This window comes from Balaenoptera borealis (assembly GCF_965194805.1).
Source record: "Balaenoptera borealis genome assembly, chromosome: 5".
NCBI lineage: Eukaryota > Metazoa > Chordata > Mammalia > Artiodactyla > Balaenopteridae > Balaenoptera > Balaenoptera borealis.
Window position 1 is genome coordinate 70,502,607 of NC_138862.1, and position 72,089 is coordinate 70,574,695.

General features: G+C 41.7%; 1 protein-coding gene across 1 annotated transcript; it reads right to left on the reverse strand.

Moving 5' to 3' along the window:
• Window positions 1–10,236: 10,236 nt before the first annotated feature.
• On the reverse strand, window positions 10,237–43,038 carry MUC13 (mucin 13, cell surface associated). Its single transcript, XM_082392349.1, has 11 exons — window positions 42,766–43,038; window positions 38,008–38,130; window positions 36,651–36,757; window positions 33,150–33,205; window positions 22,542–22,693; window positions 18,717–18,842; window positions 18,247–18,376; window positions 17,551–17,588; window positions 15,848–15,932; window positions 13,461–13,662; window positions 10,237–11,878 (listed from the first exon to the last, which is right to left on the reverse strand). The coding sequence occupies exons 1-10, from the start codon at window positions 42,797–42,799 to the stop codon at window positions 13,461–13,463; spliced, it is 1,053 nt and encodes a 350-aa protein (XP_082248475.1). The 5' UTR covers window positions 42,800–43,038; the 3' UTR covers window positions 10,237–11,878.
• Between the last annotated feature and the right edge of the window lie 29,051 nt (window positions 43,039–72,089).

Consider the following 72,089-nt stretch of genomic DNA (forward strand, 5'->3'; position numbering starts at 1 on the left):
GATTATAAATAATGGGCAGCCAGTGAAAGAGTTTGAACTGCGAGGTGTCAGTGCCAAGTGGTGATTTTAAGATTTTTCTGGTAGGGATGTGATGGATGGATTAGATGCAAGGAAAGTTAAGTTGCAGAAACTGGGTAAATATTGCATTGATAAGTACAAAAAAAAATCTTGCATTTATCAAGCATCCTCTAAGTTTAGGCCCTGTGTTGTCTGATCTGTGCATCACCTTCCCCAGCCCAACATGGCGCTTTACTGTTCAGACCCAACACACACCCCTGTTTACCTGGACTGCACCTGGAAAGTGCTGCAACCCAATCTGCCCTCCTCCTGTCCCACCTGGCAGTTTCCAACCTGCCCAGACCTGCCATAAACAGCTGAATCCCAAGTGATGACAACATTCTTCCACATTCCATTATCTCGGAACTAGGTTGGAGATGATAGACGGCTCTTCTAATTCCTCCCAAGCTTTTGTTTTCTGGTTTGTGGCTTTTTCTTGTCCAGTCATCCTTCATTCTTTGTACTAAGCTGGAGAGTGGAAGTGCCTTTTAAATGCTTTGACTTCCTCTGACTGGCAAAGTCAGCGTGCACTGATGGCCTCTGTCGGTGCTTCTCACAGCCGCTGGAACAGTTCCCTTTGTGGCTGCCTCCACAGCATCCCATTTCTGATCATTGCTGAGCTTCTGGGCCCAAAGGAGGCTGCTGGTTGCATTGAGTTTGCATCTCAAGGTTTGAACACAGATAACCCAGAGGAATTTTATGTTTCTTATTCGTTTTAAAATAAGATGAATTCCTCAAGAAGTTAAATATAGAATTACCATATGATCCACAAACTCCATCTCCCAACTCCCAAAAGAATTGAAAGCAGGGCCTCAAACAGATGGTTATATACCCACGTTCATAGTGGCATTATTCACAGTCACCAAAAGATGGAAATAACTCAGAACATCCATCAACAGATGAATGGATAGATAAAATGCAGTATGTACATACAATGGAATATTATCCAGTCTTAAAAAGGAATTAAATACTGACATGTTACAACACATATGAACCTTGAAAACATTATGCTAAGTGAAATAAGCAAGACACAAAAGGACAAATATTGTATGATTCTACTTGTATAAGCAAATTCATAGAGTCAGAAAGGATAAAAGAGGTTACCAGGGGCTGGACAGAGGGGCAAACAGGAAGTTATTAATTAATGGGTACAGAGTTTCAGTTTGGGATAATGGAAAAGTTCTGAAAATGGATCATGGTGATGTTTGCACAACATTGTGAGAATACTTAATGCCACTGACCTGTACACTTAAAAATTATTAAAATGGTAACTTTTGTTATGTGTACTTTACCATAATTTAAAAAAACTTGAAATCGGATTAGTTAAAACTTTTCTATTTCATAATTCAGATTTGCATGCTAATTCACTCCCACGGTGAGTCGCCATATTGTGCAATTCAATCTATAATCCAAGTTAAAAATATTTTACTGAGGGGCTTCCCTGGTGGTGCAGTGGTTGAGAATCTGCCTGCCAATGCAGGGCACACAGGTTCGAGCCCTGGTCTGGGAAGATCCCACATGTCGCGGAGCAACTACGCCTGTGAGCCACAACTACTGAGCCTGCACGTCTGGAGCCCGTGCTCCGCAACAAGAGAGGCCGCGATAGTGAGAGGCCCGCGCACCGCGATGAAGAGTGGCCCCCGCTTGCCCCAACTAGAGAAAGCCCTCGCACAGAAACGAAGACCCAACACAGCCAAAGATAAAAATAATAAATAAATTTAAAAAAGAAAAAGATGTCATCTTTAAAAAAAAAGAAAATTGTCTGTAGAGCTTAGACCCAGAGGAGACTGCTAGAGTCTTTCTCTAAATGCCCCTTTTCCACTCTGGCAAAGCCATTACAATTTGTTTCTCTTTTCCTAGAAGTTATCTCACACCACCTAAAGGGCACAGATGCTTTTCCGGTTATTTAAATAAAAAGTACAATGAATGAAGACAAGTACACAGACACACACAGACACACTCACACATACATACCCCTTTTTAATCATATCTAGAGACTTCTAGCGTAAATACCAGGAAACAAGGAGTGAGTAGGGAATGGGGAAGGAGCACAGAACAGGTATGGTCCATGCAGATGTGGCCTGGGAAGAAATGCCACAGAATGAGGGGGGTGTGATGGGATAGAGGGAAGTGAACACCATAGACGCTGGCAAGAATGGAGATATCTGAAGAGCAGAGGAAGCGGCGGGAACTTGGGAATGCTCTTGGAGGCTGAGCCAGCATTCTGCCTCGGCCACTTGAGTACCACTTTTTTTTAATCCTCCTTTTCACCTACAATCCCCTCTGTGCCAACCCCCACTTTCGTCTTGCCTTTCTCTTCTGCCTTGTCTTAGCTCTATCAGTGGTCCTTCAGACAACGCTGGAGCTAGGAATTCAACAGCTTTTCAAAAGGTAGGACAAGCTTCTGACCCTTACCCCTTTCTGGGGGCCAGGTTTGGGGGTGTGATGGGGGGGTGGAGGCTGAGCACCTTGCTGAAGGACCAGGTCTACAGAAGTCAAGGGCCAACAGCCCTGCAAAAAGCCTCCAGCCCGGGACCCAACTTTGGCCTGTGTACAGGGGCTACTGCACCTTTTGTAGACTATAGCTCTTCATATTTGATTGCTAGCAGAGGAAAACTATAAATCTGGACTCAGAAGAATTCAGTTCTGGTCCTCAGTGCTATCAACTAGCTGAGCAACCGTGCAATTACCTGCCCCGCTCTGGACCTCAGTTTGCTCAGCTGGAAAGCAAAGGATCTGGTCCATGCCAGAGCTGGCTCTATAATTACTTCTTGTGAACTCAAATGTGTTTGGCACTTGGCAGCAGGCTCTGGTTTACATAACCTGTTCTACCAACTAAAAATTGTCCTTCAAAAAACTACTGCCCTTTAATAGGATACAGGACTTGGTTGAACACATTCGCTATGTGGGAAGATTGTGAGGGCCTGTCTTGAGAGTAGACTCTGAAAATGACCATTTCACCTCTTTAAGGGATGTCCCAAGGAGCCTCCATCAGCTCCCTGGCTAATCTACTCTGATTATTTAATCATCAATCACAGCAAGTTCTTCATTCCATGTAACCCAAGTTCCTTCTTTGGTAGTTTCCGCTTCCCCAGCCTCACTGGAGATAGGCCACTATCTGCTCCAACATTTCAGAGACGATACAATAAAACATGATGCCTGCAGTACCCACCAGAGGTTCCTCCGAGGGTCAACTCAATATTCAGACTCACAAGCCTTCTAGAGGCCACACTTGGCTTTAAAAGTCAAGACAATGTAGGGAGGAACCACAGCTGGCCAGCCTGGCAGCATTGAGAGTTCATCTCATGGAAGCTCTGCTCTCAGTCTAGCATAGCAGTCAGCTCAGGTGCAGGAGCTAAGAGCCTCGTTGCTCAGGTGTAGGCCCCTCCCCAGCTTAGAAGCCATCATATTTTGTAATAACTCTACTCCTAGAGTTTCCAGGTTCCTCACAAAGACAAGCACAGCTCAAAAAGTCCCCACACTCAGAGAGAATGGAGCCCAGCCAAGTATTTATAGCTCAGTCAGGTATTTACAGTACAAATCAATGCTGTAAAACATACCTCATTCTCCCCATTTGGACGCTGGGGCTTAGAGAAGGGATAAGTGATAGAGCCAAGATCTCCTGACTCCAAGGTCCACAGTTCTTTCTGTTCTATCACAGCTGCCTCATTTTGAATGGAACTCTGATCTTCACTATGACTATGACATAGTCTTAATTCGAGTGTACTTAAAAGAAATATATCTTAATATTTTCGAAAGTGCAATGTTATCTCATAATTGGTCTTATTTGTGATCATTTCAGAAAATATTTACATGCAGGTTAAATTAGCAAATACATCTGAAAATACCTGGCACACAGTAGGCATTCAATAACTATTTATTGAATCTGCCTTGTACTTCCTAAATTGGGTCCCCACCTGATTTCTTAGGGTGACAGCTTTGACCCACTATTCTTCTGAGCCATGTTATGTTATACAGGGTGGCCATCCAGGGGGACAGCGGACCTTCCATTACATGGAGCCCCATGCTTTATAGCTACCCTTGTAACATTCATCCCCAAACCACAATTAACAGCAAACACAGGGCCTTTTACCCTTAGGTCAATAGGCTGAAGTGTAGTTAGCTGTGGAGATCTGTGACTCCCCAGACTAGGGCACCCAAATCATGTTTTCCAAATGCAGCTGAAGGACAAAGCCAAGCCAGACCCAAAGCAGGATGCCTGCAAACTATAACTTGAGGTAGCTGGGCTCCCTCCTTCCAAAGAGACCAGGGAGGGCATTGCAATTGTCTCCACACAAGAAGGCAGGACTTGAGTGAATGCCTTATTAGGTATAGTTGTTCAGCCTTCTCTTCAGAAAAAGCAGGTAGGGCACATAGTTGGTATAACTGAAAGATCAGCACACCAGGAATCAGATGATTATGCAACACACAAGGCCCTTCAGAGCCTGGCCCCAACACCCACCCTCACAAACACATTCCCACCTTTGCACATCGTGTTTCTTCTCCATAGATGGTCATGTTCCTGCTCTTTCCAGCTAGTAAACTTGACTCCTCTTTCCATACCCAGCTCAAGCCTTCCAGAACTGATGTTCATAGAACGTTTTCCTCCATGTTCTCAAAGGGCTTGGTCCTTGCTCTATCAGATGAGTTGAATTTGAAATTACTTGCTTATGGCACAACTGACTCTCTGACTTAATTGAGAATTAAGAGAGTAGGCACTTAAGTATCTGTGGGATAAACAACAAGGTCCTACTGTATAGCATAGGGAACTATTAATATATTCAATATCCTGTAACAAACCATAATGGAAAAGAATATGAAAATGAATATATATGTATATGTATAACTGAATCACTTTGCTGTACAGCAGAAACTAACCCAACATTGTAAATCAACTATACTTCAATAAAATAAATTTTAAAAAAAGTATTTGTGGAATGCCTCATTTTTTAAACAAATATTTATTGAGTGTATACTCTGTGCTAGATACTGCTCTAGGTTAGGGATGGAATTGTGATATTTATGCAGAATCTTGAAGGGTGAGATAATGTTGTAAGGTAGAGGGAGGGAGAGGAACAGAGACGGGATAGCTGTTCACAAAGCACCCATTTCCTGGTCTTCCTGGACATGGAGCTCTCCTATATTCCTCTGTCTCCCTGGGTGTGTTGGGTGTAGTTATGTGACTACGTTCTAAGCCAATGTGATGTGGGAAAAAATGAGAGGTATTAACACCAGACCTGACCCATAAAAATCTCTCTTGCATGATCCTCCATGCTTTTTCCCTTTCCAGTAGATTGATGCAGATGAGTACAGTGTGACCTTGGGAAACATGTTCAAAATGAGGAAGCCGTAGCAGGAAGGAGCCTGGATCACCACTTAGAGGAGAGCAGAGGGCTCATGAGGAGCACCCAGGAGCAAGAATAGACATCTCTGGACTATAATGCAGTCCACTGTCCAAATGTCTACTTGTGTTGACCCTTTTGAGGTGTGCGTTTTGTTTTAAGCTTGAGACTTAGAATAATAACAATAGAAAATTTTAAAAGATTAGTTTAAAATGATAGACATTCTATTATGGAATAAGAATTACGTACAATTTAGAGGGTATTGTATAAGTTAATTCCTCTCAAGAAAATGGTAAAGCTGGTTAGTTAGGACTGGCTAAGAGAGGCTTTCTGTTATGGACTAAGCTTAAAAAAAAAAAAATACTTCAGAGGTGTCATTACAAATAGACATTTGGACAATCGACCCTATTATAATCCAGAGACTTCTCCTCTTGTTTTGCCCTAAATTTATTCTTTGCTTCCATAGTCCAGGATATTCCTTGCTCGAGGATGTTACTTCACTGAAATAGGGCCTTCATTCTTTCTTGTTTTGTTGAGGACCTTCTACATACCAGAGAAATAAGACAGAGGGGTTTTCTCCAGAAGCTCAGGAGCAGAGAAGGACTGGCTGATAAAGGTGGTACTAAGCAGGGGTGGGGGTTGGAGGTGTTCAGTGTCAACCCAGCGGGGCCTTGGACCCTGTCAGGAGGTTATTGTTTCCAGCATAAGGAAAGAAGCCTCAAAGATTCCTCTGTCACCACATATGGGCAGGATACCACAGCTGGGCCGAGAGAGAATGGAGAGACTTTTCATTAGAGAGAAACTGGAGGCCCCACACCCAAACAGAGAGGGAAGCCACAGCCACAGCTGGGGCCATCAGTAATGCACAGCAGGCATTTTGCAGATGATTTTAGATGAATTACTTTAACGGAGAGAATATGTTCTGAAATCTGAACAATTACATAAGGACAGAATTTTTCATTTTTGGTAATAAAGGCCCATTAAGCTATACACTCCAGGAAGATCTGTTTGTATCTGGCCCCAGGCCTAGTAAATATAGGACACTCTCAGTTTCAAATATACGTCTCATAGTCTCTACGAACCATTGAAATATCCTACATATGTTAATATTTTGGCATTAAATGACAGAGAGCTGTGCTAATTACTACCCACAAAACTTTGGGCAAGTTTCTTGCCTCTATCTCCAAAACTATTGAACAAGGGTAATAAGAGTATTACTTCACAATTATTGTGAGAATGAAAGGAAGAATTGTGCCTGGCCTATGTTAAATACTCCATAATATATTGACTATTATTATTGTTGTTTTTTCAAACTGGCTCTCATCTGAAAGCAGGAGAGAATTCTTTTATTAGACCACATGTTCTGATTGTGGGCTCAGAAAATGTTACTGAGCCTGCAGGAATAATGAAGCCTTTGATGGTTTGCTCCAAGCTTTGTCTTTGAATAAAAGTGCACACATGTCACAACCTGGAGGTTGAAGAAAAGTTCCCCATACAGTGCTCCAGGGCTCTTCCCAACCTCATTCTCTAAAAAATCCAGCCAGACCTTGCTCACCTCATAAAAGCTGATGAAAGACAGAAATCTCCCACTGTTGGCATTTTTTTTTAAACCTAAAATGATGAATTTTTCAATGCAAATTGATTTATCTTCTTTTTTATTTTGGAAAGCCATTAAATAAAACATTGATTATCTGAATAATTATACCAAATTTTATGCATCATTAAGATGACATTAACATTACTTCAATTCTTAAGTTATTATAGGACCACTGGAAAGAAACAATGTATGATTCTAATGATCCAGTAAAAATTATGCAAATGTGCAACAAGAGTGAACTGATAACATTCATGTTTCCCTGGCACAAGAGCAAGGAATGAAGAGACCAAGAAAAAGTCAAGGGGGAATTGTTTAGAATTGTTGCATTAAAAGTGAATGATTTCCAACAAGGCTTTTAAAACAACTGTCCCACCGGAAGTTGGGTTTTTGCAAGCCATAGGAGACAGCACCACCTACTGGCTGCAGAATTTGCCCAGCAGCTAGGAAGAAGGAAGAGGGTGGTGGGTAGTTCAGGGGTAAAATTGCCCCAAAGGTTTAAGTTTCAAGCTGTTTTGGTGTTGATGCCACCTGGACGATTGACCTCCTCCTCCATAAGGAAGCTCAGAGACTACTGAAGCTTCTTATGCATAATAGATTCCTGGTTTCTAGAATCTCTGGGGAAGGAATGGGAAATGATGTGATCTGGGACTTGACCTCAAGGAGCCAAACCGCTGGTCGAGAGTAGTGATTCTCAAACTCCCCTGCACATTCGAATCACTTGCGGAGCTTAACCCAGCCGGATGCTCTAGACCAATGAAGTGCTCTGGGATGGGACCCAGGCATCAGTGATTTTTAAATCTTCTCCAGTGACTCCAGTGTACAGCCGAGACCTGCTGCTGTCGGGGCAATGGTCCATCCCCAGCTGGTTTTACCCAACACTGACCTCAGAGAGCCTTCAGGCTGAAGCAGAGATCAGCAGAATATGTATGTGCTCCTGTGCTGTCTGAGGGCAGTGATCAGAGGATGCCTCCCTCAAGGTCAGAGAGGCTCCTGCAGGAGTGTCCACACCCCACTTAAAAAAAAAACAAAAACAGCTCAATTGAGGTATATATACAATAAACTGTACATATGTAACGTTTGTAATTTAAGTTTTGCTATACCCGTGGTAACCTTCACCACCATCAAGATAATGAACATACCCTTCATGATTGAGCTGGAAGAGTCCCGCTTTATACTGTTTCATAACTATTTAATATTCTATGCCAGCCATTGTGCTGGGTGAGAAGGAAACACAGACTTACCATGCAGGACCTCTTTACCAGGGAAATGAGTTCCAGGACCCGGCTGACATGAGAGAGGCGATACTTCTGCTTGAGAGGGCTGTGTGGAGAAGGGGAGGATTCAAAAAAGCTGGTCAGAAGAGATGGTGTTTTAGCTGATCTAGACAGTTGGAGATGTTTATTAGGCAGTTGAAGGAAAGGGGCATTTCAAGTGCAGGGCACAGCACAGGCAAAAAAAATGGAGGTAGTATAAAATAGATAACTAATAAGAACCTGCTGTATAAAAAAAATAAAATAAAATGAATTCAAAAATTCAGAAAAAAATGGCAGTAGGAGGAGGTGGCATGTTTAGGGAACAGCAGGTATGCCAGTGTTAGTGCACTGCGGGGGGTGGGGGGATGGGGACGGGGGAGGAGAGGCAACTCTGGAGCACTTGAGCCACAAGGAGTCTGGCTTGAATCTCTGAGCTTGATTCTCTCAGTGGAGAACCCCTGAGAGCCTTAAGCAAGGGAGTGTCATGATCAGATTCACATCTTAGAAAGTTCATTCTGACAGCCCTCCAAGGTTGCAGGACAGTCAGTTAGAAAACCTTTGCAAAGGTCTCAGTGAGCGGAAGCAAATGAATTACACGTCCTATTATGTAAGATCAAAAGCAACTTTGGAGGCAAAAGCCATTTTCATAAATATTACACATATACATATTTGGAGCATTATTTTTATTCAAACAATAGCAATGAAATTCTCCCAAGAATGGATGTACTCTGGTCCATGAAGCCCAGAGTTTTGTATGGCCCAGGACCTTTGAGAAGTGACGGAAACTGACATGGTGTAGTGCAGAGGGGCACGAGAGAGGAGGGACTCTTTAGAAAAGAGGTTCAGGGACTTCCCTGGAGGCACAGTGGATAAGACACTGCGCTCCCAATACAGGGGGCCCGGGTTTGATCCCTGGTCAGGGAACTAGATCCCACAGGCATGCTGCAACTAAAAGTTCGCATGCCACAACTAAGGAGCCAGTGAGCCGCAACTAAGGAGCCCACGAGCCGCAACTAAGGAACCCACCTGCCGCAACTAAGGAGCCCACCTGCTGCAACTAAGACCCGGTGCAACCAAATAAATAAATAAATAAATATTTTTTTTAAAAAAAGAAAGAAAAAAGAAAAGAGGTTCAAATAGCCTACTTTTAGCGCTAAATCCAGAATCATCTTCAAATGTAAAGAAGGTAACATGCAGGTCAGAACTAGAGTCTGTGATGTCAAGTTACAGTGGTCAGCCAATTTTAAGTTATGTCTTCATTAATTCTGTTAACCTATTGATTGCTGACTAATATTTTTACTGTGGGCATTAATAGGTCATACGAGTTTCTTTTATTACGTTCACCAGCTAGCCTTGAGAACACAAGAGTAATCACAAGCTGTATCAGTGAGGATGCTCTCACCTGCAAAAACAGAAGCAACTACTCAAACTGTCCTAACAGTAAAGTCCAGAGCCTTCAGGGATGGTCTGATCAGAGCACCAGCTCCATTTTTCCATGGTTCTCTCAGCCTTGCCCTCCTCTATGTGTCAGCTCAGCAAAACTGAAGCAGTTCGAGGCCTCACATCCTCAACCCCACTCTCCAGAACAACGAGTTTCTCCTCCTCCAAGCCTCCTACCAACATTTGAGATTTATTCTAATCGTATCCACTTGTGCCATGTGCTTGCTAAGTCAATCACTGTGGCAAGAGGGCATGGGATTCCACTGATTGGCTTGGGCCAACCAAGGCCTACATTTGGAGCTAGGGGTTGGATCAATCCCACCCAAAATGCTTGGTTGCTTCATAATGGAAGAGTTGTGGGATATGCATGGGGAAGCAGCCAAAAATGTCTATTCCATGATAAAAAAAAATTACCTTGGGTAATCCAACAGCCCCCAATGAGCAGATGTTAATCAATTCGGTTTACCATGTGTCATGTTTGCTATTGAAAGTGAAATTTAACTGCTACGTGCATCACCCAAAGTCCCAAACACAAGGGAGGACACCATCTATTAAAGACACTTTATTTGTTACTGTTTATAGTTAACAGTCAAGAACAAATAATAATAATAACAACAAATAACAATAACTTGCAAAAGACCAGATATTAGACATAAACAAGGATACTACTAACATTAAAGAAAGCTGTGCTGGAGGTGCTGCCCCCATTCTTGGCTGTGTGTGTGTCAGTGACCACGGCTAAGGCTCTGTGCCCAGGGAAGGCTGAGGTTTTGGTGGAATACCTCTGGAGTCTGTATCACGAGGCTGAACATTTGGATCCAGAGCACAAGCTCCCTCTCTCACCATCAGCCAGTCAGAATGTCTACAATTTCAAAGTGACTTCAAGCTCTTGCTCTGGGGGGTTTGTCTTCACATCCTCTCCTAGCTTCTAAATCTTGGGTAGGGCATGAGTTAGAGGAAATGCCCATTTGCTCATTGAGGATGAAGGTGGGCCCTGGGAACCTTCTCCCTTACTCAGCCTACCAGCCCAGCTTCCTTCTACCTCTGTTCCTCCTACTCCTGGTCACATTTGTCCCCACTGACTCCCCTACCTACCGGCATTTCAAAACCTCTAGAATGTACCCCCGCAGAGGACATTTCTAGTTCAGGCCTTCCAGTTGACATTAAGAAGGCCCTGGGTTGCCTGTAAGTGCTCCCAAAAAGCTAAGAGACCTGTCTCTTTTTATCTGTCCTCTTGATTTGAGCCCAGGTCACAAGCTCCTGGCAGTTCAAGGGTAATGAAATCCCTACATTTGAGGAAAAGAAGCAGCTTCCCTGTTTTTTTTCTTTTTTTTAAATACCATTCTTTTGACATAAAGTGTAACACACCACTTCTTTTTTTTTTTTAATTTATTTATTTTTTATTTTCATTTTTGGCTGTGTTGGGTCTCCGTTGCTGTGCGCAGGCTTTCTCTAGTTGCAGTGAGCGGGGGCCACTCTTCGCTGCGGTGCACGGGCTTCTCATTGCGGTGGCTTCTCTCGTTGAGGAGCATGGGCTCTAGGCGCGCGGGCTTCATTAGTTGTGGCGCACGGGCTTAGTTGCTCCGCGGCATGTGGGATCTTCCCGGGCCAGGGCTTGAACCCGTGTCCCCTGCATTGGCAGGCGGATTCTTAACCACTGCACCACCAGGGAAGCCCCAGCTTCCCTGTTTTAACTTGCCAGAGAATGAACCTGAGCATCTTCAAGGATGGTATCTCCTCCCATCTCCTGGGACGTCCACAGCTGATATGTAAGAGTCTCCCAGAATACGTCAATTATCTACAGGGTATCAACTCAAAGCAACAGTCTTCTAGACTCTTTCAGGAGTGAAAAATCCTGGGGAGCTTCCCTCTAGATAGATAGAATGATTACTGTTGCACAGCCAGGAAAAACAAACCTAACCATTGTACTGATTGGAGTAAATCAACTATCTTAAGTATAGATGCTTACTAATAGCATCTATGTGCATTTAATTTCATAGGTACTTAGTTAGCAAACAAGCTGTATTCATTGCAAACAGTCACAACTCCCATTCAGAGAGGCTGGATGGAAGGGAAATACCAAAGGCCAGATCTTCATGGCTGCTCCCTTCTCCATCAGTCTTTGAAACACTCAAAATAAAAGCTCATATGTTGGGTTGAGGGGTGGATGGTTCCTAATTTTTACCGTTCTAGACAAAACGAGAGAGAGAGAAAGAGAGGGGGAAAAACTCTTAGAAAAGAAGTATTCCAACAGAAACATATGAGAAAATTTAGATTCATAAATGATTAACATTACTGTAATTAACACAATTTGAATACTATTATTCAAATTAGAACCCATCGTGCTGTGTTCTTTATGCATTTTGACTTATTTGATCTTTACCCTCTGAGGTAGGCTTCATTTTAACCATTTCACAGATGAGAAAACAAACCCAGAGAAGTCAAATAACTTGTCTGAGATCACACAGCTCGTAGCAGGAAGGGCCAGGCTGTGAACACAGGTCTGTCCGATTCTAAATCCCATGCCTGCTCAGCCACTAAAGAGCTTTCTTCAGAGGTTATACTTGAAGTAAGGGCTCCACTGTGGGGAAAGGGAGGTTTGAAATGAGTTCCATGGTTAAGGTTCACCTCAGGTAGGACCAAAGGGAGGTCCACTCTCGGCTCTTGCCGGCTAGACCCTGTGTCCGACCCTACATGGCGCATTCTGTGCAAGTCATCCCTTCGTGCATGCATGGAACACTTAGATTCCATGACTGAAGGAAACTTGATATGTAAAATCAACCGTGGGATTTCAAACGAAAAATAAGTCAGATTTTCCCAGAATATTCAAAGTGCGTTAAGATCGGCAAAGGATGACCCGCTCACCTGGGCCGCCTGCAGAAGCAAAGCTCGCACACAGGGAGTGGGGATACTGTTCTCCCCTTCCCCGGCCCCTCTACCACCCTCCCGGGTCCCCCTTCTCTTTCAGCCTCTTTATTTTTCTTCTCTCCTGGGGATACCTCACCTCTCCTTCTTTCCCTTTCTCCCCACTCTTCCTCTTTTAAACAAGTCATTTCTCTCCTTTCCTCTCTTCTTCCCCCTCTCTCTTCTCTGGCCACTTTTCCTCTTCCTTCTGTCTTGTCACTCCTCCCCGAGGGAGTCCTCTCTGACAGGCTTTCTCCTTTCAGCATTTCATTCGGTCACACTGAGCAATGCCAGCTACGATTCTCCAAAACAAATCTAACAAGGACAAGCTACTTGCCTTGAAAGTCCTCCCAAGGGAAAGAAAATATTATCAGCCTCACTTGCCTTGTCGCTTTAGAAATTGATCGGGTGGCCTTGTGGTCTGGGGCGGGGCGGGGAGGAAAGGAGAGATTTGCCTTCATGTGGGCTGGCTGGAAAGGATCCATGTAAACAGAACCATGTTTACATCCAACAGTCCTCCCCAGGCCTGACCTAGGTCCTAGGCCCTTCAGTCCGGGAATTGTCATCACAACCACTGGAGTTGTATCCCAAGAAACGTATAATTTAAGGAGACCTTAAGGGCATCTGAATTAAGCTTCCTCTTTTATAGCTGAGGAAATAGATGAATAGAGAAATTAAGTGGTGTGTCTAAAGTCACATAGATGGTCAGTGTTAGGGACCAAGTGGTGGCTATTTTCAATAGCTTTCGATTAAAAAAAAAAAGTCTACTGGGCAGCCAGGGCTGCTGATGATACAACAGTCAGGTCCCAAGTCGGCCCTGGGAAATTTCACTCTGCAAAGGCAAACAGAAAGCATGCAAAGACTCACCTAATAGTCTGCGCGGGGTAGACCACCCTGGACTATGTAGGGATTCTGTGGCTGACTCTCTTTGGGTAGGTTCACCCTGATCTTAGGGAAGATGCTCCCATCTGCTCCTAGATTGCTAAAGCCGGTCTCCCGCAGTTTCAGATTTCGAAAATCGTTCTCAATCAAGTTCTCTTCTTCCACATTCCTGCTTTTGTTCTTTGATCTGTAATCAGTAACAGGAATTAGGATCTGACAATGGCGGCAAGTTCCTTGAAGCAAATGTTAATATTCTTTCTTCAAAATGTTTTAAATTTTTGAAATAATTTCAAATTTACATGTAAGTTACCAAAAAAAAAAAAAAAAATTACACAGAGCTCCCATACATCTGTCACCCAGATTCCCCGACTGTTAACATTTCTGAACCATTTAAGAATAAGCTGCAGACCTGATGTCCATTACTGGTAATACTTCATTACTTCATTCAGTGTAGATTCCCTAAGTCTCCTAATAAGCTCCATGTAACCATCAAAACCAGAACGTTAACCCTGATCCAACATTACCATCTAATTCCTCCAGTCCCATTTACATTTTGCTAATAATGTTAGAATTTTTCAGTGTGCCTTTGCATTATTTATGGAAATGATAATAAAAGTCAAAGAAAAAGATGATCTGTGATACAATTTTTCATTCAGGCAAAGTCAATGTCTACAGAAGCACCTCAGTGAATAAAATGAGTTCAAGGCATAAAGGTCTTAAGGAGAAATAGGAGTTTCCCAGGTTGTTCTGTTCAAGTGTAAGCATTCAAAGCCAAGTGGGAGGACTTGCAGGTGAGGGAGGCACCTATCCCCCAATTAACTCTGATCATGACCCTTCTCTCCTTCTGGCCTGCAGCGACAGTCCTGCCCTGTTAGAATATGGGTAGTGGGGCCAGAGGCATCCATTATGGCCACAGGGCAGTTCTGGGGTGACTTTCAGACACTGGAATGTCAGAAAGGAAGACCCACTCACCTGGTGACCCTGATGGTCAGCCCAGCCCGCCACTGAGTTCCTGCCCTGTGACAGCACTCCCATCTAAGGTAACTGACAAGAGGCTTCCTTCCCTTTGGAATGGGCAAGAAATTATAATTCTTGGAGAGCTCCCAAGAGTCATGAATCTGTGGCTGAGCAAAGAGCAAACGGGACTCTGCAGCAGGAAGGGGAACCGAGAACCGAGGCTCTCAAGGGGCACAAGCTCTATCACAGTCCCTGAGGACCCTGGAGACTGGGGCGGTGAGCCGGTCCACTGTGGAGGAAGCAGCCTTGCTCCAGAGTCGAATGTCCTGTCCCCCATACCCCCACCCCTGGAAAAGGGGAAGTCGTGTTCTCAGTTCCCAGCTTGGCATCCTTATAATCAAGTCTCTGGGGAAGAGTTAATATCAAAATGGAGTAAAAGAAGAAAAAAAAAGAAACAAAATATTTTAGAAATGTAAACTCTATCCTCTCACATTACAGTGCAAAAAAACCTATTTTGCCAAAATATAAGATATTAGCTAAAGGTAATTTTCAAAAAGTAGCTTTTTTTAAAATCAGAGTGGTTCCTCACTTGGCACATTTAGAATGGAATAGATGATAGTATTCCATCTCTATTAATGGAGGGAACTTTATCTAAATGTTTGTAGAATAAATGAATGGACCCTACTTAAGTTTTTAAGAAGGTCACTTAAGGCACAAGCTGAGAAAAGGCCATGCAGAGATAACGTTTCTACTTAAAACCCAGGCGGCTCAGTTGAGGTGGACGTTAGGCTATTTGCAGCGAGGTCCTGGGCAGGGGAGTGACTTAATGAAAATTATATCTGACAACATCAGTGGAGTTAAATACTGCTAACAAAAGAGTGTTTTGTTTTGTTTTGTTTTGTTTTGTTTTGTTTTTGAGCAGATAAAGGTTTATTGCAGGGCCAAGCAAGGAGAATGGGTGGCTTGTGCTCAAAAAAAAAAAAACCCTGAACTCCCAAAAGAGTTTTTAATGACAGCAGAAAATGGTTGCTATGTCACTTTATAGTATTAAGCAAAAACAAACCTCAACAAAAAAAATTTTAAAGCACAAAAGATACTAAATTACATATATAACATCATTTTAAAAAGTAGCAAAAAACCTGGAAGGATGTATACCAAAATGTTGGTTGCTTCAGGGTGGTGGGTTTTGTGGGTGACTTTTTAGTCTGCTCCTTTACACATTTTCTATTTTCTTCAGTGATCATGTGTAGCTTATAGAATCAGAAGAAAATTCAGGTAAGACAAAAAGGGCAATGGTATTAGAGAGGCCTCGCCCTATTTTTCTTCTCTTGCCCAGGAAAGGCTGGGCATGTTTGGAAACCAGAGTGTAATGCCAGTGGCACTGTGCCCCAGGAAAGGGACACTTCACCCCGTACCTCACTGAGAAGATGAGTGCAATCACCATGCCGAGAATGAGGATGCCAGCAATGGTGCCCACGATCGTGAGGATCAGCTGAAATGCTGAAAGGGAAAAGAGAAGAGTAGGAACGGCTTCCCCCAAGCAGACTCCCACTGTCTACTGCACAGGTACGTGTGTTCCCAGTGGTTCCTGGCCAAGAGGACAATTGGGCTCTGGTTTCTGACCCTCTTCCAGGACCAGGATGGGTGGGTGGCTCACCTCCTTTAGCCCTCTGTCTGCCCACCCCCAACTGTGTCTTCAGAACCCAATCAAAAGAGACAACCTTGCCAGATAAAAGAAGTCCATAAGCACAGAGGAGGCCATGGTGGCAGGACCTTCCTGGGCTTTGTGGGGGGTGAGATCTCATCAGAGGTCCACACTACCTCCTTACCTCTGCTGCCTTTGCCTGCCTGCCATAACGGACTTTGCTGATAAACTAGGGGAACTAGGTTGGAGTTAAATTTGTCACTAACAGAGGAGCTTGATGGAATTGATGAGGGAAGAGTCTGGAGGTTCATTACCACCCACTCTCCTCTAGATCTGCTTGTTTAACGCTCTTGAGCACTTGAAATATGGCTATGGGGTGGCATGTAAGTGCAATTTTAACATACACAGCAGATTTCAAACACACAGTATGAAAAAAATGTAAAATATCTCATTAATCATGCTTGTATTGATTGCCTATTGAAATGATATTATTTTCTATATGTTGAGTGAAATAAAATGTTATTAAAATCAATTTCACCTATTCCTCTTTACTTTTTAAAATTTAGTTAGAGCTTTTAAAATCTGAAATTAAATCTGAAGCTCGTGTTACATTTCTATTGGACAGTGCTGCTCTAGATCCCTTTGATTCTTTCTGCTACATGACTGCCATATATGCCACCTCTAACCAGGATGCAAGGGGCCATCGACCATTAAGTCTGGAAAAAACCTCAAAGGTTAGCTGATCCAAACTTCTCATTTTATAGGTGTAGACACTGAAAGCCCAGAAGAAAGAAATGACTTAGCAAACCCAGCCTCACAACAAAATACAGTAGAAATTAAAAGCATTTCTTATCACTAACTTTGTGGCTGGCTGGGAGGCTAACAGGAATACTCCCTTCATCTTGGATCATTGATCTTTTAGTTCATTATATAAAATTTAAAATATGAAATCATTTAAAATATACAGTTAGTATTGTCCCAATCTGGTGGGGGTAGGGCCTGGGAGGGAACCAAGCAACTGAATTTATGACAACACATCCCAAATTAGTAAATAGCTCTGAGACAAAAAGATGATTTGAGTATTTGAACGTCTGGTTTCTAGTTCTGCTCTACTGTGAACATAAACATTTTTGGAATATACTGGTCTTTATCCTTTTTAGTAACAGACAATGCATATTTAATCTAATGTAGGAAATGAATATAATGTTGGGACAACCTTCTTTGGCCTGGGACAAGTCCAGAGGCACCAGCCCACCTCTTGGGCTGAGTTCTATTATTTCCCATAACAGAGAGGCTCTGCCCACAACTTAAGTGTGAGCATGGAGTGGCCTGACCCAGAAGACAAACTCCCAGGTAGATTTTCTCTCTCTTTATGAAACAAGCCAGAGACTTTGGGGAACTGGACAGAATTTTGAATGTGGTCAATGTCTGTTTCTTAGAAGCTTATTAACAAAGCAAGACTCTTCTACTCACAGTCTTCACAATCAACTCCGCTGTAGCCAAACGCACACCTAAAATACAAGGAGTAGGAGACCATGGTAAGGAGCCTTGTGGGAGCAGGTCAGAGTTCCCACCCAACCTCCATGTCTTCCTTGCATCTTTCTTTCATTCTCTCCTCCCCGTTCCGTCTCCTCTTTCTCTTTTCTTCCTTATGCTCCCATTCTTCCAGGTGAGCGCCTTTCATGGCACTCTGGAAGGTTGAGGGGGTACACAATCCCGTGTGGTTCCATTTGCTAGCAACTGAACGCTCCATCTTTTGAGCGCCAGGAGGATTCAGCAGTTTGGGCGAAGCCGAGTCCCAGAGGCATGGAGCTTAGTGGGACCCCCTCGGGCTGCGAGACCACCTGGCTCGGCCATTTATTTGCTGCCCTATGAGTGGGGACATGTCATTTATATTCTCCGAGCTTCAGTTTCCTCACTTGAAAATGGGGAATAAATACATTCCTGACTGTTGTTGTATGAGAAGCATTACCTGCTGTGGTTCCCAGCACACGGAGAATGTTCAAAAACTGATGATGATGATGATGGTGGTGATGGTGATGCTCTGTACCTACCAACTTATGCCAGCGAACCAACTTCCAGACCCTAAACTCACACATACGTGACAAGCGCTATCCTTTTTGCCTAGCTTCAGCTATGACAAGATGAAAAAGGAGTGATTTCTCTTACGGTTGACAGATCCTACGATTATCTTCCTTGTAGCCTGGCAGGCACACGCATTTAGCTTCCCCACTGTTCTTCACTAGGCATTGCCTCTTGTTCTCTGTGTTGCAGTTACCAGGACACTTTGGATCCAAAGCTTCAAAAGAGAGTGATTTCTGGGTAATTTTCAGAAACAACCCCTTCAACACCAAAGTGACACATCACATAATACAATTTTTTCATGTTGCTTTTTCTGGGTAAAACAAGGTGCTCAGTGGCTCTGCACTTGACGTGCGCCCTGTGAAGTGGCATGTGGGCCTCCTCACCAGCTCTTAGCCAAGGCCCTATCCAGGCCCACAGGACTAAAGCCAAAATTCACATCCCTCGGACTCTGAAATGCACATGGAAACCTGAGCAGGAAAGTGTGTACTTTGCAAATGCAAAAGGAGAGAGTGGAGGAGGCATGAAGAACATTTAGAAGCAGGTGGAACACTTACCAACACACAGAGGGATCTGTGGCCTCGGTCTCTGCAGCCCCGGTTTGCACTGACATAGTAAACCACTGGCGCAGTCATCTTGCGCATCCTTTTTCTTACAACCATAATAATCACACCGATCTTGCACTAAGAGGTACAAATAATTCAAAGACATATTTAGCAAGACAATATGGATAAGGTAACTTGTGAAAGCACCCCATTCCATTGTGGTTATTGTTGCCTTTTAACACATTTTGGGATTCAACCAATGAAAATCTGAGATTCTGAAATTCAACTCCCCAGGGGATCTCTTCTATAACTATTTCCTTATATTATTCAATTAAAATTAATTCAATCCAGTGCAATGCAATGATGTTCCAAATCTCTTTTGCACCTACCTCTTTGCTAGGTTCCACAAGGGACACAGTAGCTGCATAAGTTTTGGACCCCATCTTTGGAGACTTACCTGTTTACACCCTTAGAGAGTTGCATCCAGCAACTCATAATACAGACTTTAAGTACAGTGGGAATTCAGGGGCTCAGGTAGCTAAAGGTAACATCGTGGAGGAGGTGGAAATTGGGCTAAGTCTTGAAAGATAGGAAAGATTTGAACAGTCAAAGGAGAGGCAAGGTCTAAGTGGAGTAAACAAGGCATGAAAAGAAGTAAAGGATTCTTGTCCGGGAGTGATGGAGTTGTACTTGGGCAGGGGAGAGGCAGTGTGGTGAGGAGGAACAAAAGTGCGAACTCTTGGCTTTACCGTTGACTGGCCGTGGGCTTTTTGTTCAATCTTAATTTGTGGTGGGTCCAAGTTCCCTCCATCTATGAAATGGGCTAATGATTCTTGTTTCACATGATTGTTGTGAGAACTGAATGAACTAATGTAAATGCAATTGTCCACTATAAGATACTCAACAAGTAATCATTCTTTTTTTCACTCATTGGTATAGCAGGGTTTGAATGTCAGGTTACGGACACTGACTTTTATCCTACAAGCCTGAGAATCCATTGATAGATTCTGAACAGAAGCATGGCATGAGAAAGCCATCTTTTAAGAATGTTAGTCTAGAAGCAGATTGGAAGACATTAGGGACAAAAAGATGAATCTGAGAATAGATTAGAGGGAGAGAATAGGAGCAGGTAGAACAGATACGTGGTTACTCTCTTCTAAACATCCCAAACCTGTAACTAACCTTCCTTCATTACCTGCCATTTGAAAATGCCTCTAAATAAAAACCAAAGAAAGAGATTCTACAACTTTCAACACAGAAAAGAGAATCTGTCTTTGCAGCAGAAGCAAGAGAGCAGGAAAAGGCGTTTTTCTCTAAAAGTTCTGAGCTCTCCCTTCCATGTGCTGGGCAGCTCATGCTCCTGTGGCCATCTCTAGCTGGCATCATTTGGTAATCTGTTAATGTACCTAAGAGCACATGCCTGGTCTCAGAGTGGAGAGATGTTGAGAAGAGTTGTCCAAAAACAGAGCAATTCTCAGCACTGAGACCAGATGGTTTCAAGTCTTCCAGGGCTCAGAACCAAGGCAGTTACTAAGTAGAGCCAAATGAGAGAATTGCAAGGGTCCCCAACTTTATTTTGAAGAATGCACTGGTTATTTTCATCTGACAACCACTTGGAGTGGTCAGTCCCCATGCTGATGGGGATCCTCAACTTCCTCACACTTGCTAGAAGTCTCATTCAGCCAAAAGCAGAGCATATGATAAGGTTTTTGTCTTGCCTTACTGACAATTTCATCTTCCGAGGATAGAGGTTCTGACGGCATGAATTGCTACTCTGGACCAAATTCTGACCCTGAGGAGAAATTTATTGGCAGGTAGAATTGAAGAGTCCCTTGGAAGACAAGGACCAAGTGATAGCCAGAAAGAGGATAATGACTTTGAGAGAGTAAATATTGAAATGTTCAAAAAGGATAAGGTGTAGTTCCATGGCATGAGACTCTGGAAGATGAAAACAGTTCAGGAAAGTAAGAAGCTCTGAAAATGTAATTCTAACTGTGCAGCTGCAGATGATCCCAACAAGCTATAAAGAAAAAAAAAATGGGAGAGGGCCAGGTAATATAAGAAACTGGCATAGTTTGCACAGGAAGCTCTCAGATGAGAGACATAAAATATAAAAAGAAGGTCCCATAACCAAAGATGGAATATTAAAAGTGTGACAGAGACAGTCTAGAGTCCCAAATGAGCTCAGGCTTGCCACAAACAAAACCCAAAACAACAACAACAACAAAAATCCAACAACAAAGAGCAAAGGGTTAAAAATTAAAAATGGGCAAATGAATGAAAGGGTGTGTATGTTTTCCATGTTACAGGGGCTCATGGAAAGGCCAGGCCTGGTTGGTGTAATGTTGATGAATGACATGAAAAGAACAGAATGGCTTCAGAACAATTTTTCTCCAGTCTCTTCTGCCAGGAAATAATACTTGGATGGAAAAGAGTTGAATGGACATTGCTAAAGGGACCACAGCCCATGGAGTGGGTACAGTGCAGGGGAGCCCCCATCCTTTCTGATAGAATTTTAAGTGTTTTATTCCAGAGCATTTACATTCCAGGTCCTGAGATAACAGTGAGCATCTGTGAAATCTCGAAAAAGAGAGAAGGTGCTAGAAAACTATAAATGAACAGAATTTGATTATATTTTCAAAAAGAGAAATAAGTTTTGCAAACTAGGACATGGAGGTTACAATAAGCCAAAAGCAAAAATTTAAGAGACTAAAGAAGGAGTCGTAGAAGGATCAAAATGAAAGATGAGGAAGGCAGAATGGGATCAGAATGGTGAGCGGAGGTCCAGAGAGAAGAGGACTTCAGGAATGGGAGGATACTAGTATCAAATGCTACAGAAAAGTCAGATAAGTTGTGTCTCAACAGAGGCCTTTGGGTTTGGCAACCAGGACTGAGAACCAGTTGCACAGAGTTGCCCCCAGGGCTGGCCCTGGACACCTCTGAGATGAGGAACTCCTGATGACTGCTCTGGTGATTGCAGTAATAGTGCCAGTTTATTCCTGCCTTCCTGTGTCCATGCCCCTTGGTAGGGCCTGCCACACTGTGCTTTGCCATGTGAATTGCTTTGGCCATCAGGACAGTTGTAAATATAACATTAGCAGAGAGTGAGAAGCACCTGTGTACTGAAATGTGCCCACTTGCTGCTCTTGAAACCCTTTTGGACTAACCTGCTGGAGGATGAGAGATCATGCGGAGCAGAGACAAATCGTCCAGCTGAGCCATTTTAGACCAGTCAGCCCTCAGCTGATCTACCCGGCAGCTAATGGCTGATGCTTAAGTGAGCCCAGCAGAGATCAGCCAAGCCCCGCCTAGATGAGCAGAACCGCCCAGGTAAGCCCAGCCCAAATTCTGACGCACAGAATTATAGCGTTATAATAAATAAATGTTTGTTGTTTAGGCCACTAAGATTTGGGGTGTTTGTAACACAGTAAAAATGAACTGTTAACAGCTGTCCTGTGGGGGGGTGTGTCCGCCTAAAGGGGAAACAGTATAGATAAAACTTTCTATAGAATTTGGAAAGCTAAAAATTGGTATAGAGCCCTCTTGTTTCTCCTTTCTTCATCTTTCCTGGTTCAGAGGCTATTTGTCCAAGACTACCTTCCAAGAAGAGGAACAAACTAGTCAGTCTGATGACTTGGGGGATGTTATAAAGGAGCAGAAGCCAAATGACAGGGGAAAGGGAGGGAGGAAGAAAGGACAGATTCAAAGGAAACTGGGAGATGTCCGTGGATTCAATTATCCAGTGCTTCTGGCCCCCTTCAAACATATAATAGAAAAATTTATGAAAAAGTAGATAGGTCTTCAGGTAATCGTTGTATAAAATTATTTCATACTTACTGATGTATCCTGTAAACTCAGTTGTGCTGTTTTCAATTGCATTTTTAATGGTACGTGATATGTTTTCTTCAGTTTCTTCTGTAGTTTCTGTAAAAATGTTTACTACTGCTACGTCAACAGTACGAATTTCAGATCTTGCTGAAGGAGATGTGCTAAAAATGAAATGAATCCATCAGTTGATGAATTGAACGGAAGCATCAACAAATTAGTCTTCACAGCAGAAGCAAGAAGAAATACAATTCTACAGCCTGTGGAAGGAAAACCACATTCACCAAAAGATAGACAAATTGAAAAGGCAGAGGACTTTGTACCAGATGAAAGAACAAGATAAAACCCCAGAAAAACAACTAAATGAAGTGGAAATAGGCAACCTTCCAGAAAAAGAATTCAGAATAATGATAGTGAAGATGATCCAGAACCTAGGAAAAAGAATGGAGGCAAAAATCAAGAAGATGCAAGAAATGTTTAACAAAGACCTAGAAGAATTAAAGAACAAAAACCTAGAAGAATTAAAGAACAAACAAACAGAGGTGAACAATACAATAACTGAAATGAAAAATCCACTAGAAGGAATCAATAGCAGAATAACTGAGGCAGAAGAACAGATAAGTGACCTGGAAGACAGAATGGTGGAATTAACTGCTGCAGAACAGAATAAAGAAAAAAGAATGAAATGAAATGAAGACAGCCCAAGAGACCTCTGAGACATTAAACACAACAACATTTGCATTATAGGGGTTCCAGAAGGAGAAGAGAGAGAGAAAGGATCAGAGAAAATATTTGAAGAGATTATAGTGAAAATCTTCCCTAACATGGGAAAGGAAATAGCCACTCAAGTCCAGGAAGCGCAGAGAGTCCCATACAGGATAAACACAAGGAGAAACACGCTGAGACACATAGTAATCAAACTGACAAAAAATAAAGACAAAGAAAAATTATTGAAAGCAAAAAGGGAAAAATGACAAATAACATACAAGGGAACTCCCATAAGGTTAACAGCTGATTTCTCAGTAGAAACTCTACAAGCCAGAAGGGAGTGGCATGATATATTTAAAGTGATGAAAGGGAAGAACCTACAACCAAGATTACTCTACCCAGCAAGGATCTCATTCAGATTCAATGGAGAAATCAAAAGCTTAACAGACAAGCAAAAGCTAAGCATACTCAGCACCACCAAACTAGCTCTACAACAAATGCTAAAGGAACTTCTCTAAGTGGGAAACACAAGAGAAGAAAAGGACCTACAAAAACAAACCCAAAACAATTAAGAAAATGATAATAGGAACATACATAATTACATTAAACATCAATGGATTAAATGCTTCAATCAAAACACACAGGCTTGCTGAATGGATACAAAAACAAGACCCATATATATGCTGTCTACAAGAGACCCACTTCAGACCTATGGACACATACAGACTGAAAGTGAGGGGATGGAAAAAGATATTCTATGCAAATGGAAATCAAAAGAAAGCTGGAGTAGCAATACTCGTATCAGATAAAATAGACTTTAAAATAAAGAATGTTACAAGAGACAAGGAAGGACACTACATAATGATCAAGGGATCAATCCAAGAAGAAGATATAACAGTTATAAATATATATGCACCCAACATAGGAGCACCTCAATACATAAGGCAACTGCTAACAGCTCTAAAAGAGGAAATCAATAGCAACACAATCATAGTGGGGGACTTTAACACCTCACTTACACCAATGGACAGATCACCCAGACAGAAAATTAATAAGGAAACATAAGCTTTAAATGACACAGTAGACTAGATAGATTTAATTGATATTTATAGGACATTCCATCCAAAAAGAGCAGATTACACTTTCTTCGGAAGTGCGAACGGAACTTTCTCTAGGATAGATCACATCTTGGGTCACAAATCAAGCCTCAGTAAATTTAAGAAAATTGAAATCATATCAAGCATCTTTTCTGACCACAACGCTGTGAGATTAGAAATCAATTACAGGGAAAAAAACGTAAAAAACACAAACACATGGAGGCTAAACAATACGTTACTAAATAACCAAGAGATCACTGAAGAAATCAAAGAGGAAATCAAAAAATATAAAGACAAACTACAACGAAAACATGATAATCCAAAACCTATGGGATGCAGCAAAAGCAGTTCTAAGAGGGAAGTTTATAGCTATACAAGCCTCCTCAAGAAACAAGAAACACCTCAAATAAACAATCTAACCTTACACCTAAAGGAACTAGAGAAAGAAGAACAAACAAAACCCAAAGTTAGTAGAAGGAAAGAAATCATAAAGATTAGAGCAGAAATAAATGAAATAGAAACAAAGAAAACAACAGCAAAGATCAATAAAACTAAAAGTTGGTTCTTTGAGAAGATAAACAAAATTGATAAACCTTTAGCCAGACTCATCAAGAAAAAGAGGGAAAGGACTCAAATCAATAAAATTAGAAAGGAAAAAGGAGAAGTTACGACACCACAGAAATACAAAGCATCCTAAGAGACTACTACAAGCAACTCTATGCCAATAAAATGGACAACCTAGAAGATATGGACAAATTCTTAGAAAGGTATAACCTCCCAGGACTGAACCAGGAAGAAATAGAAAATATGAACAGACCAAAAACAAGTAATGAAATTGAAACTGTGATTAAAAATCTTCCAACAAACAAAAGTCCAGGACCAGATGGCTTCACAGGTGAATTCTATCAAACATTTAGAGAAGAGCTAACACCCATCCTTCTCAAACTCTTCCAAAAAATTGCAGAGGAAGGAACACTCCCAAACTCATTCTATGAGGCCACCATCACCTTGATACCAAAACCAGACAAAGATACGCAAGAGGGAAGAGATATGGGAACATATGTATATGTATAACTGATTCACTTTGTTATAAAGCAGAAACTAACACACCATTTTAAAGCAATTATACTCCAATAAAGATGTTTAAAAAAAAAAAAAAGAAAATGACAGACCAATATCACTGATGCATATAGATGCAAAAATCCTCAACAAAATACGAGCAAACAGAATCCAGCAACACATTAAAAGGATCATACACCATGATCAAGTGGGATTTATCCCAGGGGTGCAAGGATTCTTCTATATATGCAAATCAATCAATGTGATACACCATATTAACAAATTGAAGAATAAAAACCATATGATCATCTCAATAGATGCAGAAAAAGCTTTTGACAAAATTCAACACCCATTTATGATAAACACTCTCCAGAAAGTGGGCATAGAGGGAACCTACCTCAACATAATAAATGCCATATACAACAAACCCACAGCAAACATCATTCTCAGTGGTGAAAAACTGAAAGCATTTCCTCTAAGAGCAGGAACAAGACAAGGATGTCCACTCTCACCACTATTATTCAGCATAGATTTGGAAGTCCTAGCCACGGCAATGAGAGAAGAAAAAGAAATAAAAGGAATACAAATTGGAAAAGAAGAAGTAAAACTGTCACTGTTTGCGGATGACATGATACTATACATAGAGAATCCTAAAGATGCCACCAGAAAACTACTAGAGCTAATCAATGAATTTGGTAAAGTAGCAGGATACAAAATTAATGCACAGAAATCTCTTGCATTCCTATACACTAATGATGAAAAATCTGAAAGAGAAATTAAAGAAACACTCCCATTTACCATTGCAACAAAAAGAATAAAATACCTAGGAATAAACCTACCTAGGGAGACAAAAGACCTGTATGCAGAAAACTATAAGACATTGATAAAAGAAATTAAAGATGATACCAACAGAAGGAGAGATACACCAAGTTCTTGGATTGGAAGAATCAATATTCTGAAAATGACTATACTACCCAAAGCAATCTACAGATTCAATGCAATCCCTATCAAATTACCTGTGGCATTTTTTACAGAACTAGAACAAAAAATCTTAACATTTGTATGGAGACACAAAAGACCCTGAATAGCCAAAGCAGTCTTGAGGGAAAAAAACGGACCTGGAGGAATCAGACTCCCTGACTTCAGACTATATTACAAAGCTACAGTAATCAAGACAATATGGTACTGGCACAAAAACAGAAATATAGATCAATGGAACAGGATAGAAAGCCCAGAGATAAACCTATGCACCTATGGTCAACTAATCTATGACAAAGGAGGCAAGGACATACAATGGAGAAAAGACAGTCTCTTCAATAAGTGGTGCTGGGAAAACTGGACAGTTACATGTAAAAAAATGAAATTAGAACACTCCCTAACACCATACACAAAAATAAACTCAAAATGGATTAGAGACCTAAATGTAAGACCGGACACTATAAAACTCTTAGAGGAAAACATAGGAAGAACACTCTTTGACATAAATCACAGAAAGATTTTTTTTGATCTATCTCCTAGAGTAATGGAAATAAAATCAAAAATAATCAAATGGGACCTAATGAAACTTAAAATCTATTGCAAAGCAAAGGAAACTACAAACAAGATGAAAAGACAACCCTCAGAATGGGAGAAAATATTTGCAAATGAATCAACGGACAAAGGATTAATCTCTAAAATATATAAACAGCTCATGCAGCTTAACATTAAAAACACAAACAGGGGCTTCCCTGGTGGTGCAGTGGTTGAGAATCTGCCTGCCAGTGCAGGGGACACGGGTTCGAGCCCTGGTCTGGGAAGATCCCACATGCCACGGAGCAGCTGGGCCCGTGAGCCACAATTACTGAGCTTGCGCGTCTGGAGCCTGTGCTCCGCAACAAGAGAGGCCGCGATGGTGAGAGGCCCGCACACCGCGATGAGGAGTGGCCCCCGCTTGCCACAACTAGGGAAAGCCCTCGCGCAGAAACGAAGACCCAACGCAGCCATAAATAAATAAATAAATAAATAAATAATTTTAAAAAAAGACAACATTGGGTCAACTGACAAAAGGGGAATATGGATGAGAGAACAGATAAAACTATAAAGCAGAAACTAACACACCATTGTAAAGCAATTATATTCCAATAAAGATGTTAAAAAAAAAAAAAAACACAAACAACCCAATCAAAAAATGGGCAGAAGACCTAAATAGACATTTCTCCAAAGAAGACATACAGATGGCCAAGAAGCACATGAAAAGCTGCTCAACATCACTGATTATTAGAGAAATGCAAATCAAAACTACAATGAGGTATCACCTCACACCAGTTAGAATGGGGATCATCAGAAAATCTACAAACAACAAATGTTGGAGAGGGTGTGGAGAAAAGGGAACCCTCTTGCACTGTTGGTGGGAATGTAAATTGATACAGCCACTATGGAGAACAGTATGGAAGTTCCTTAAAAAACTAAAAATAGAATTACCATATGACCCAGCAATCCCACTACTGAGCATATACCCAGAGAAAACCATAATTCAAAAAGACACATGCACCCCAATGTTCATTGCAGCACTATTTACAATAGCCAGGTCATGGAAGCAACCTAAATGCCCATCAACAGACGAATGGATAAAGAAGATGTGGTACATATATACAAAGGAATATTATTCAGCCATAGAAAGGAACTAAATTGGGTCATTTGTAGAGACGTGGAAGGATCTAGAGACTGTCATACAGAGTGAAGTAAGTCAGAAAGAGAAAAGCAAATATCGCATATTAATGCATATATGTGGAATCTAGAAAAATGGTACAGATGAACCAGTTTACAGGGCATAAATAGAGACACAGATGTAGAGAACAAACATATGGACACCAAGGGGGGAAACTGGAGGGGGGCTGGTGGTGGTGGTGGGATGAATTGGGAGATTTTGATTGACATATATACACTAATATGTATAAAATAGATAACTAATAAGAACCTGCTGTATAAAAAATAAATAAAATTCCAAAAAGAAAAAAAAATTGGTCTTCAGACGTCCCAGACTCTCAGATCTCCCAGCACTAGTCCCTACCCATTGTTTTATATCCACCGTTGAGGCTCACATAGGGAGGCATGGGGTTGCCATAAGATGGCCATTTATAGGCCTAGAGATCTCTATTCGGCATGCATTTGGAGGAAATCTAGGGCTATAGCAAGGTCTTGTTGGAAGATACTTAGAAAAATTGTGGACAATCATTCTTAGGATTGAGGAGCCTGGAGTGAACCAGAAGTAGAATAAGTGACATCTGAAACAGTAAGCTGTCACTTTCTGCAGAAAGTCAAGAGTAGGTCTCTTGATGAGCTGTAAAATCTCAGATTTGTGCTTTGAGAGAGACAGAGGGGTGTGTGTTCCTCCCTGTGCACAGAGAGAGCAGTAATCAAGCATACAGAGTCTGGATCATTCCCAGAAAGGGCCCAGGAAGCCAGAAGTCAGCTTTAAAGTGTGTGTGTGTGTGTGTGTGTGTGTGTGTGTGTGTGTGATTGGACCTGGGCACACCTGACCCAGAGGAGAACTGATCCCAAGGAGGGATGGGGCGGTGAGAAGCATCAGAATATAATACCAAATCATTTCACCAGACACTAAGTGCTTGCTATGAGCAAGACATCATAAGAATCTCTCTAATCAGCACTGCAACTTGGGGCCCTGAGATCAGCTGTACCAAGTTCTAATTCTTTCATTATCCAAAAAAGAATCAAGTGATACAACCACTGAGAGAAAAAAAAGGACTTTAAAAAACTTCTTCCCGCCATTCGCCCCACGGTGGGCGGTTGCCACAGCTGGTTTAGGGCCCCGACCATTGGGGCCCCCTGTCAGGAGGAGTCAACCTCCGGGCTGGGGAGAAGCCGCTGCCACCTCGGGCGGCCGACGTGGTGCCCTGGGACAGTGCACTTCCTGGCCTCGGTTCCTGGCCGAGTTCGGTCTCCGGGGTTCAGGCCCGGCTCCCCTTCCTGGTCTCTCTTCTCTCGCTGGGCCAGTTTATCAGAAGACTGTTTTCCAGGGCTAGAAATTGGACTTCTGATGATGTTTGACCCAGTGGAAGCAATAGCAGGCAACGTGATTTCAAAGCTGGGCTCAGCTTTTGTTTCTTCCCTCTTGTAATCACAAAACCCATTTTGGACCAGGAATTCCAATCATGTCTGTGATGGTGGTGAGAAAGAAGGTGACACGGAAATGGGAGAAACTCCTAGGCAGGAACACCTTCTGTTGTGATGGCCGCGTGATGATGGCCTGGCAAAAGGGCATCTTCTATTTGACCCTCTTCCTCATCCTGGGGACATGTACACTCTTCTTTGCCTTCGAATGCTGCTACCTGGCTGTCTAGCTGTCTCCTGCCATCCCTGTGTTTGCTGCCATGCTCTTCCTTTTCTCCATGGCTACACTGTTGAGGACCAGCTTCAGTGATCCTGGAGTGATCCCTCGGGCCCTACCAGATGAAGCAACTTTCATAGAAATGGAGATAGAAGGAAAAGGACTTCCCTGGTGGCACAGTGGTTAAGAATCCGCCTGCCAATGCAGGGGACACGGGTTCAAGCCCTGGTCCGGGAAGATCCCACATGCCGTGGAGCAACTAAGCCCGTGCGCCACAACTACTGAGCCTGTGCTCTAGAGCCCGCGAGCCACAACTACTGAAGCCCACGCGACTAGAACCCATGCTCTGCAACAAGAGAAGCCACTGCAATGAGAAGCTCATGTACCGCAACAAAGAGTAGCCCCTGCTCGCTGCAACTAGAGAAAGCCTGCACACAGCAACGAAGACCCAATGCAGCCAAAAATAAATAAATAAATAAATAAAAATCTATTAAAAAAAAAAAAGAGTAGAAGGAAATATACCAAAATGCATAAATATCCCTGAGTTGAGAGACCGTCAGTGATTTTTTTGTCTTCTATTCATATTTTCTGTTTTTTCCAAATTTTTTTTACAATAAGCGTATATTACTCTTATTTTTAAATAATTGTTTTTCTGATTCTAAATATTACCAGTCTTTTTTCATGCATATATTTTACTTTTGCCAGGTAAAATCCTTTATACAAGCTTCTTTCTATCATACATTTTCATTTTTTGGTACGTTGTGAATATCTTCCTGTCATCATTTAAAATGTGTACATCATTTGAAATGGCTGCATAATATTCCATCCCATGCATGTATCATAATGTACTTAACCAACCTCCTATTATGATATTGAGGTTATTTTCAGTCTTTCACTATTAAAAGGAACTTCTGTGACAAAAACAAAAACAAAAAACCACAACAACAACAAAAACTTCTTCCCTCTTTGATTTGTGGCTGTGTGTTTTTAAGACTCAGGATATATTTTTCCTGTCCAATTGTTTTCTGATACTCCTTTCTGACTTTTAAAGAAATAGAGAAGCTTGAAAACATAGCCAGCCTACTTAGAAAATGTTCACAGCCATGTGGGTTCTGCAGAACAATCCAGAAAATCCAAAACATGAACCAAATTCTGTTTTTAGGAATGATCACCTCAAAAGGGAGTCTAAAAAGCAAAATGGGCTTCAGAATCCTAATTTAACATTTCCTATCATGATTTGTTCGTGATGGGATTAGGAGGTGACAGTGGAAGTTATAGGGCAGTGAGAAAGGGGTACTTGATACAAGCTTTCTTTATCAGTTGAAAGATGACCAGACATCTATGGTATAATTTTGCAGTGGGGCTAGGAAAGAAATGCCATCCATAATTCATTCATTTAAAGAACCTGCTAGCATACTCTCAATTCAGGAGACAAGATATGACACTTACAGAACAGTTCAAGAAATGATGGAGCGGCCGTGTTCTTAAGTGACAAAAAGCTGTAGTATAAATGACTAGAGCACTAGCCTCTGAGTTAAGAGCCCAGAGATCTAGACCCAGGATAGCCACCATCTTTTGTGGTCCAAGACCAGTCCCAGCTTCCCTCAGCCTGAGTGTCCTCCTCTGTCCAAAGAGAGGTTTGAGTGTTAGAGAAATTCTGAGGATCCTTCCAATTCCAACATTTGGACAGTAAATAAAGAGCTTGGGGATTCAGAGGAGAGAGCACTGGTATGGAGTCTAAGAAATGCCTTCTGAGGTGAGACTGAGGTCTATCTGCCTGCCATGGCCCCCCTTCTGCGGGAGTCCCTCCTGTCAGGACACTGAGCTCACGGGTAAGGGGTTGCCTCCAAACTCCCCTTTCAGTAACTCCTTAAGAATGGAAGGAGTGCCACAGTTTCCCCAAGTGACTCTGTGGGACCAGCTCTCCATCATACTTGCAGGGTCCCATATTCTGGAAAGGAAACAGAAGGGGAACTAACTTGTTGAAACTGACTATGTGCCAGGCACTTTGCACAGGGAATCTTTCCAAAGGTATCTCATTTGCTCCTCCCAGGGTTCTGGGAAGGTTGATGAGATTATCCCAGTTATAGAGATGAGGCAACAAAAGTTCAGAGAGGTTAAAATGCCTACCCAGTCACACAGCAATAATGTGCCAAGGCAGGGATCCAAGCACAGATTTACACCTCACTGTTACTGTTTTTATCCAGTCATCCCGACGCATGAACTCCCTGTTGTCCCCTAAATCAAACCTGATGCCCTTCAGCAATGCATAGACCTTCAGCAGTCTGCTGTACCTCCAGCTTCCAGCCTCTGCATTGGGGCCCAGCCTCTCTGCCTGCTGCTTGCACCGTGCCTCCCATTAAGCTGCCTGCTGGCCTTCTGGCTACCCATCACATGTGCACCTTGCTCACCGCCAAGATCAAAACTCACCACTTTTAGGAGGTCTTCTCTGAATTCACATATCTAAATATATATAGTATGTTTTTCCACAAAGGACTTGACAAAGTTTATAAAGATAGATGCAATAGTAAAGCCATAAAATATAAATACATTAAAGCTGCTTTTTCTGCATGGTTCTGTTCACCTTAGAGCAGTGGTCCCCAGCGTTTTTGGCACCAGGCACCGGTTTCATGGAACACAATTTTTCCACCGATGGGGGCGGGGATGGTTCAGATGGTAATTCGAGCGATGGGGAGCCATGGGGAGCAATGGGGAGCGATGGGGAGCGGCAGATGAAGCTTTGCTCGCTTGCCACTCACCTTCTGCTGTGCCACCCCTGGGGGTTGGGGACCCCTGCCTTAGAGCATTCTTTCCTCAGCCTGTAGCACTCGTGTATCAATACGTTTCAGAGAAGGCCAAGATGGAATCACTAACTTCTTGAGAATCCTCTGCCTCTTTGGGTTCCCAAATAGCATGCAACCCTGGTCACTGCATGTTGATAAGCTCACTGCATGCTTGTTCTTACTGTAGAAAGAGCTCACGACAGGCCCTTCAGTAGCCAGGTGCATGACTGGCGTCTTCCTGTCTGCCTCATTCCCCCCTATGAGGGAAGAGATGGCCGTGAGCCATTCATTCTCCTCCTGACCCCCTGGAATGCACATTCCAGGGATTGACCAGGTGTGGTTTGTAGCCAAGGCATCAAACCAAACAAACAGAACCAGGTAATGCCCTGGACTATATGTGCAAGTTGCTGAGTAGCCAATCACAGGCAGCATCTTGCTATCCCCAGGTTACACCCTGCCCACCCAGGCCAGGGTCAATGTGACATCAGAGGCAGGAACCTCCGTGGTACTCAGACTAATCATCTCTTCTTGACCTGTGACTAGCCATCCTAGGGCCTCAGTGCCACATGGGGTATGCAAGAGAACACAGAAGTTAGGCAAACACAACCTGCTTCCAAAGTACCCCATCGGTCCACAGCAAACTTACCTTAATTTACGAATTACAGTCTGTCCGTAATCAGTATTGTTAAATGCATTTTTAAACTGTGGAGAAGAAGAACAGAATTAAGAACAACTACAAAGAGGGGGGACAAGTGATATTACATCTAGGTTTTAACATAAATCCATTTCTAAACTCATTTATATAACTATAACACAACAAATTATTTATTCTTTCCATGCGCTCTAATACCTTTCAGTAATTTTTGCTCTAACATAGGAAGATTCTGATATAATTCAGAGCCACCCAGGAAGAAGATGGAAACCTGAAGCACCCAGCCAAATCAATATTCTTAAAAATAACGTGACTGACTTGTTTTGTCTTTTCAAAGTTACTGTTAGACTTACCTATAATGCATACTTTATACACTCATCAATTTACCTAAGGAAGACTTAAATGCCTACCTTACCAAGGCATCATGCCTGAGACACAGAGATTACCAAGATGGGCAGACCCAGCCTCATCAAGTAAGAGGTTACACCATGAAGTTGAGAGAGGTAAGTGCCAGAGAGAGTAGAATCTACCGTGGAAGTGCAAAGAAACTCTCATCTAGTCGCAGAGAACCAGAGAGGGCGTCATAGAGGAGATGGGCTGTAAAGCATTTCAGTAGGTAGTGCGGGGCCAGGAAGTGGAAGAAGGAGCAGCCCACACCAATGCTCAGAAGCAGTGCGGCTCAGAAGGCAGCAGGCTGAAGTGCCAAACTTCTCCGCTTAGCTTTTGCAAAATTTAACTGCTTTGATCCTCACTTTCTCATTGGAAAATTTGAGATAGCAGTAATTCCCACCACATATTGCTATCATGTGGAGAAAGTGAGATAGAATATATGATACGTGGCTTTGTGAGCTGGAAGGGGCTCCAGCACAGGTAGATCTTCTTAGGCCTGAGTTGCGTTCTAAGAGCAGAAACAATTCTAGACACTTGTTAACAAGTGGCCAGAGATTAAGCTGGGACCTCTGGCAGAGGTGAGGTGGAGGTAGGATGGGGGTCTCAATTAGAACATAAGTTCTTTGATGCCAAGAATGGGGTTCGTTTTCTCTTTCTTATGACACCCCCCACCGCCTGCCACCTGCCCATCCCCATCCCCATTCCATAGCACTCAGCACAGGGCAATCCCTAGGAAACACTCAACAAACACCAGTTGACCGATGATTGAATGACTTAACTGTGAAAGACATGACCCTGGACATGTCTTCCTCTCTTTGGACCCCATCTCCATATTTATTACATGAATGTTGAACTGGGTTGGTGCAAATTTTTTTATTATATAATCCAAGAATTTTATTATTTTTCTCCCACGGGGACCCCACATTTTAAAAAATCATGGCAACCAATGTCATTTAAAAAGATGTTAAATCATTTCTCTTTTATTCTAGTCAAATTCAAATATATTTGATGCTCTAGTTAGTCTGGGCAACCTTGTATCCAGAATATGTCCATATTCCTTTTAATTCTTTTAAATATCAGGAAGAGCGGGTATTTCTGTAAACCATCAGGGCCCTGGGAATCTACTTAGGAACAAGTTCACTGGATGACCTCCAAGGTTCTATCCAACTACCCTACTGACCATTGCACTTTTAATTTTCTTAATCCCAAAAAATGAGATTGCAAAATTAGCATCTGGCATAGGAAAAAGGTTTTCCATTTTTTTTCTTCTATCAGGTCACCCTTTGAGGATTTGGGGATATACTCCTCTCAGTCTGAAGGGCTGCAAGACTGGGCAGGAGGGCATGAACTATGCTAACAGGCCTGCCCGGACCTCATTGCACAACGGAGCCAGTAGGGAAGGAGAAGCAGCACTGAGGTCAGGCAGGTCTGGGTTCAAATCCCCCATCCTCACTCATCAGCTGGGTGACCTTCAGTCAGTTACTTAGCCTTCCTGATCCTTGACTGTTATTCCGTACTTTCTGGTCCATTTTCATGGCCACCGTGCTTCCTGGGCCCCCATTAAGATGTTAGTTTTTTAAAGTGTTTCTCCAAGAGAACCCTCTTGCACTGTTGGTGGGAATGTAAATTGATACAGCCACTATGGAGAACAGTATGCAGGTTCCTTAAAAAACTAGAAATAGAACTACCCATACCACCCAGCAATCCCAGTACTGGGCATATACCCTGAGAAAACCATAATTCAAAAAGAGTCATGTACCACAATGTTCATTGCAGCTCTATTTACAATAGCCAGGACATGGAAGCAACCTAAGTGTCCATCGACAGATGAATGGATAAAGAAGATGTGGCACATATATACAATGGAATATTCCTCAGCCATAAAAAGAACCGAAATTGAGTTATCCGTAGTGAGGTGGATGGACCTAGAGTCTGTCATACAGAGTGAAGTAAGTCAGAAAGAGAAAAACAAATACAGTATGCTAACACATATATATGGAATCTAAAAAAAAAAAAAAAAGGTCATGAAGAACCTAGGAGCAGGACGGGAATAAAGATGCAGATGTAGAGAATGGACTTCAGGACACGGGGAGGGGGAAGGGTAAGCTGGGACGAAGTGAGAGAGTGGCATGGACATATATACACTACCAAATGTAAAATAGATAGCTAGTGGGAAGCAGCCGCATAGCACAGGGAATCAGCTCGGTGCTTTGTGACCACCTAGAGGGGTGGGATAGGGAGGGTGGGAGGGAGACGCAAGAGGGAGGAGATATGGGGATATATGTATATGTATAGCTGATTCACTTTGTTATAAAGCAGAAACTAACACACCATTGTAAAGCAAATATACTCCAATAAAGATGTTAAAAAAAATAAAGTGTTTCTCCACCTAGAGTTCTAAGACATATTTCCAAGCTAACATTTTTCCCTTCAAAACTAAATTTTGAGAAACACTGGCTGGACACCCTCTCTAAGACCTTCCAGGTCTGACATCTGTGGTTCCACGATAGAGATCTCCATCTCTTTCATGTCGACACACTCACAGTAATCAAAATGAAATGAAGCTGTTGTTCATTTTGACATTTTTGACAATGGGAAAAAGAAGTAACATATTAATTCAGATGGAGTTCCTCTTTCAGACATTAAAAAAGCCAGACTAGTATGCAAATTTGATTGTAAAAAGGAAAAAAAAATCATCATCTTTAATTTTTTTTTCTCTTCAATTCTATGGAAGTAATTTATTTTAAAACAGCATTACATTTCTCTGTCCACTTAAAAATATTTAAGAATATTTCTGTATGAATGAGTATGGCATGGCTGAAGGTAGCTTCTAAAGGCCTTCTGCTGTGCCAGATGTTACCCCTTTAGGTGCAGGATCACGGTGAGGACCCAGGGCCCCAGAGGAGGAGCCTGGGCAACCAGGAAGCAGTGGCCCCCAGGAGTTTGGAACAACTACTGTTTACAAACCAATAAGCATGCATTTCACTACTTGAACCACCGGTATAGCTGTACCAGCATGTACCACCCGAACACCAGTCTACACTCTACAAGTCAGTGTTAGAATAAAGAATATTTATAGAGGAAGGATGTTTGGAAAATACTTACAAATGTAGTAATTTTAAGGTATAATTCCTGATAAGCCACAGAATTTTCATCTTCCAAGCCGGATGTAGATGCTATTTTGACCGTAATTGTACCAGGGAATATCTTTCCTGAAATTCAAGCAGAATCTCTCTGTGATATTTAATGTAAAGAGGGTCATTTCCATTTTGTTTAAAACATAGTTTATTTTTAAAAATTCTAAACGTATGATGATACTACAGGAAATCTGGAAATATGAAAAACATTACCCCAAACCTGACCTAACCTACCACAACTATTCTCATTTTGGTATATTTCTCCCAGCTCTGTGTGTGTGTGTGTGTGTGTGTGTGTGTGTGTGCTTAATTTACATCGTTATAATTCCAAGTTTGTATCATGAGTCTTCTTTACTTATTATTAATAATAAACATTTTTCCAAATCATTAGTCTTCATAATTAACTTAAATGCTACATAATATTCTGTGAAATACACCTTTCCTTCATTGATGCAGTCATTTTTTTGTTTTCAGTGCTTTAATTATTTAAGAGGGAAAAAAACAGTTGCAATGAACATCTTCATGCACAAAACTTTCTACATATGGAGTCATTTACTTAGAGTGGATCCCCAGAAATGACAGTATTAGTGCTAAAAACAGGAACATTCTTTTGGCTTTGGGGATATCTCTAATTTCTGTGGCCAACACAATGCATTCATTTCCTGTACAGTTGGTCTGTTCTGGCAAGGAGGGATATTTCTCATTCATAAAACAGACAAAAACATGTAACTCAGGAAATAGCCTTGGAATTTCATAGCACCCAGCTGATATAACCAAAAAAGTATAGGGTCGATTTGCTCTTAAAGTTCATTTCCAGAGCTGAGAGGCTCTCAAGTCTCCAAAAATAGGGTTTGCTGTTATAGAACAAGCAAATCCTATGACAGAGAACTGAACCAAGGTCAGAGACCAGGTTCCTGGTTTGTCTGACTCTGTGGTTTTAGGAAATAACCTTATTCTGCATCAGTGTCCCCATGTAACAGCACCACTTTGTATTTATGCAGCCTGTGTACTTTTCCAGGGACTCCGACATCTATCATTCTCATTTTGACCCCATGGCACCATTCCCTTGAACAGTTTAAATGAAGGGACCCATCTACTCCCGTACCTCTAGGACTAGCTCACAAATCTGAATTGGTCTATTTCCTCTCCCACTAGGTTCCACTGAGATAAAGACAGGAACCTTTTTTCTACTTGGCTGGCCTTTGTTGCCTCTAAATTTTCCTTTAACTTTAGTATTATGGAAGCTCTTTTTGCCATTATTTTAAGTTTTCTATTCCACTTAGGTCTGAGGTACAGCTCTCCATGATTCATCCTTTGTAACTCACCTTTATTGCATGTAGAAGAGTTATAGTAAAACCCTTCTGAACACAGGCAAAAATGTGTATCATGCAGATTAACACATGAAGAACCACCCTCACAGGGATCCACTTGGCAAGGTTTGCTGGGACCTGAGATACAGTAGAAAGAGATTAAAAATCCATAGGATGACAACAAAAAACACCAAGAAACATACTTTTAAACTTTTAAATCTCCTGGGCACTTTCTATTCCTTGGCTGTGTTACTCCATGGCACACCCTTAGAACAGCTGAAACAAATACATAACAAATACATATTTTCTTATGTTTCTAGGAAGCTTGTTGCTAAAATTCTGTAGCCAAGCACTTGTCAACAGTAAAGGTCAGAGGTTGGTGGGTAAGAGTCTGCTCAGAGAGAGACAGCAGTCTTCTAACTCCAAGGAGTAAAGAAACACTTTGGACCTCAAGGATCCTCCAGAACCTTGATGTCTGGTTCTCTAACACTAGGTAGAGCTCTCCAAAACCATTTTAGAGAAAGCATCATATTTGTTTTTGGAAGATATGAATAATTGACTTATAGGGAAGATCAGGCCAAAAGCTCCCCAAAGAAACTAGATATTCTGGTTAGCATACATGGTATACAGACCCACGAGGAAAGGCAAGGGAGAGTAAGGGAACAATGTGGATTAACTCAGTGAAAATTCTAAGAGGAAGTGATGAAGGGCCACTCTACTCTCTGGCTTTCTGAGTGGATGACCTGAATAAATGGAGAGAAGAATATTACAATGGTTTCTATACCACTGGCCAGGACTCCTGGGGCAGGCAGGGTGCAGCATCTTTCTTATCTTTGGAGAACTGATGGGATCCAAGAAGGGAAGTTAGGTCAGTGGCCAAATGGTGATCTTGGCTAGCCATTTCCTTTATCTCTGTCAAATGAAATGATCCTGAGCTTTGATTTCAGAATAGATCAAGTAACTGACAACCTTCAGAACTGTCTTAAGATTCTAATAATACTGTAGGTGCAAATTGTTGCTTAAAAAAAAAAAAAGAGACTACGTACGAGGTACAATGTGCATAACATGGTCTCTTTTTTTTGAAGTATAGTTGATTTACAATATTACATTAGTTTCAAGTATACAGTACAGTGGTTCAGTATTTTTGGGGATTATACTACATTATAAGTTATTACAAGATAATGGCTATAATTCCCTGTGCTGTATAATATATCATTGTTGCTTATCTATTTTATACATAGTAGTTTGTATCTGTTAATCTCATATCCCTAATTTGTCCCTCTCCCCTTTGGTAACCATAAGTTTGTTTTCTCTATCTGTGAGTCGGTTTTTGTTTTGCATATACACTCATTTGTATTATTTTTTAGATTCCACATATAAGTGGTATCATACAGTATTTGTCTTTCTCTGACTTATTTCACTAAGCGTAATATTTCCTAGGTCCGTCCACAATGCTGCAAAAGGCAGAATTTCATTCTTTTTATGGCTGAGTAATATTCTATCATGGGCATGTATCTTTTCAAATTGGTGTTTTCGTTTCTCTGGATATATACCCGGGAATGGAATTGCTGGATCATGTGGTAAAAATTGAAAATAGAACTACCATATGATTCAGCAATTCCATTCCTGGATATATAGCCAGAAATAACATGCTCTCTCTTATGATAAAAAAAAAAGGTGGGGGGACTTTCCTGGTGGCACAGTGGTTAAGAATCCGACTGCCAATGCAGGGGACACGGGTTCGAGCCCTGGTCTGGGAAGATTCCACATGCCGCAGATCAACTAAGCCCGTGCGCCATAACTACTGAGCCTGTGCTCTAGAGCCCGCGAGCCACAACTACTGAGCCCGCATGCCACAACTACTGAAGCCCACGCACCTAGAGCCCGTGCTCCGCAACAAGAGAAGCCACCGCAGTGAGAAGCCCGCGCACCGTAACGAAGAGTAGCCCCTGCTCACCGCAACTAGAGAAAAGCCTGCATGCAGCAACGAAGACCCAATGCAGCCAAAGCTAACTAACTAACTAAATAAATATTTTTTAAAAAGGAGGGAATACATAGAAACATATAAGTCTATGTGTTTGTATTTGCACAAACACAAAAAACTGGCCACAGAAGTTGCCTCTGGGGAAGAAAACTAGGGGTCTGGGTCCTAGGGATCTAGGATAGGAGGGATATTTAGTTTTTACTGCATATACTTTTGCCCCATTTAAGCTTCTTTTTCCATAACTATGGGCCTAATTGACTTTTATAAAAAATAAATAAAACAGTACTGGTGAGGCGCTCTGATACCGGTTGGGAGTGTAAAATGGTGCAGCCACTTTAGAAGACAGGCAGGCAGTTTCCTACAGAACTAAACATACTCTTAACTATATGACCCCACAAGTGCACGCTTTAGTATTTACTCAGTGTAAATGCTAAGTAATCACTTATTATTTATCAATTTATATCCACTCAAAACCCTACAAACGAATACTTATAGCCGTTTTCTTCATGACTGCCAAAACCTGGAAGCAACCAACATGTCCTTCAGTAGGTGAGTGGATAAACAAACTGGTACAGCCAGACAATGGAATATTATTCAGTGTTCAAGCCTTGAAAATCGACATGGAGGAATCTTAAATGCATATTACTAAATGAAAGAAGCCAATCTGAAAACGCTACATACTGTGTGATTCCAACTACATGACGTTCTGAAAAAGGCAAAACTATGGCAACAGTAAAAAGATCAGGGGTTGCCAGGGGTTAGCAGGTAGGAAGGGATGAATGGGCAGAGTACAGTAGATTGTTAGGAAGGTGAAAATAGTCTTTATGATACCATAATGATGGATACATGTCATTATACGTTTGTCCAAACCTACAGAATATACTACACCAACAGTAAACCCTAATGTAAACTGGACTTGGGGTGATTATTATGTGTCAATGTAGATTCATCAACTGTCACAAATGTACTCTCTGGTGAGGAAAGTTGATAATAAGGGAGGCTCTGCAGCTGTGGGGGTAGGGAAATATGCGAACTCTACCTTCCTTTTGATTTTGCTGTGAATCTAAAACTGCTCTAAAAACAAAGTCTATTGAAAATAAAATTTTTAAGAGTGAAAAAAACAGTCTACATGGGACACAGGAGGCGTAGTGCAGTACCTCATAAACAACAGTAAGGGTCACCTCTCTGAGAAGGTGTAAACGAATATTCTAAGTAAAGTAAATGGCTTTTTAAAAAGCCTCAGCCACATTGCAAGGATGATTTGGCAAATCCTAGGGAAGAAATTGAGGGCAGCTCCATTCTGGATATACTGCTCAGATAACTCCTGGTGTGCTTTCTCCCTGGCAATAGAGGACAGACTTGTTAGTTTTTCTGTGTGCCAGGAATAAAATCACAGGGTGTTACAGTGGGAAAAGGATTTTGGTGGCTATTTAGTTCAATCACATCTTATTACCAGTGAGTATGTTGAAGCCAAGAGAGAAGTGATTTGGCCCATGCCCCATAGTTAGTGTAGGGTCAGAGCACAAGAAGACTGCCTTACTCTGAGAGAATGTCTGGGGTAGCAGAAACAGCTTAGAAAAGCTCCCTTTCCTGACTGCAGGAGAACTGATTGTGTAGCTGTGTCCCTCTTGACCTAGCCTTCAGAACGGCCCCTGCAAACATGAAAGAAGATTGGGAACCAGGTTTTGATACAGGCTCTGGCTCCATTTGCTTAATCATCCATTTCTTAGATCTATTGCAGAACACTGGGGAAGCCAAAAGAAGAAAGTATAGGGAAACATCAACTTGCTCTTTGACCCTGGGCAAGTTGCTGCCCTCACTGGGCCTCAGTTTCCCTAACTGAAAATAACAGGGTTTATCTAGACCCTTTAAGCCTAGGTTTGAGGATTCTTTAAGACCAGGGGTTGGCAAACTATAACTTATGAGCCAATTCTGGCCAGGCCTCTGTTTTTGTAAATAAAGTTTTATTGATACACAATCAGGCACATTCATTTGTATATTGTCCATGGCTGCTTTGATGCTAATATGGCAGAGTGGAGTAGTTGTAAGAGAGACCTTATCATGGCCCACAAAACCTGAAATATTTATTAGTTTGCCTTCACTGATAAGGTTTACTGACCACTGCTCTAAACTTTGGTAAATGAGGCAAGTGCTTTCTGTTTCAATAACTTGGGCTTGAGGTCAATCATCATCTCTTAGATAGTATCCCCAAACATCTGTCCTTTGGACCATGGCTCTGATCATGTCTAGGACTGTTTGAGTACTGCTGTTGTTAGGCTTTTTAATCTCTCAGACTCAAATTCCATGAATTAACTCAAAGTCTAACTTGTGATCAGCTACCTTTGTAATGTCATATTTTTCCATAATATTTGATGAGGAATCAGGGTAGAAGTGATTCTTTCCTTCAGTAGACCAGGGATCTAGACCAGTGGGGCTGGAGAATCAGTGCTTATTTGCACCTGACCTCAGAGAAGCTGAAACTATTTGCAAAAATCTACTAGGGAGAGGGAAGCTGGAAAAGTAGCTTTTATAAAGTCCAAGTTCATAAAAATATTCCACATCCGGCAAATAACTTGAGAAAAGGAGAATGGAACTGCAGGTAATCTTTTAGCATGTCTGCCATTACTATTAGCCTGTGCGACCCAGACTTTTTAATTCCAGGGGTTCATATCCAAGGACACCTTGGGTCTCTTTACATGCACTTCCCTACGCTGGTAGAACAAACTTACCTACCATCCTCCACAATACTGTGACTCCTCAGTGAGAAGATTTGAGGGAATTGCTCTTACCTGGGGTACTTGTGGAGGGAGTAGGTGTACTCATTTTGGTGGTAGGAGTAGTAGTGTCTGTGGTAGAAGTAGGAGCACTCGTGGTGGTGGTGGGAGTAGCAGTTTCTGTGGTAGAAGTAGGAGCGCTCGTGGTGGTGGTAGGAGTAGCAGTGTCTGTGGTAGAAGTAGTTGCGCTCGTGGTGGTGGTAGGAGTAGCAGTGTCTGTGGTAGAAGTAGTTGCGCTCGTGGTGGTGGTAGGAGTAGCAGTGTCTGTGGTAGAAGTAGGAGCGCTCGTGGTGGTGGTAGGAGTAGCAGTGTCTGTCATAGAAGTAGTTGCGCTCGTGGTGGTGGTAGGAGTAGCAGTGTCTGTCATAGAAGTAGTTGCGCTCGTGGTGGTGGTAGGAGTAGCAGTGTCTGTCATAGAAGTAGTTGCGCTCGTGGTGGTGGTAGGAGTAGCAGTGTCTGTCATAGAAGTAGTTGCGCTCGTGGTGGTGGTAGGAGTAGTAGTGTCTGTGGTAGAAGTAGTTGCGCTTGTGGTGGCGGTAGGAGTAGCAGTGTCTGTGGTAGAAGTAAGATCGCTCGTGTTGATGGTAGAAGCTGTAGGAATACCTATGGCAGAAGAGGCAGCTGAGGTTGAAACAGTTTGGTTCCCTGCCAGAGGAACAAAGATATTAAGTTTCAGAAGACATAACATTGAATATATAATGACAGTTGCTATTATTTAATACTAATTATAACCCAATCCGTTTTTTTTCTGAAAAATAAATGTAGTGAATTACATTAAAAATGAAAATACATGACTACTTTTTAAAAAAAAAAACCCACAATAAAGGAAATTAAAAATTAAACAGACAAAACTGGAAAAATGTTACTAGGGAGCTCCCTGGTGGCCTAGTGGTTAGGATTCCAGGCTTTCACTGCCGTGGCCCAGGTTCCACTTCTGGTCAGGGAATTGAGATCCCGCAAGCCGCGAGACACGGCAAAAAAAAAAAAAAAAAGTTACTGAAAAATATGATGGTATCTGGCCTGTTAGCTCAACTTGTAGAAAAATATGATGAAGAGTTAATATTATTTATTGTATTATTATTAATTATAATATATTAATATAATTTATAATATGAAGTATTAATTATATATTAATATCAACATGTCATATTATTACAAGATGTAATATCATTTATGCCTGTAGTTGCAGAACTGTCAATCTGAGTTTAATATTCCTCAGAGCAGTTCTCAGTGAGGGCAATTGAAAATGCCACCAGGTGGAGCTGTTTACTACCTCACATGGCCTCCTTTTGTCTTTTTACAGTTTATAGCAATTGCCCCAATTTTCCATTACATTGCTTATTAGCTGAGGGATGGTAGGGAAGGGGTTGTGTTTAAAGAATGATGAAATAAAAATACCTCATTAAGGTATTTAATGTATTAAACTTCTTCAAAATGTTTTCTAGTGATGTTTACCCATTCATAATTCTAGAGACATGAACTTTTTAAAGAATAAGATGAATATAGATGGTTTTTGCCCTAAGGGCTATGCTGATCATCAAAGCTGCCTTTTTTCAAATCTTAGGAACCCCTGGACACATGGGGTAGTGTACTCTTAGTGATCCTATAATCACTTTTCTAGAACGCTTAATTGTCTCTAAGAGCTCTGACAATGATAATCGGTTAAAAAAATTATTAAAAGCAAAAGTTTTAGTGAGGAAGCTATTCGTAAACCTTTGGATATAGAAAACTGCTGAAGATGTTACCTAATTCCCCCTTGGGTCTGGAAGGCCCTGGATGACAGAATCTGGCTCTTCACCTTGAACAGGGCTGGGCTTAACCAGTCATTCATAGGCAAATGCTCTCCCAGGAGCAAGAAAATAGTTCACCAGCTGGCCATCTCGACAGCTGCTACCCCGTTCCTCCTACTACTCTCACTTATCAAGGGCTTACCCTGTGCCCAGCAGGCCTGTGGAATAGATATGAGCATCCACATTTGACAGGAATGCCCACCAATACTCAGAGGGATTAAGGGATTTGCCCAGAGGTAAGCCTTGACCCCCATGAGTAAGGGGCAAAAAAGAACTCTTGATGCCACATTCAGGGATTAAACCAGGTCCCTGCTCTGCATTAGGACCCAAATGACACCTGGAGGTTAAAGAGAAGGAGATTCTAGGGCACTGAGCCCTTGGAACTACCAAGTTGTTCTTGTCTGGCCTCAGGATTCTCAGGGACAAATCTGGCTTGCTGAACCCCAAATCTTAGTCCAGAAGCCTCTTTTACTACTCTTCTATCTGCCTTCATCACAGACTGAAATGCCTTGTGTCTTTGAGCCCAGTTGGAGAGGAAACTTCATCCACAAAATAGTCCACCTAATGGGGCCGTGGGAATTAAGCTTAAGCCTGCTGATTCTATCCCAGAGACAACAAACATGATTAAAAGAATTTAAAAATTTTAAATGTTCCTTACCTGAGATTAGAGAAAGCAGGAGGGCAAGAAGACTGAAGTGAGTGAAGGCTTTCATTTTAGATGTTCTTGCTAGGTAATCCAGGGAGAAAATGATTTCCCTCCAGCTATCTTTCTTTTTAACTCTCTCTCAGGTTCAAAGTCCAGTAATTAACTGACGTCAAACCAGACAAAGGCAATTACTAGTTAGGGTTTGGTCATATAGCGTAGGTCCCTTCCGAGCTTTTGAGATAGAAGAGGCGAACCAGGAGTTACGGATTATTTTTGTCTCATAGTCCAAAATAACTCAGGACAGTCCAAACATCCTTGGGAGATTGGAGGGCAGAGGGGGGGTGTCAGTTAATCTCTTCATATTCCAAACATCCCCAAGCTACCACCTTTTAGGAGGTCACCATTCCTTTAAACACCCAGTAATATAGTCTGTGCTCTTCTCACTCCACTGGAGTGCAGGAAATCCATAGTTTCCTCCAGCTATAGTTCTGAGAATCCCTGAGGAGTCCTCATGTGTTTCTCCAGACTGTTTGTTGCTGAGCTTTTATCACCTTTCGCTGTGGACCACCACCCTGGGCCTCTCTGACGGTCACTTCTAGCAACTTTGTATTCATGTCTCCAAGCTTCCCTGGCTCCCCACATATCACTGTACCTGGACATGACCCCCCATTAATGTCCTCAAAAGCAGTGAATATCAAATTGTAACCTTTAACCTAACTTTACTGAGAGTTTGTGTGTGACAGATCAAGGAGGGGAAAATACAGTGCAGAAAGAGAATACCTTAAAACAGATGACTTGATCTCTTGACTCGTGGTTGTTCATGGGCCAGGTCCCCCCTCGCAGGTCCTCTACTCACCTCTTATTCCTCAGCCCCTGACCTCTCACCACGTTTCCGGAACCAGCTTTATTACTTGGATGAAGGGCTTCTTAATCCAGTCCTCCCTCTTTAAAATCCAGGACCCCCACCCCCCTGCATTTGGCCCCAGGCAGAGGAATGAAGCCAATAACACCTCGTGAATATTAGCCAGAGTTTTCACTCTAACCTTAGTGAAAACAAAAATTTTTATATTACACAGCAGGCGAGTTCCCTGTTGTCCCAAAAATCTTCATTCAGGAATAGGATTTGGGATTTACTCTTCACAGCTGAGAGGCTCATTTAAATATTTTTCCCGAGCAAAGACACCTCTTGGGCCCATACGTGGTACATTATTCTCAGCTTGAATGATTCCTGGCAGCAAGAGTTAAACAAAGGCCTTTTAAAATTCTTTTTGTCTTTTAAAACTCACTTTATTTAGGTAGGTATAATTTACTTCAATAAATCAATCCATTTGAAGTGTAAAACTCAATGAGCTTTGATAGATGTATATTCATGTCAAACCACCATTACAATCAAGATACAGAACATTTCTATCACACCCAAAAGTTTCCTCTTGCTCTTTTGCAGTCTATTCTTTCCTCTACCCTCAACCCCAGGCAACTGCCAACCTGCTTTCTGTCACTAGAGATTAGTTTGCTTTTTCTAGAATTGTATATAAACGGAGTCATACAGTATGTGTTATTTTATGTCCAGCTTATCTCCCTCAGCACGATGTTTTGTGAAATCCATCCGTATTACTGTGTGTCAGTTCTTCCTCCTTCCCTGCTTCCTTTCTTTATTTTTCCCTTCTTTTGCAACTTTATTGAGGTACAATTTATGTAAACTCACATATTTAAAGCGTTGACACGTACACACACCCATGAAACCATCACCATAATCAAGATATCAAATGTTCTCATAATTCCCCAAAGTTTTCTTGTGTTCATCCTTCCCCACACCTCCAGTCTAAGGTAACCACTGATTGCTTTCTGTCACTACAGATTAATTTGTATTTTCTAGAATTTGATACAAATGGAGTCATACAGATGCACTGCATTTGGGAGGGGGTTATTCTTTGGTCTGGCTTCTTTGACTCAGCACAATTATTTTGAGAGTCATCCATGTTATTGTATATATTAATAGTTTGTTTTTTCCTATTTCTGAAGAGTATTCCATTGTATAGATATGGTGAACATACTACGGTTTGTTTATCTAGTCATCTGTTGATGGACATTTGGGTTGTTTCCAGGTTTTGACTATTACAAAGGTGCTATGAATATTCATGCACAGGCCTTTGTGTGGTCATATGCTTTCATTTCTCTTGGGTAAATACTTAGGTGTGGAATGGCTGTAGCATATGACAGGTATATGTTTAACTTTTAACAAACTCTCAAACTGTTTTCCAAAGCTGTTCCATTTTACATTCCCATCAGCAACATATGAGTTCCAGTTGCTACCCATCCTTGGCAACACTTGGTTACTCTCAGTCTTTATAATATTAACTATTCTAAAGGGTATGTAGTGGTATCTCACTTTGGTTTTAATTTGCATCTCCTGATGACAAATGATATGGAGCACCTTATCAAGTGCTTCTTAGCCACTCATATCGCTTCTTTTTAAAAATATTTGTTTCAAATCATTTGTCCATTTTTAGTGGAGTTGTCTCCTTATTTTTGAGTTGTCAAGTGTTCTTTATATACGTGTTGCAAATATGTTCTCCCCTTCTGCCATTTTTACATGGCATTTCCACCTAGTGCATTCACTTTATAAAAGGCTAACCAGGAATTTAGGAAAATTGAGAAAGTGGCCTGAGGTCACATAATTAGCTGCAGGGTCTCAAATCCTGTCTCCTAAACCAGGAACAGCCCACTGCTCTACCTTTTTCTGGTTTCAAGATATCAAGAGAGTAGTATCCACAGAGCACTACCGCCAGTGTCTGCTAATGCCACTCTATTACAACAGTGTCGATATCTACTGTGGTTTTCTACTCCACTTCTCTGCTGAGGACGCAAGGAAGTATGACCAGGAAGGGATGGAGGTCTGCTAGGCACCTGTTTTCCTGACTCTTCCCTGGCCTTACCTGGCAAAACGTGTGCAACAAGAAGGTCAGGTAGTCCTGAACGTATGAATCCACAGCCATCTTTTCTTAGGCCTCCTTGAACCCAGGCCACACCAGACTGCAACACGCCAGGACTATAGAGACAAGTACATAGAGCTTCTCAGTTGTGGAAATGCTTCTTCCTCATTGCTGATGTTTCCTTCCCTGTGGAGCAGCTCAGTGAGCGCCACGCTCCTGGCCTCTCAGTGCCTTTACTGACTCTGCCCTAAGTGAGGTGTGCTGACTTATTTCAGAAGCATAAACTGGGAATACTCATCTCCAATCCTGCCTTACCCTTCTGGGAGAGAACCTGGGTATTCAGGACTGTTGTAGCTGGGAGGTAAGGATTCAGTATTAGAAAGCCCTAAATCACATTCTCCAAAATAAGCTCCTGTTGAAAGTGATATTTTGTCTCCATCTGCCATATTCTTTGTCTCAATTCTCACATGATTCAAAATGTGGGCAAGGAAAAGGGGTGGTATTTATTAGCACCACACCAGCTATATTCTAGATACCTGTAAGTGGAAAACACAGACTCCATTTTCCCATAGAAACAACGGTCTGTTTAGGTGACTTTGTCACAGAATCATCTAAAAAGAGCTAAGTTTACCCACAATTACCTGGTCACCAGAGAACTACACTTCAGCAGGGACCTTATCAATGATCTATTGGCTATGGAGAGGGACAGGACGGGCCCATTAATTTAAATTATATCCGACTATTCAGACATAGGGTAAACAGAAGAGAGCTGTGTCAAAGCCATTTAGGATTGGAATTTGATTTGCCAAGAGCCCCTCTTCAGCTACTTTGATTCTGCAACATGGTGGTATCATCATAAGGCTCCAAGGCTTTGGAGAATCATTAGAAACCTAAAATCTCTATCGAGATTAAATAACTAGGCCCACAGAATTTTTTGTCTACAGAACCAAATGTTGCAAGAAATTTCAACTGCCCTTAACTGCTTCTCACTAATTCTAGTCCCTTGATACATAGTCTTCTCAGATTCACTAATACTGTTTATCAATATCATGCTTGGATAATAAATGAAGCTGATCAGTTATTTTCCTCTCTAATTCAGTAAACCATTCCCAGAGAAATGGCTTGTGGGAAAGCGATATTCCCAACTCAAGTGTTTAACTGGTGACACTTTGACAAAACCATTTCCAATCCTGGCATTCATATCTACTGAAATTAACTTTTCACCTAATGGATACTTTACAGGAATGAAGTTCAGGTGGCTATGCAATTGATATCAGATGTTTGAGGCACTTCTGTACATCTGTCAGGCACATCTATGAAGCAGTGAACAAGATGGTGGTGGTCTCTATTCTCCTGGACCTTACAGGGGCCAAGGGGTGGGTAGAAAACAAAATAATTTCAGAGCGTGATAAATGCTATGAAGAAAATAAAACATAACGGGATAGTGACCTGTGGGGTAGAAGGTACTTCTTTATTATATAAAGGATGGTAAGCAGAATCTTCTCATGGGAGCTGATGTCTGAACTCAGACCTGATATTAAGAAAGAGGCTACCATTCAAACATCGGAGAAGAACATTGAAGGCAGAGGGAACAATGAGTACAACTTTGGTGTTTGAGGAGCACTGTCATTTTGGAGGAGATTGGAAGGAGGTAACGTCAGAGAGGCACACTGTGGCCTGATCCTGCAGGGAATGCGTATTTTATTCTACGTGCAAAACCAGGAAGCTTTGGGGACATTTAAGCAGGAGAATGACAGGAGGGTTCTTCTTGGTGGTCTCGTCTAAAAGAGACACCTGACTATCCAAGCCCAGTTCATTTCCTCCATGGCCTCAATATGTATGAAATGACTTTGTCTCTTTGTTGTTTTGGTTGTCTATTGCCCATGAGAGCCATCTCATGCCACATCTCCCATGAGAGCTTCCCTGCCACGTTCACTCCTCCGTCCCCAGCATCCAGAACACCTGACACATAGCAGGTGCTCAGGAAATGTTTATGGATTAAAGGAAAGAATGGACGAACGACATCCAGTTTGTTGAAGGTGCAGGGAGCAGGGAATGCAAGTAAATAAGATATTGTTCTGGGTCTTCAGACTCACCATGCATTTGGATAATTTCTTTTCCAGAAGTTGATTGTCATAATCAAATTATTCACAGAGAGAAAATAAAGTTAGTAAAGAAATACGGGATAAAGTGGATAACTAATAAGAACCTGCTGTATAAAAAAATAAATAAAATAACATTTAAAAAAAAAGAAATATGGGGGAAATACTCAACTTTTCACTCATTTTAAAGACATGCTACTAACTAGAACAAAAAAGAAATGACATTTTACATCTGTTAAAAGTGTTCACACTGATAATGTTCAGTTCTGGTGAGGGTGCAGATAATTTAACATGCTTGCAAATGCTACACCACCCCCCTCCAAAAGGCAATTCAGCAACAAATATTAAGAGCCATGAAAATGTTCTTACCTTTTGACTGAGAAATTCACTTCTAAGACTGTATCCTAAGGAAATGTTTTCAGTTCAAGGGAAAAGTATATGTACAAATACATTTGCTGCACTATTATGTATATTATAAAAAGTTTAAGACAACTTTTAATATTCAAGAACAGAGCAATAAATGTGGTGACTATCCTTGATGAAACACATGACAGCATTGCACAAGGGAAGCCTAGGTACAGCAATAAGGGAGAGTGCTTCTTCTACTGTGACAGTGTGTGAAAAAGGCAGGGTTCTCTCTCCTACACTGACTGTTGGTGGGAATGTAAATTGGTGCAGCCACTATGGAGAACAGTATGGAGGTTCCTTAAAACACCAGAAATAGAGTTGCCATATGATCCAACAAATCCCACTCCTGGGCATATGTCTGGAGAAAACTCTAATTCGAAAATATAAATGCATCCCAGTGTTCATAGCAGCACTAGTTACAGTAGCCAAGACATAGAAGCAACCTAAATGCCCATCAACAGATGAATGGATAAAGAAGAAGTGGTACATATCTACAATGGAATATTACTTAGCCATAAAAATGAATGAAATAATGTCATTTGCAGCAACTGGGATGGACCTAGAGATTATAATGCTAAGTGAAGTAAGTCAGAGAAAGACAAATACCAGATGATATCATTTACATGTAGAATCTAAAATATGATTCATATGACCTTATTTACAAAACAGAAACAGACTCACAGACATAGAGAACAAACTTATGGTTACCAAAGGGGAAAGGGGGAGGAGGAGGGATAAATTAGGAGTTTGGGATTAGCAGATACAAACTACTATATATAAAATAGATAAACAACAACGTCCTACTGCATAGCACAGGGAACTATAGTTAACATCCTGTGATAAAACATAATGGGAAAGAATAAATATGTATAACTGAATCACTTTGCTGTACACCAGAAATTAACACAACATTGTAAATCAACTACACTTCATATACTTCAATAAAAAAATTTTTGTAAAGGCAAGGTTTTCATTATATATCTAATTATGTGAAAAATATGCCTCTATAAAGATAGGCCCTAAAGAGAAACATGGACCAATTAACGTGATTGACTTGTTGGGAGGCAGTATCATGGTTGAGCTCTCTTCTTGAGATTGTCTCTTCTCACACACAGGTGATGTCAAGGGCTCATAGGACGGTTCCAATGCCAACACGTGGGCATTCCATCCCTGGAACTGCGTTTCAAACACCTCGGCCTTCAAAAGGACGAGGCACTGGCTTTTGGAGGTGTGGCTTGTAAAACTTCACAATCACTTACCTACTCACTTCACTGAGTTTAGTTAGTTCTCAATAAAAATTTTTTTTCTCATCATGGAGAGAGTCAAATTCTGTGGACTCCTTAATTCCATTTGAATATCGGTCTTCAGAAAATTCAGCTCTGGGAGAAGTCATATGGAGGGGCATTCCCAAGGAAGTAGTGTGGCTTCTCACCTACTTCCTCCTCTGCTTGCCAATTTTGGGGAGGTTTTATGAAGGCCAGAAAGCTCTCTCCTGGCCACACACTGTAATTCAGCTTTCCTCCTAGAGGAAGTGGGTGGTTCTAGAAATTACAGCACTGCTCTCAGGGATGCCAGCCTTGGGCCTGGGCTTGTTGCTCTTTGAGAGGAAAATGGTCACAATGAACGGGAGTAGGTTTGCACCTGTTTGGAGTTGCAGTTGTTTCTGGTTTGCACCTGTCGGCCTCCCCCAGCCAGTTCTTCCTAAAGTGAGATGCGAGGCAATGAGGGCTGTGCCTTTTGGAGTATGTGTCCTGGACCAGCAGCACCAGCATGGCCTGAGCACTTTTTAGAAATGCACATTCCCTGGTGGTGCAGTGGTTAAGAATCCGCCTGCCAATGCAGGGGACACGGGTTTGAGCCCTGGTCCAGGAAGATCCCACATGCCGCGGAGCAACTAAGCCTGTGCGCCACAACTACTGAGCCTGCATGCTGCAGCTACTGAAGCCCGCGCGCCTAGAGCCCGTGCGCTGCAACAAGAGAAGCCACTGCAATGAGAAGTACACACACCACAACAAAGAGAAGAGTAGCTCCCGCTCGCTGCAACTAGAGAAAGCCGGCGCGCAGCAGTGACGACCCAATGCAGCAAGAAAGAAAGAAAGGAGGGAGGGAGGGAGGGAGAAAGAAATGCACATTTCAAGCCCTAGCCCAGACTTACAGAATCGGTGATCTGTGTTTTAACAAGACTCCAGGAAATGCTGCTGCACGCTCAGGTGTGAGAGCCACTGTGCTCATGGCACACAGACAATTTTAAGTGGTCCGTGGACACAGCATTCGAGAATACTGGTTCACTTAGAAGGGGAAGTTAATTGCAATTTCAAATTTATTTCAGTCATTCTGATTGTAAAATCTCATTTACGGCTAATATATCTTTAACTGTTCTCTTTCTTGCGTTATTTCCCACTACAAGGAAGAGAACTGCTCAAAGAGCCTTTTGTAATCACAGATACCCACCTAGAATCCAATCACACTTCATTTTTATTGTATTTATTTTATGGTGACTTTCTTTTCATGGAAAATGAAACTAGTGTTTTATTTGAGGTGATGATGTAAAGTTTATTTTAAAAGTAAATTCATTTAGGTCTTGAAAAAATGTCGATATCAAGAAAACAAATTATGGAAGAAAAGAGTAGAGACGATATATGGTTTGTCAAGAATCCTGTATGGAAAACACGATGTTAGGACACATCATTGGGTGGATGTTGAGGAGGAGGGCTTTTAAAAGCATGGGGGCGGGGGGAACAAACAGGTAAATAGAAATAAGTAAACAGAAATATGAAATATCAACAACATGACAAATGTCACATGAAAGTAGTAAAAGAGAAAATTGAACCAAGCCTGTGTTGGAGCTGAACTCTGAGTTATTTTCTGATAACTGAATTATTCTCAGATAAGCACCTGTTCCTGGGAAGTTGCCCCCCACTGCCAGCTTACTGTCAGTCTGTGGAGAGTGTAATGACATTTAACTTGACATTCAAGGCTCCAACTCGACCTGCAACTTTCCCAATGATCTTTAACCAGACATTCTTTTTGGTCGCTGTTGTTCTTCATTACCTATAAAATGTCTCTTCCAAGAAGGAATCTTTGATCTGGCTATCTCAGGAACTATTTTCTTTATGACAAATTTGAAATAAAACTTGGGCATGCATTCATAAGCAATCTCCTGAGAGGTTGCATAGCATCAGGAGTCAGTTAGGTGCTCTGATTATGGACCTATTTTACTGAGAAGACGGAAAGAATGACAATGCTTGCTGAAGACAATGGTGTGTGGGAAACAGCCCTCATACACAGCCTTTGGGGGAAGGGACATTTGGCGATATGCATCACAGGCCTCTAACAGTGGACCTACCACTCGACCCAGCAATTCCATTCTAGGAATTTATCCTAAGGAAACAGTCAGACCTGTGCTCAAAAACATCTATACAAGGATGTATTATTCTTCATAGGAAAAAAATTTAAACTATGAAAATGTCCAAAAGCTAGAGCTTGGTCAAGACAAATTTATTGAGCTCGTGAGAAGAATATTACATAGTCACTATGACAAAGGAAATTTTCAGCAATACTGTATTTACTAAGTATAAATAAACTACAAAACAATAGATACAGTGAGGTGCTACGCTTGGGTTCCACCAGCCAGTGTCAAGTCTAGGTTTTTTCCTTCACTCACCGAACACTTTAGCGCATCTACAACTGCCAGATGCTGTTCCAGGCTCTGCGGATAGAGCAATGACCTGAAATTAGCGTTTCTGCGATAACTGTGAAAGTGCTATGCAGGGCACACGCAGGGTGGGGTGGGAGCACGTAATGGGAAGACCTCACCTTGAAACCCTCTCTGCAAAGTGCACCTGATAAGCACAACACCCAGCAGAGGCCAGCGCACATAGGCAAGCAATAAACCGCCCCCGATTGGCAGGCTTCCTTTGGAGGCAAATATCCTAATCTCTGCTCCACTCTGGGTGGCAGCTGTCATACAGGGCAGGACCAGAAACCACCCTTCCCTCTGACCTCCTGCCGTGAGGAGAGGTCTGCCTCCTCAGGGAGACTCCCCCTTCCTTTCTGGAAATTCTCTCCCACCGGCCCTGGTCCCTCTCCCCAGAAGACTCCTTAGTGTCTCTGGAAATCACAAGGATGGGGAGTGGGTGGTGGGAGGTAGGGCTGGGCAGTAGTGTCTACAGAACTTCTCTCTAAAAGTGATCTTGTCCTGGCTCCTGCTGAGTCAAGATGCCTTGTAATAATCTGCCCTGTAACTATTTGTAGTCCCTTGAAAAATATTTCTTCATCTCCCAATAATGCTTACTTAGAGGGTAGTATAAATGTGTGGGTTTGTGAATTGAAAACTAATTACCAATGGGGCACAATCTCTGGGAATCTTTTCTCCTCTGAGAAAAAGTTACGTTTTAGTGCAAATACCCTGAAGCTCTTGCAGGGCTGGGCCCCCAGGGTGTTGTTCCCACACGGACCCAGTGTGGAGTGGTGGGAAGAGTAGTTTTCCCCAGTACATCATCCCAGACAATTGAAAGTGAGCTGGATATCACTTTATCGTCACTAAGATGGCTATAAGCAAAAAGACAGATAATTGCAAGTATTGGTGAGGATGTGGGGAATTGGAATCCTCATATACTTCTGGTAGGGATGCAAAATGGTACAGCCACTCTAGACAAAAGTCTGGTAATTCCTCAGAAAGTTAGTGTTCCCATTTCACCCAGCAATTCCACTTCCAGATATATTCCTAAGGGAAGTGAAAAAAAATGTCCACACAAAAATTTGTACATGAAAGTTCATTATTCACAATAGCCAAAAGATAGAAAGAACCCAATGTCTATCAACTGATGAATGGATTAACAGAATGTGGTATATTCATACAGTGGAACATTATTCCACCATAAAAAGGAATAAAGTACAATGTGGATAAAGCTTGAAAATAATAGGCTAAGTGAAACAAACCAGTCACAAAGACCACATATCGTATAATTCCATTTATATTAAATGTCCAGAATAGGCAAATCTGTAGAGACAGAAAGTGGATCAGTTGTTGCCTAGGGCTAGGGGGAAGCGGGAGGATTAGGGGATGATGGCTAAGAAGTATGGGCTTCTTTCTGGGATGATGGAAATATTCTAAAATTGGCTGTGATGATGCATTGAACTTAAATCAGTGAACTGTATGGTATGTGAATTATATCTCAATAAACCTGCCACCAAAAAGTAAAAAATTTAAAATGCAATCTGGGATGGATTAGATGGAAATCCCTCCAGCAATTTTAAAGAGGACTGTCTTGGGCTTCCCTGGTGGCGCAGTGGTTGAGAGTCTGCCTGCCGATGCAGGGGACACGGGTTCGAGCCCTGGTCTGGGAAGATCCCACATGCCACGGAGCAACTGGGCCCGTGAGCCACAACTACTGAGCCTGCGCGTCTGGAGCCTGTGCTCTGCAACGAGAGGCCGCGACAGTGAGAGGCCCGCACACTGCAATGAAGAGTGGTCCCCGCTTGCCGCAACTAGAGAAAGCCCTTGCTCAGAAACAAAGACCCAACACAGCCAAAAATAAATAAATAAATAAATAAATAAATTTATAAAAAAAAAAAAAAAAGAGAATTGTCTTAAAGGAAACTTTTATTCACCAGAGGCCTCCCTCTGCCTACAGATAACCTTTTGTAATGACCACATCTCTGCATAGTTAAGAAGTTATAGAAATATAGTTATTAATAACAACTTACACTTAAAAAGCACCTACCATGTGCCACCATTCTACACTCTTCACTTCACACTTATTAACTCAAAATCATAAAGAAGATTTACTATTATAATACATACATTATAGCTAGGAATCTGAAGCACAGGTAGAACTGTGACTTAGATCTGGGTCAGCAAACTTGTTCAATAAAAGGCTAGATAGGAAGATCTTCCTTCTCATTTTAAATTTTGACTGCAGGGGAAGTATAGAAAGTAGCTTGACATTACTTATGAAGTATACAACATTATTAAATTGTTGTTAAAATGACTTAACCATAGTATAAAATTTGCATGTAGTGCTGTTTTACCTTGTAATTGTAAGTTGAATTCATTAAGAAGCATTACCAAGTCTTTAGCAAAAGATACCTTCAAAAGCCATTCTTGTTTGTTGACAGTGTTTGAGAGTAGTTCTTCTCACTCAGAAAGATTTTAATCTTAGCCCTGTGCTTAAAAACTTGCAATAAAACTTTACTACTGCTCGGCCATGAAACCGCTTTATAGTAGGATAAGTCAGGATGTTAGCTTCTGTATTAGACAAAGATTCACAGAACCAGTGATGGTTAAGTCCACTGACAGTGAATGACGTTCATCGTTAACAGTACCGGCTCTATAACACAGGGTATATTCAAATATTCTCCACAAAATTCTCACTCATAAATAATATAATGAATAACCATAGGCTTTAAATGTCTAACATTTTCACGAGCTTTGTAAATGAATCCAACTATAGCTTTTTCTGCTCCACACATATTTCTACCACCTTCAGTTGTAACATATCTTAGCAGATTCTACTTCAATTTATACTGAAAATAGTGTTCTCACAATTTCTTTGAAAATATTTTTTTACCAAATAGCTTTATAGAGATTTAATTTATATATCATATATTTACCCATTTAAAGTGGATAATTTCATTTTGAAAATATTATTTCTTATAGTTGTTCCACAGAAGCTATTCATAGAGGCTAATTATTCATCACTTCAAACTTGTCACTGGCTCCTTGAATAAACCACAACTGAGTAGTACTGGTAACATCTATCACCTCATCAAGAGCCAAGGAAAACCACTCAAAATTATTTGCCTTGTTTATTAATTGACCATTGACACTATTCCCAATGTTCTCAACTCTCTGAGCAACTATTCTTGCTGAAACAGTCTTAAATAAATTTCTTTCATCTGGACACATTTCTTTGGCTGCTGCAATCAAAAACAATTTAATTAACTCATCCCTAATTGGCTTTCCTCGCTTGGCTAACAAATGAGCCACTTGAAAACTTGCTTTGACTGCAGCCTCATTTTCATTATTTAATTTTATGGGGAAATTTTGCTGCAATGAGATAATTCATTTAAAATTTTCTATTTTTCCTGATGGCCGCTTTCCTGTGAGTTGGGAATACTGTGATACATCCTTAGTCGGGTAAAGTAACATAATCTATTAGTTTAGCCCACCAATAGTGTCATTGCATAATAAATAATGCTTTGCCATCGAATTTGATGACAAAATAATCCATACTCCATACTACAAAATAATCCATACTGGGATTTAAAAGCATGGCACTTGAAGTCCACTTTTCTCTTCTTTTTTGACATGATGGGTATGCACTGGCCTGACTTCAGACTATACTACAAAGCTACAGTAATCAAGACAGTATGGTACTGGCACAAAAACAGAAACATAGATCAATGGAGCAAGATAGAAAGCCCAGAGATAAACCCACGCACATATGGTCATCTTATCTTTGATAAAGGAGGCGAGCATATACAGTGGAGAAAAGACAGCCTCTTCAATAAGTGGTGCTGGGAAAACTGGACAGGTACATGTAAAAGTATGAAATTAGAACACTCCCTAACACCATACACAAAAATAAACTCAAAATGGATTAAAGACCTAAATGTAAGGCCAGACACTATCAAACTCTTAGAGGAAAACATAGGCAGAACACTCTATGACATAAATCACAGCAAGATCCTTTTTGACCCACCTCCTAGAGAAATGGAAATAAAAACACAAATAAACAAATGGGACCTAATGAAACTTAAAAGCTTTTGCACAGCAAAGGAAACCATAAACAAGACCAAAAGACAACCCTCAGAATGGGAGAAGATATTTGCAAATGAAGCAACTGACAAAGGATTAATCTCCAAAATTTACAAGCAGCTCATGCAGCTCAATAACAAAAAAAAAAAAACCCAATCCAAAAATGGGCAGAAGACCTAAATAGACATTTCTCCAAAGAAGATATACAGATTGCCAACAAACACATGAAAGAATGCTCAACATCATTAATCATTAGAGAAATGCAAATCAAAACTACAATGAGATATCATCTCACACCGGTCAGAATGGCCATCATCAAAAAATCTACAAACAATAAATGCTGGAGAGGGTGTGGAGAAAAGGGAACCCTCTTGCACTGTTGGTGGGAATGTAAATTGATACAGCCACTATGGAGAACAGTATGGAGGTTCCTTAAAAAACTAAAAATAGGGCTTCCCTGGTGGCGCAGTGGTTAAGAATCTGCCTGCCAATGCAGGGGACACGGGTTCGAGCCCTGGTCTGGGAAGATCCCACATGCCGCGGAGCAACTAAGCCCGTGAGCCACAACTACTGAGCTTGCGCGTCTGGAGCTTGTGCTCCGCAACGGGAGAGGCCGCGACAGTGAGAGGCCCGCGCACCGCGATGAAGAGAGGCCCCCGCTCTCCGCAACTGGAGAAAGCCCTCGCACAGAAACGAAGACCCAACACAGCCAAATATAAATAAATAAATAAATAAATAAATTAAAAAAAAAAAAAAAAAAAAAAAAAAAAAAAAACTAAAAATAGAACTACCATATGACCCAGCAATCCCACTACTGGACATATACCCTGAGAAAACCATAATTCAAAAAGAGTCATGTACCAAAATGTTCATTGCAGCTCTATTTACAATAGCCAGGACATGGAAGCAACCTAAGTGTCCATCATCGGATAAATGGATAAAGAAGATGTGGCACATATATACAATGGAATATTACTCAGCCATAAAAAGAAACGAAATTGAGTTATTTGTAGTGAGGTGGATGGAGTTAGAGTCTGTCACACAGAGTGAAGTAAGTCAGAAAGAGAAAAACAAATACAGTATGCTAACACATACTAAGGGAATCTAAGGGAAAAAAAAAGGTCATGAAAAACCTAGTGGCAAGATGGGAATAAAGACGCAGACCTACTAGAGAATGGACATGAGGATATGGGGAGGGGGAAGGGTAAGATGTGACAAAGTGAGAGAGTGGCATGGACAAATATACACTACCAAACGTAAAATAGATAGCTAGTGGGAAGCAACTGCATAGTACAGGGAGATCAGCTCTGTGATTTGTGACCACCTAGAGGGGTGGGATAGGGAGGGTGGGAGGGAGGGAGATGCAAGAGGGAAGAGATGTGGGAACATATGTATATGTATAACTGATTCACTTTGTTATAAAGCAGAAACTAACACACCATTGTAAAGCAATTATACTCCAATAAAGATGTTTAAAAAAAAGAAAAAAAGAAAATGTTGAAGCATTGGCATTTCCTCAGGGACAAGAGATGGGACATAAAATTCATTTCCTATTGCTAATACAAAGTCTGCTATTAGGTGTGGCCAAGATGGTGGAGTAGGAAAACCCTGGGCTCACCTCCTCCCATGGACACACCAAAATTACAACTAGTTACAAAGCAACTATCGATGAGAACAACCTGAAGACCAGCAGAAATAATTTTCCACAACTAAAGATATAAAGAAGGAACCACAATGAGATGGGTAGGAGAGGCGGGGAGGCAATATACTCAAGACTCACACCCTAGAGAGACAACCCACAAACAGGAGGATAATCACAATTGCTGAGGTCCTTCCCAAGCAGCAAGGGGTCTGAGCCCCACACTGGGTTACCCAGCCTAGGGGTCTGGCATGGGAAGACAAGTCCTCAGAATGTCTGGCTTGGAAGACCAGCAGGGCTTATGTTCAGGAGAGCTGGAGGGCTGTAGGAAACAGAAACTCCACTCTTAAAGAGCTCACACAAAATCTCAGATGCTCCAAGTCTCAGCATAGAGGCAATAAATTAAAATGAGCCTGGGTCATACAAACTTGTTGATCTTAGAGCACCTCCCCAAGAGGCAGGAAGCAAAGGGGAAATGCCCTGGGGACATAGATGCTGGCAGAAGCCATTTGGGGAACTCCTTCTACCATGAGGACACCGGTGCTAGCAAGTGCAATATTGGAGTCCTCTCCCTAGCTTATTAGCGCCACAGGTTTACCTACCCACCAGTGGACTGACAACAGCCCTGGGACCCGGCCCTGCCCATCAGTGGACCAGGACCAGCCCTGGGGCTCCCTGGATCCTGCAGCCAGCTGCTCCAGGAATCAGTCCCACTCACCAGCAGGCCAGCAGCCACTGCATGAGGCAAGGCCTGGCAGAACCAGGCTGAGGGCCAGGCTTGCCTTCCATGTGCCCATGGCAGTTCACCCCTCTACAACAAATGGGCTCAGGCAGTCCACATACAGGGCACCCCTAGAGCATATAACTCTGGTGCCCAGAGGGAAGTGTGCTGCTGGGCCCCACAGGATGTCTCCTACGTAAGGTCACTTCTCGATCTTGGAGAAGTGACCTACCTAATACATACAAATAAACACACAGAGTTAGGCAAAATGGGGAGACAGAGGAATATGTTACAAATGAAGAAACAAGACAAAACCTCAGTAAAAGAACTAAGTGAAGAGGAGCTATGCAATCTACCTGATAAAGAGTTCAAGCTAATGATCATAAAGATGCTCAATGAACTCGGGATAAGAATGGATGAACACAATGAGATTTCAACAAAGAGTTAGAAGATACAAAGAAGAAACAAACAGAGCTGAGGAATATAATAACTGAAAAAAAAACCACACTGGAAGGAATCAACGGTAGATTAGATGGTACAGAGGAACAGATCAGTGGAAGACAAAGTAGTGGATATCACACACACAAAAAAAAATTTTTTTTAAATGAGGAACACTTAAGAGCTCTCTGGGACAACATAAAGCATACTAAAATTTGCACTGTAGAGGTCTTAGAAGGAGAAGAGAGAGAGAAAGGGGTAGAGAACTTACTTGAAGAAACAGTAACTGAAAACTTCCCTAACCTGGGAAAGGAAAAAAAATTCAGGTCCAGGAAGCACAGACAGTTCCAAACAAGAGGAACCCAAAGAGGTCCACACCAAAACATACTGTAATTAAAATGGCAAAAATTAAAGAGAGAATCTTAAAAGCAGCAAGAGAAAAGTAACTAGTTATGTATAAAGGAACTCCCATAAGACAATAAGCTGACTTTTCAGCAGAACCTTTGCAGGCCAGAAGGAAGTGCACAGTATATTTAAAGTGACGAAAGGAAAAAAACCTATAACCAAGATCATTCCACCTGGCAGGGCTGTCATTCAAAGTTGGAGGAGAGTTTTACAAGAGTCTGTCTTGTTTTACAGACAAGCAAAACCTAAAAGAGTTCAGCACCACTAAGCTGGCTTTGCAGGAATGTTAAAGGGACTTCTCTAAGTAGAAGAGGCCACAACCAGAAATATGAAAATTACAAAGTGAAAAATTCTCATTGGTAAAAGCAAACATACAGTAAAGGTGGTAGATCAACCACTTATAAAGCTAGTAGTAAGGTTAAAAGACGAAAGTAATACAATCATTTATATCCCAATAAGTAGTAAAGGGATATACAAAACAAAAAGATGTAAAATATGACACCAAAATATTAAACGTTGTGGGGAAGGAGTAAAAATGCAGGGTTGTTACAATGCATTTGAACCTAAGAGATCATCAACTTAAAAAAAAGTGATATGTTGTTATATATGAATCTCATGGTAACTGCAAACCAAAAGTCTATAATAGATACACATACACAAAAGAGAAAGGAATCCAAACATAACACTAAAGATAGTCATCAAATCACAAGGGAAAAGAGCAAAAGAAGAAGAAAGGAACAAAAAAGAACTACAAAAACAAAAAGAAAACAATGAACAAAATGGCAATAAGTACGAACCTATCAATGAATCAATGATTACTTTAATGTAAATAGACTAAATGCTCCAATCAAGACATAGAGTGGCTGGTTAGAGGGGGAAAAAAAAAAAAAGAACCATATAAGAGTGGCTGGTTAGATGGAACAAAAAAAAAAAAAAAACCATATATGCCTACAAGGGACTTACTTAAGATCTAAAGACACACACAGACAAAGTGAGGGGATTGAAAAGGTATTCTATGCAAACAGAAACCCAAAGAAAGCCAGGGTTGCAATATTTATGTCAGTCAAAATAGACTTCAAAACAAAGACTGTAACAAGAGACAAAGGAGGACAATACATAATGACAAAGGGACCAATCCAAAAAAATTGGGAGCACCTCAATACATAAAGCAAATATTAACAAACCCAAAGGGAAAAATTAACAGTAGCATGATAATAGTAGGGGACTTTAACACCCCACTTACATCAATGGACAGATCATCCAGACAGAAAATCAATAAGGAAACAGTGGCCTTAAATGATATGTTATACCAGACGGATTCCATAGATATATATAGAACATTCCATCCAAAAGTAACAGAACAGGAAAGACTTGAGGGGGCTGGATCAAGATGGAGGAATAGAAGGATGTGGAACTCACTCACCTCCTCCCACAAATACATCAAAAATACATCTACATGTGGAATAATTCTCACAGAATAACTGCTGAATGCTGGCAGAAGTTCTCATAAAACCAAAATTGCAAAAAAGATCACCACATAACTGCGTAGCATGAAAGAAAAGGAAAAAGGAATCAGGATGGGACCTGCACCCATGGGAAGGAGCTGTGAAAGAGGAAAGGTTCCTTTACCCTGGGAACCCCTTTCAACAGTTGGGAGATCAGTCGGAACTGAAAGGGAGCTTCAGAGGCTCAGAGGAGAGCACAGCAGCCAGCTTGTAGCAGGCAGAACAGAGAGAGGCTAGCAGAGGGTCCTGCCACATTCCTGCACCCTTCAGCCCAAGATGTGCATTTACTTGTGTGTGCAGGGGCTGGGTGCCAAAACTTGGGCTTCAGAGGACAGAACCAGGGAGAGGACTGGGGTTGGCTGTGTGGAGACAGCCTGAAGGGGCTGGAATGTGGTCCAAACCACAACTGGGGATGGGCACAGGAAGGAGCCCGGGTCCGCCATTGAAGTCTCATTGGTAACGCACACACTCGAAGGGAGGGTTGGGGCCCGTCATAGCAGACTCATTCTCACAGCAGGCGCAGCTCCACCTCCACGAGCTCTGGGAGCACTCAAGTGCTGGCGGGTTGTCCACACATGGAGGTGGAGCTAAAATCCAAGCCAATCCCTAGGGGCCTCGTGACTTCAGAAGCAGGGCTGAAATCTGAGCTGTGTCCCAGCAGCTATGTAATCTGTAGATTTATGTTCTGCTGGTGGGTTTGTAAACTCAGTGCCTGAGGGACATATGAGCATATTACTGGTGCTCCAGTCGGTGGGGCAGGTCCAGCAATAGCAGCTGCAGGCTCTGTGGGTACACATGGAGGTAGGGCTGGGGTCTGGGCTGACTCAGTAGCTACCAAACATTTAGAGAAGACTTGACACCCGTATTTCTCAGACTACTGCAAAAAACTGAAGTGGAAGGAATGTTTCTGAATGCATTCTATGAGGCCAGCATCACCCTGACACCAAAACCAGATAAAGATTCCGCACAAAAAAGAACATTACAGGCCAATATCACTGATGAACGTAGAGGCAAAAATCCTCAACAGAATATTAGCAAATTGAATTCAACAATACATTAAAAGAATCATACACTGTGATTAAGTGGGATTTTCCCAGGGATGGAAGGATGGCTCAATATCTGCAAATCAATCAGTGTGATACACCACATTAACAAACTGAAGAATAATAATCATATGATCATCTCAATAGATGCAGAAAAAGCTTTTGACAAAATTCAACATCCATTTATGATAAAAACTCTCAACCAAGTGGGTATAGAAGGAACATACCTCAACATAATAAAGCCTGTATACGACAAACCTAGATCCAACATCATACTCAATGGTGAAAAGCTGAAAGCCTTTCCACTAAAATCAGGAACAAGACAAAGATGCCCACTGTCGCTATCTTATTCAACACAATATTGGAAATTCTAGCCATAGCAATCAGGCAAGAAAAAGAAATAAAAGGAATCCAAATTTGAAAGGAAGAAGTAAAACTGTCACTATTTGCAGATGACATAATAATATATATAGAAAATCCTAAGGACGCCATCAAAAAACTATTAGAACTATTAAATAAATTCAGTAAGTTGCAGGATACAAAATTAATATACAGAAATCTGTTGTTTTTTTTCCTTTTATTTGTTGAGTGGTATTTCATTTTATAGATGTTCCCTAATTCATCAGGTGAAGGGCTTTCTAGTATGTCTTTAAATTGTTTGGTACACAAATGCTTGCTTGAACTTTGCTACAAGAGATCTTTGCTAAAGGTCCCTGTTCAGGTACATGTCATAGCTACATATTTATCTACTGTCAGCTAGTCATCAGCCTGCAGCTACTGGAGGGGGTAGATCTCCAGGAACTTTAACTTCAATATAATTCTTCTGTTGGATGATTCATCCACCCACTCACCTAGTCTTTGTTTTAGTGAATACCTGCTAGGTGCCAGGTACTGAGCATATCATGTTGAGCAGGACAGACTTGTTTCCTACCTGGACAGAGCTTATGATTTTTAACCCATTAATCCCTTCATGATATGGGGAGCAGGTTGGAGAAGGAGGGAAGGGGAAATGACAGGAAAGTTTGGATGGCAAGTCCGAGGTCTTCAGGACCAGTTACTAGTGAAATGACACATTAATCCTGTACTTGTCTGTCTTCCTTTTGGTGACAGGATGGCCCTATTGAAGAGAACCCATCTGTGTTCCGTTTCTTTGTAGTTTACAGAGTGTTTCCATATGAATTCTCCCTTTTCATCCTCACAACAACTCTGGGAGGCAACACTTATTATCCCCACTTCCCTGATCAGGACACTGAGGCTGAGAGAGCTGAGCAGACTCTTAGGCCTCACATCATGATCAGGGAAAAAGAGCCAGGAAACTGTTAGGGAGTGTCTCGTACCAGCTGTTAGAGCCCAGGCCTTCTGATGACGCTGTAAGTTTTTATGATGTCAATAAAAATCCACCTGCATTTCTTTCCCCTGGCCTCTCCCTTGTATCTTTCTTATCTGAAGTCCATGCTTGCTGCGTCAGGTGGCTTCATGTCGATACCATCCAGTTCTGGGGGTTTAAAGTTGTCCTGGCTGATCAATATCCAAGAAAGGAGGACTCTTCCCTATATAATCTATATATTGTGCCCCTTACCTTTCATTACTTCTCAAACAATTGGAAAATGACTGTGCACTGCTGGAGTCCTTTAAGTCCAAGGGTCTAAAAATATTTTTTAGATTTTTACTTACTGGCAAATCACCTCCGGAGGTGGAGGCTGCACATTGCCAGGTGAGATGCACACGAAGGACAAGCACTAGGGCCAGCTTGTGGGTGGACAGCAGAAGGTCCTCCCGTTTTCAGTCCTAAACAGTTCCCAGGGGAGAGTGGGTATGGAAATGCTGTGATGTGTACAATGTCTAGATGAGCTTGGCAGGAACAAGAAATATTCATTGCAGCATTATTTACAATAGCCAAGATATGGAAGCAACCTAAGTGTCCTATTGATATATGAATAAAGAAGATGTGGTATATATATGGAGTGGAGTATTACTCAGCCATAAAAAACAAATGTTGCCATTTGTGACAACATGGATGGATCTAAAGGGTATTATGCTAAGTGAAATAAGCCAGAGAAAGACAAATACCGCCTTATCTCACTTATATGTGGAGTCTAAAAAGCAAAGCAATCACACAAATAAAACAAAATGAAAAGAGACTCATAGATACTGAGAATAAATGGGTGGTTGCCAGAAGGGAACGGGGTGGGGGTGAAGGAAACAGGTAAAGGGGATGAAGTGTTGTAAAACTCCAGTTATGTAATGAATAAGTCACGAGGATGTAACATACAGCATAAGGAATATGGTTAAGAATATTGTAATAACTTTGTATGAGGACAAATGATTGCTTATTTGTGGACTTATCGTGGTGGTCCTTTTATGATGTATGTAAATGTCAAATCGTTATGAGGTACTCCTGAAACTAACATAATGTTGTACATCAACTATATGTCACAAAATGTCATGGTATTACTACGCATGGCATTTGAAACACTGTTGGGTTAAAACTGTACCACTGTGGTGTGTAGTGTGCTGAGCAGCAGTGTGAAGTGATCAGGGTGTCATGTCATGTCACCCATAATCTGTTATGACTGATCGACCCTGCAATGGTAGCATGAAAGCTGCTGTAGACAACATGCAAACAAATGAGTGTAGCTGTGTTCCAATAAGACTTCTTTTGTGACACTGAAATTTGGATTCCACATAATTTTCACATTTCACAAAATATGATTCTTCTTTTGATTTTTTCCAGTTAAAAAAAAAATGTAGGACTTCCCTGATGGCACAGTGGTTAAGAATCTGCCTGCCAATGCAGGGGACACGGGTTTGATCCCTGGTCTGGGAAGATCCCACATGCCACAGAGCAACTAAGCCCGTGCACCACAACTACTGAGCCTGTGCTCTAGAGCCTGCAAACCACAACTACTGTAGCCCGAGCACTCTAGAGCCCGTGCTCTGCAACAAGAGAAACCACCGCAATGGGAAGCCCCGCTCGCCACAACTAGAGAAAGCCTGTGCACAGCAATGAAGACCCAACGCAGCCAAAAATAAATAAATAAATATTTTTTAAATGTAAAAATCACTCTTAGCTTGTGGGCCCTACAAAACAGGCAGCCGACTGTAGTTGGCCAGCCCATGCTCATGAGTGCAGTCAGACCAATGGGGACAGGTCCTCCCTCACCAAGGTAGGAGCTGTCCAGAAGCATTCTGAAGACGGACGGGGGGATGGGTGCTCACTTTTAACGTCCTAGAAGGACCCCAAGAGTTGACCTCCAAGAGGACAGCACCAATCACCATCTTCCAGAGCTCTTTCCTGGTGCTGAGTTGAAATTACATCCATTGTCTCTTTTAACTCAATTCTGAGAAGTCAGTTCTGTGAGCAAGTTTCTACAGACTGAAAACTTGGATCTTAGGGAAGTAACGTAACAAGGGGACGTGTGGCAGCCCAGGGATTGAATTCCAAGTTTCAAAGGCCATGCTCGACTCACCATACCACACTGTTTTTATTTCATCCACACACTTGTCCAGATCTGCCCCACAACCCTGTCCATGCTCTCCAACCAAGCCTTCTCACAGAATCCCTGCTGACTCTGCCTTCACTATGTCAGTCGCCATGGCTGGGCTTGCTGGCCTCACCATCCCCCATACACTTTTTTTTTTTTTTTTTTTAATTTTTCACATGAGAACATGGTTTCTTTTATTTATTTATTTCTTTATGGCTATGTTGGGTCTTCGTTTCTGTGAGAGGGCTTTCGCTAGTTGCAGTGAGCGGGGGCCATTCTTCATCGCGGTGCGCGAGCCTCTCACTATCGTGGCCTCTCTTGTTGCGGAGCACAGGCTCCAGACGCGCAGGCTCAGTAGTTGTGGCGCACGGGCCTAGTTGCTCCGCGGCATGTGGGATCTTCCCAGACCAGGGCTCGAACCCGTGTCCCCTGCATTGGCAGGCAGATTCTCAACCACTGCGCCACCAGGGAAGCCCCCCCATACACTTTTGATGACAACATGTGCCCTGGAAATCCAATGAGCTGGCTGCCTAGACCTTGGACCCTTATCCCAACCCTTCCATAAACCAGCTGTGTCACCTTGGGAAAATTTCCTCTCTCTGGTCTTCAGTTTCCTTATACGTAAAATCAGAGTAGAGGTTGAGCCACACCACCATTTCGTGAACTCCTTTCCAGTTTAAACTTTCTATGAGTCAAGTGATTCCCCACCATGTTTTATTACCCACATGTTACCACATCCCTCTGTTAGTGATAGTTATAGAAAGCAATTACTGTTAATAGGCCCAGAGAGGAATGGATTTTGAACCTTGCTTTAAGGTACATGACAGAAGAGTCCTTTAATAAACATAGCACCCCTGAAATGCAGACTGGTTGGCACATAAACAAGGACATTTATGAATAAATCAACTGAACAAAGACGCCAATTTTGAGACTTCCCCAGTGGCGCAGTGGTTAGGAATCTGCCTGCCAATGCAGGGGACACAGGTTTGATCCCTGGTCCAGGAAGATCTCACATGCCACGGAGCAACAAAGCCCATGCACCACAACTATTGAGCCTGCGCTCTAGAGCCCGCAAGCCACAACTACTGAGCCTGCATGCCACAACTACTGAGCCCGTGTGCCTAGACCCCATGCTCCACAACAAGAGAAGCCACCGCAATGAGAAGCCCACGCACCACAACGAAGAGTAGCCCCCACTTGCCACAACTAGAGAAAGCCCGCACGCAGCAACGAAGACCCAACACAGCCAAAAATAAATAAAAAAAAAAAAAGACGTCAACTTCAGCCAAATGCCCAAATTGAAAAGGGTAGACAATGGGCCACAATGGAGTGGGAGTAGCTGAAATGACAGCCAATTTTATAAATATCTATGAGGCATCTACTATATGAGTGTTAGTCATAAGGAGTAGAGGTGGATACAAAACAAAGAGATAAATAAGACTGAGGTCCCCGCCCTTGAAGAGTTCACAGTCTACTGGGTAATAACCAAGGCACTAATAATAGAAACTTAGGATAATAGAAATGTAGAAATCAATGGCAGTGAAGTTAGGGGGTCTTTGACCTACATGCCTCTGTAGAGGAATAGGCTGAGAAAACTTGCTTTACTGTGATACCTATTAATCGGAGGACAGAGAGCTTCAGGGGACACTAATGGCCTCAAAGTTCCATTACTGCTGAAGGTTAACTGACTTAGTTCTTTGGATACAAGCCTAGTGCTGGGGGGCAAGGGAGCGAGAAGGATGTGCCTTTCTCTTTTTTGTTTTCATTTTGTATTGTTTCCTTAGTGTAAATTCCAGGGAGTAAAACTACTAATTCAAGAATAAAAATTTTGAGGCTTCTAGAAATTGTTGCCAGATTATCTTCTTAACGATTTATATTAATTTACTCCTCTGCAGCTTTCTTTTCATCCATCAGCATAATGTATTTTCATTTTTAAAAAGTAGGCTTTTTTCCTACCATGGTAGCTGAAAAATGATACCTCAGTATTTAAATTCTCATTTCTTTGACCACTAATGAGACTGAACATTCTCCATATATTTGCTAGGTTATTCGTAGTTGCTGTTCATGATTTTTGTCTATTGTTTCATGGGAAGGGTTATTCATAATGTTCTAAGAAAGTGTATGAGCTTTTAACATATTTTACAGATTAAAGATATTAACCTTTGTTGGCCCTTAATTTTCTGTTTTTTTAAAAATTAATTAATTAATTAATTAATTTTTGGCTGCACTGGGTCTTCATTGCTGCACGCGGGCTTTCTCTAGTTGTGGCGAGCGGGGGTTACTCTTCTTTGTGGTGTGTGGGCTTCTCATTGCAGTGGCTTCTCTTGTTGCAGAGCACGGGCTCTAGGCATGTGGGCTTCAGTAGTTGTGGCACACGGGCTCAGTAGTTGTGGCATGCAGGCTCAGTAGTTGTGGCTTGCGGGCTCTAGAGCGCAGGCTCGGTAGTTGTGGCGCACGGGCTTAGTCACTACGCGGCATGTGGGCTTCAGTAGTTGTGGCACACGGGCTCAGTAGTTGTGGCATGCAGGCTCAGTAGTTGTGGCTTGCGGGCTCTAGAGCGCAGGCTCGGTAGTTGTGGCGCACGGGCTTAGTCACTCCGTGGCATGTGGGATCTTCCTAGACCAGGGTTCGAACCTGTGTCCCCTGCACTGGCAGGCAGATTCTTAACCACTGCGCCACCAGGGAAGTCCCAGCCCTTCATTTTCATCAAGCCTTTCCTTCTTCTAAGTCCAGACCCACAGGCATCACTCACAGTAAAGTCCTCTAGCCAGTATCCTCCCACCTGGTGCCACCTGCCAAAAACTCAATTCTGGGTCAACCCGTTGGCCCCCTTGTCTGCTCTAGTACCTACTGCTGGGTTCTGCTAGAGTAAAATTATTTCATGTGAGGGTTGCTGCTACCACAAGCCCACCGTTCTCCCTGTCTGTCCAATGCTACTCCATGTCCTGCATCAGCTTCCTCTCATTTCCCAAACAGCTACTTCAGATGCTTTCTCTCCTCCCTGCCTTTCAACACCACCACACACTTTCTTTCTCTTTCAGGAGAAGACCTTGCTTTTTTTTCCCAACTGATATATAATTGACATATAACATTGTATTAGTTTTAGGTACACAACATAATGATTTGACATGTGTTTATACTGTGAAATGACTGCTGTGATAAATGTAGTTCACATCCATCACCACACACAGTTACAAAATAATTTTTTTCCCTTGCAATGAGAACTTTTAAGATTTATTCTCTTAACAGCTTTTGTTAGAATACCTCTCTCATTATAATGTGATTCTCAACTAGTTTCATAGTTTAGGAGGTTGTCAGGAATATAATAAATCAAAAAAGTAACCTGGCAGTATACGAAATCAGCTATATAAATTGTGAAATCCTAGTCATAGTTTCATAAATTTGTTCACAGTTTGAACCCAAAATGTTTTATGTTCAACAAACACTTATATAACACTTACTACATGTAAAATACTGGTGTAAATGTTTTATAGATATTGACCCATTTAATACTTAAGACAACTCTAAGAGGTAGATTCTATTATGATTCCACCTGAGGAAACTGAGGCACAGAGCAATTAAAAATAACTTGCCCAGGACCTGAAACTAACACAGCATTATAAATCAACTATACTTCAATTAAAAAATAATAACATAAATCACAGCAAGATCTTTTTTGACCCACCTCCTAGAGTAATGAAAATAAAAACAAAAATAAACAAATGGGACCTAATTAAACTTAAAGGCTTTTGCATAGCAAAGGAAACCATAAACAAAATGAAAAGACAACCCACAGAATGGGAGAAAATATTTGCAAATGAAGAGACCAACAAGGGATTAATCTCCAAAATACACAAACAGCTCATACAACTCAGTAACATAAAAACACAAAAACCCAATTAAAAAATGGGCAGAAGATCTAAATAGACATTTCTCCAAAGAAGATATACAGATGGCCAAAAAGCACATGAAAAGATGCTCAACATCACTAATTATTAGAGAAATGCAAATCAAAAGTATAATAAGGTATCACCTCACACCGGTCAGAATGGCCATCATCAAAAAATCTACAAACAAAAAATGCTGGTGAGGGTATGGAGAAAAGGGAACCCTCTTGCACTGTTGGTGGGAATGTAAATTGACACAGCCACTATGGAGAACAGTATGGAGGTTCCTTAAAAAACTAAAGATAGAGCTACCATACGATCCAGCATTCCCACTCCTGGGCATATATCTGCAGAAAACCATAATTTGAAAAGATACACGCATCTCAGTGTTCACTGCAGCACTATTTACAATATCCAAGACATGAAAGCAACCTAAATGTCCATCAACAGATGAATGGATAAAGAAGATGTGGAATATAAATACAATGGAATATTACTCAGCCATAAGAAAGAACTAAATGATGCCATTTGCAGCAACATGGATGGACATAGAGATTGTCATATTGAGTGAAGTA

Bases quoted from the DNA above. Each gene is read 5' to 3' on its own strand.
- MUC13 (XM_082392349.1), bottom strand. From the start codon at position 42,799: ATGAGTACACCTACTCCCTCCACAAGTACCCCAG. The intron at 22,694-33,149 runs GTAAGTTTGCTG...TTTCATTTTTAG, and splicing joins ACTGTAATTCGTAAATTAAG to CACATCTCCTTCAGCAAGAT. The intron at 18,843-22,541 runs GTAAGTATGAAA...TGTACCTCTTAG, and splicing joins TGAGTTTACAGGATACATCA to TGCAAGATCGGTGTGATTAT.